The sequence below is a fragment of the Fringilla coelebs genome (genome assembly GCF_963513975.1).
Source record: "Fringilla coelebs genome assembly, chromosome: 3".
Lineage (NCBI taxonomy): Eukaryota > Metazoa > Chordata > Aves > Passeriformes > Fringillidae > Fringilla > Fringilla coelebs.
The window spans coordinates 80684673-80756761 of NC_140030.1; positions in this window are offsets into that span (position 1 = coordinate 80684673).

Here is a 72089-nt window from a genome sequence, read left to right on the forward strand (position 1 = left end):
ATCCTCTGAATTATTCCTTCTAGTCCTTCATTAAGATAAAAGGCAATCATGCAAACAAATCTATCCAAAGGGTTTGACCGTTTGACCATACTTGAACATCATCATTATATTTGACAACTAAAAAATAAAAAAACAATTGAAAAAGAAAAAACCAACAAACACAAAAAAAAAAAAAAAAAGAAAATAAAAACCCCTTCTTTATATTGAAAATATCAGAATTTATCATTACCAGTGTGGGGGAAAACTTTCCTCACGCAACTTGGAAGATGTCAGAGAAAATAAGATTTTTCTCCTGAACTTAACCTTCTGTTTCTAACCTCCAGTCAAAATTTTTCCCCTTATATAATAATTTTCTGCATTTAAAATTCAGCTACTTGCCAAGGAAATAGCATCTGTTTAAACAAAAGGAAGAGATTAGTGGCGTCTACTGCCTGTGATAGGAAAACAGCCAAGCTTTGATAAAACTACGTTTCAAGTTTGCCTTTACTGTTTTCAAAAACTGCAGCTGTTCCCTCCAACTTTTCTAAGCCTTGAGCTCTCTCACATGACCTTGAAGACTTAAGAAGCTGAAAAATTGCTCTAGACGCATGCAAACTTTCTAAAGTAATGCATTTCAAATTGTTCCCTGTGACTTCTTTTTATGAACAGGCTCATTTAATGTCTGTTAGTTAAGTTGAAAGGCACTCATTTCAGAGGTTTCTTCTAGAGGTAATATTGTATACTTGCATGAAAAAAGATAGACATTATAAGGGTTAGCTAATTAACCCATCCAGAAATTATGACCATTAGGATGAAATCAAAGAGAGAAATCTATTGCCATCTCCTAAATGCAGCAAAACATCATCCCTTTAATATTCAGATTTACTGTCCTACAATAAAAAAAGTGAAATTTAAAAGGTTTCCTTAAAAAAGTTTCATTTGTTTTTTTTAATCTCTATGAGATTTCTTTATAATAACAAAGAAGAAGGTTAATTACCTAAATTTAAAACTGATTATACTTTTCCGGCATTTTCTTTTTAATGGGTGCAAGCAGTTCTTTAGTTTTTTAGCCTGAATGAGGAGTGATGAAGAGAAAATGTTCTTTCTAGAGTGAGGTAGAAAAAGTAGTTTTTCTTACTGAGGTCAAAACAGCCCTAAGAACAAAATTTTAGTTCTAATACTCAAAAATGCTCTGGGGATATTCTAATAGTGCAAGATGCTTTTTCTTATTTAACAATTCAATGAAGTCTTGAATTTTCCTTCCCTTATTCTTACTACTCATGATATTAATTAAAATTTCCCACTCAGTGAACTCTATTGATCATGTAAATGCCTAAATTTGGAGACAGGCAGAGAATAAGATTGCATGACTGCAGTATGCTCTGACACAAATTTAAAGGCACCGTCAGTCATTTAGATCATAAGATGGACAGATTCTATAGGATGATTAATTCTTTAGTTTCCTTGTCAATATACTCTTTACCAGGGGTATTCAGAACTAGGGAAGCATAGGATTTAGAGGCAGCTCTGCCTAAAGCCTGAAATGGTTATGCAAGGTTTATAATTTCACTAAATGTTGTGCACCATCAGATCAACAAAAACTGTCAGTGTTCAACCTTTCCCTATTTCCTCAACACGTGCACTGGCAGAACTATTTGTGTCTCAAGCTGAGGATGTGAAGCATCAAGGCTGCTGATCAGAGGCAATTACCAACATCCAATAATTGTTAGGCAGATCAAAAAGCCCACAAGAATGACTTCAGAATTGTGACATTTAAAAATTATGTTTTCAGTTGTTTTCTGCCTTTTGGGATTGGACTCCACAGGCACTACATTTTTTAGGCTTTCATCTAGACCTAGAATGAAAAACTAATTTGATGTTTTAAAAAAATGAGAGCATGAGCTCTCTACAGGTTCACTAAAGGGAATTAACACTTTATACAGAGTGCTGAATATGGTAGGGCTCATGCCCACCCCAAGATATCTGCATGGCTAAGGCAGTCAGTTGAATTTTTAGTTTCATGGAATGGTCCCAGAGAGCCCCACACAGCAACTGGATTCCAAATGAAAAATTTGATGAAAATAATTACATAAAAAGCTGATGTGGCTATGACAAGAAGAGACACTTATCTGGGTGTGATTGCTGCACTAATTAACACATAACAGACTATAGTGTCACTGACAGAAAAATGCAATCAATTAGTAATGAAATACATGACTTTTTAAGAACAACTGAAAGGTCTAGGGGAATAAAGGGAAGTAACCAATGAAGCCTACATAAGATGTGTTAAAGCTTGTAAAAAAAAGATAAAGGCAGTAAAACAGAATGAGTAATTGCTAGCTACAGAGGCTGAAGGTGTGAGAAGTCTTTATCAATTATTAAAAAGAAAACAAAACAGAGCAAAAGCTGTGAACATAGACATGTGAGTGACCCTTTTACAGCATTAGTAATACATTTTTGCCTCAACACTGTAACCCCCTAACAGTAAAGGTCTCTTGGCCTCTAAAAACTCCCAAGGAAAAGAGACCTATTTGCTTCAGTTAATTTAAAAAAATGTAGAAGGAGTACTCTGGAAAATACATGACATCAAAAAATAAACTTGAACCACCAAAGGACAGATATCTTATTTTCTCCATCTCTCATTCTTATTCAGCATGATTTCCGTTCACAGGCTTATCAGTAGATTGTTGCTCACTGACAATTTTTGTTGAAAGTACAAAAGTTGGAGTATCTCTAGGGAGAAAAGATCAGTGATCAGTCTCAGCCAGACAAAACATTGCTGATTTACACCACCTAAACATATGCGTGTCATCAACTGAAATACCTTATCATTATCCATAACAATATCAAGTCAGATTTATAGCTTGTGTCTTTCCTGAAATGTTCAGGAAAGAAATAATCTTTTAGGGTTTACTAATGTAGCCTGTTACCTTTACTCCTTATGTAGCCCATGTAAGAGGCGCTCACATTGCAGTCTCTACATTTGGGGAGTCATTATTATCCTGTCAGTGCTCTTCTGGATGGACAATAAAAGTAGATGAAGATATTTGGGTAGAAGGAAAGGCTGTTGACCACCAGTCAAAGCAGCATGAGAAGAAAGAGCAGGGGGGTCTCTCTGCCTGGTGGTTACACCAAACAAGGACAAGAACTTTACAGGCAAGGACAGCTGGGTGTTGTCTCTAGCCTGACATATTTGCAAGGATTGAAATGCAATGGGGACTTAATGTGCTGTCCTATTAAAGTTTGCCTTGGTATCTAATGAAATTGCCCATGGTCTAGTTCAAATCCCATACTTCCTCTTCTGTTCTCAGCAATGAATGGAAATAAGAGGTAACAACTCTGAAATCTCTATGAATTCATAGACGTCTTAAATTTACACTCTCTAGCCTGAAGATATTTGTTTGTCTAGACACTTTCCTCTATGCCAGTTATAATATCTAACCCTTCAGTCTCATTATTCATACCTCTGTTTTAATCCCATAATCACACAATGGATAAGGCTGGTCAGGACTACATGAGCTCGTCTGATCCAACCTCCTTGCTCAAGCAACGTCATTCCAGAGCACATTGCAGAGGATTGTATCCAGATGGTTCTCAAATATCTCTGGTGAGGGAGACTCCACAGCCTCTCTAGTCAATCTGTTCCATGCTCACTCACCCACACAGTAAAGAAGTTCTTGCTCATGTTCAGGTGGAACTCCCTGTGCATGGGTTTCTGCCCATTGCCTCCTGTCCTATTGCTTGGCACCACGGAGCAGAGCCTGGCTCCATCCTCTGGCACCTCCCTTCAGATGCTCACAGACATTGAGGAGGTGCCCTCTCAGTGCCTCTTCTGGAGGCTGAACAGGCCCAGCTCCCTCAGCCTTTCCCCATTAGAGAGATGCTCCAGTGCCTCAGTCATCTTTGTTACCCTGCACTGGAGCCACTCCAGGGGCTCCATGTCTCTCTTGTGCTGAGGAGCCAGAACTGAACTCAGCACTCCGGATGTGCCTGACCAGGGCTGGGCACAGGGGCAGGATCACCTCCCTTGCCCTGCTGGTACTGCTCTTCCTAAGGCACCCCAGGATTCCATTGGCCTTCTTGGCCACAGGGGCCAAGGATACATGGTGCCCAGGGTTATTCCTCCCCAGATACAAGACCCTGCACTTCCTTTTGTAGAATCTCAGAAGGGTCCTCCCAGCCTATCTCTCCAGCCTGTCCAGGTCCTTCCCAAGGGCTGAGCAGCACTCTGGGTTATCAGCCGCTCCTCCCAGCTCTGTGTCATCAGTGAACTTGCTGAGGAGGCACCTGCCCCTTCATCCAGGTCATTGATGAACAAGTCAAACAATACTGGGCTCAGTATTGACCTTTGGGGGACACTACTAGTGACAGACCTCACACTAGACCCTGTGCCACTGACTACAACCCTCTGGGATCTGCTGTTCAGCCACGTCTCAATCCACTCATCCAGTCGACATTTCCTGAGTTTTCCTATGAGGACATTGTGAGAGACAGTGTCAAAAGCCTTGGTGACATCAAGGTAGACAATATCTACTGCTCTCCCCTCATTCATCTGGGTTGGGTTTTTTGTCATAGGAGGCAATCAGGTCTGTCAAGCATGATTATGCACTAATTTCTAGGTTTCCAAAAAATCATTATTTCTGTTAAGCTTTCAGCACACAAACCAGTATATTGTGGCCAAGTAAAGAGCAATCCCTTCTTTTTTTTTTCCAAAATCATACCATAATTATATTAGTTTAATCTGAATCCCATGTATCAACCACCATCTCTGCAAGTGATTCCTCCACTGGCAGAAGAATACTCCATATTCAGTTTTCTCCTGCATATTCTTACATTTCTCTCCAAATTTGTCTGTTCATTTTTCTGACAACCTACAACCAGAACATCACTGCAGAAGAACAGGACCTAAACTGGCCAAGGAATGCTCCTCTCACTCCAGGCCAGACTTGCTAAGTCCAATACCTTAAGTACATGAGAAACCCAAAAGGCTCACTCAGAGCAAGAGCTACATACCACATGTGCCCAGCACATGACCTGGTATGGTGTCTCTCACACCCTGTTAACACACGTCTGCATGCTGATAATGAGGATTGGCCTGCGTAAGGCACCGAGGCAAACAGGAAAATCTGCATCCCAGTCTTTCTCCCAGTTGTGTAGGCACAGCACTCACTAGTTGTACCTTATGTGGACACACCACTGTGTTTATCAACACCAGGAGGAGCAGATGAACAATACTAAATAGCTGCAGTTGTTCCAGCCACAAGCACTCTGTAGGAAGCCTGGGGATTAGAAAATATTTATTGAACAAATGCTATAACTCAGCACTTGCTGGCACAGCAGAGTCCTTCTCCATATTGTTATGTTCCCCCAGATCATGGACCACAACAACTCACAGCAAACTCTAGTTTTAATTTAAAGACTGGTAAAAATGCAGATATTTTTGATATTTTATGTTGAATTTACAGTGTTAAGAACAGGTGTGCCAAGAATAATATCTGACTGAACTATGTTACCACAAAATTTTCAGGAAACACACATATTAACAGACACTATCTTTAAACAGATATCAGCTATGGCATGCATGTGTGTATATTTCTGTGTGTAAATAAAATTTTCAAGTATTTGTTATACACACACTTTTTTTGCTATTTCTGCTAACTTTATCAGAGGATGTCTGAAAATATTACTTGCATACTTTCTGAATTCGTGGATTCTGATTTTCTGAATTCATGTATTGTATTAGATCAGCCACTGAAGAGTATAGCATGCTGATACATAATTACAAAGCTGAAGTTGTATTTTGCAACTCAGTGAAAGACAACTTGCAATCACTGATAATTTAGAAAATAACTTTTTTTTCCATGAAAATGTCTCCTTACCCTCAAGATGTGAAGAAGTAAGGGTTTCATAATATCAGTATCATTCTTAAAATTATTTTGGTATGTTAAAGACTTCACGTTGCTTTCAAAATCTCAGTCAACTCTTATAGACCAACACGGATATCTTATTCAACATCTTTATATAATTTAAACCTTACTTGAGTCCTCAAGATAGTTTTTGGACAAAATATAGTCCCTTCTGCAGTCTCTATGAATTTTCCCTAGATTCTAGGGAAGCTCTCTTCCCAGGCTGAGAATCACCAGGTCCAGAACACTGTGTTTGACCAACTACCATGTCCTTGTGACCAGTTGTAGGTGCCACTGGGCTGCACAGCACCCTGCAATTTAGATCCACTCTCAAACCACCTGCACCTCTGCTGCGTCACCAGCCCTGCTCTCAGGAAGATTTTCTGCCAGAGGAGGGTGAATGCTGTGGAATAATGGATTGCTGGGTTTGTAGCTGCAATCAAAGGCATAAAAGAGAACTAGCAATGAGCAAAATAGAGTTGGTTATATAAATTTCACATGCTTGTCATATCTATAAAGGTAATCAGGTCTCTCTTTCACCAACCTCAGCACATAGGAAGTATCAGCATACCTCAGAAACCTCTTTTCAACCTACCTAAGATTATTTTAGGATGTGAGGCACTAGGAGTAGGAAATACAATCATTATACACATTCAGTTTCCAGGAATTTCTCTATATTTTACATTAAACTGTGAACATTTCATTCAGCACAAATCACACTTTTAGAGAGATTTGCAGATTGAACAGGCCTTTCAAAATTACATAGATGATTTTCAAAGTGCACATTTCACACCTGAATTCTTCAGATCTTGACAAATGTACTAATTTTAGTACAAGCTCAGATCAAATTTGGGGCATGTTTGGTTTAATGTCTGGTATCAGAATGACTGCCAGTTATCTAATTGCAGCTTGAAAGGTATCAAGCAGAATGGATAACATTGTCTTCTTAGTTCCTCTGATAAACTTAGTTATCTCGTTGAACTCCTTGAAAGTAAAAATCAAAGAGTATTTCTTGTTACTTCTTTGTCTAGCACAAATGTTTCCAAAGTGGTACAATATATATAATACTCAGTTACTCACACCCATGTACCTGTATTTTAGTAATACTCAGGCTCTGTTGAGCTATTTGGGTTTCAAGACCAGGGGCTCTTCTAATCTGATATTATTTGCATTTTTGTGGTTGGAGAGGTTTGCTTTGCTGATTCAGGCTTTCTGAAACTCAAAAAGTCAAAAGGTCAAAGAAAACCTTCGTGCTGTATCCAATGAACCAATAATCTGGGGACTCAAGGTATTTGGTAATAATATGTTCCAGAAGGAAATACAGATATCTTTCCTCTCTTTCCTGGCTGTAGATTTCAGGTTACTTTTCTGACATGACAGTAAATCTGCAGATAGAAAAAGCACTGAAAATACATCACTCCATGAAATGGAATTATTTTATTTTCAGTCACATGCAATACTTTGAAGGTGAACTCTATTTCATTTTCTGATGGTACTCTTTTCTTTCTATTTTTGAAAGCTTTGTGCATGAGAGAACAAAGGGAAAGGATTTATTCTCTTCAGATGTAGTTAGAAAAAGGAAAATACAATGCAATAAATGCCAAACTGATCTAACTAAATAGGTATTGTTCTACAAGAAAAGAAGACATTTAAATCTCCTGAAAGCAATATGACAGTAACAAATTTTGCAAAGAAACCTCATTAGCAGAGCCTAGTCTTAATGCACTATTTAGCACATGTAATTCTGTATTATTCTTTCAGTCATGTATTGGTATGAAGAAGTCGTAAAGAAACAGAATACACAGATTATAGGCTTGACAAGGAACTCTTAAAAGATAAAAGATCATTCCTCTGCTATTTTGTGCAGACAAGTTATTTGAGTAATGATCATGGAAAGCTCTTAAAATAATTGTATACTGGCTGCCACTGTGGTACTGTTGGGAAGCTGGTCCAGAATGCCTTTTTTCCAAGAATAAAAAAGCTTTCAATTAATTTCTATCTTAAATACATTCACAGTTAGTTAATGACTTATTTCTTTTTACACTTGTATCTTTTTTTATTTCTTGTATGAAGTAATTATTTTGCTATTTAACTGGTTAATTACAACTTGTATTTTATGAATTATAAATGGTTATAATTGCATGAAAGATGAATTATAAATGGTTACAATTGCCTAAAAGATTGCATTTAAATTTAATGGGAGAGTGTGAGAGATATTAGTGGTTAATGGTTCAAATATTGCTAAGCTCAATGAAGGACTTTGCCCACTACAGAAAACTCTATAAAGAAGCAACTGCTCATCTGCAACGACTGAACAACTAACCCCAAAATATGCCTCCTGGATTCCAGGAATTTGAGCTGTGAGTTAAGCCACCTGACAGGAACTTAAGAAAAAAATGTAGGCACTAGTATTGTTCAGTTATCTCAGGTTCAAGTAAACAGGGCTGGGGGGAGAAGAATGAATCCGCAAGGAAAGTGAACTCAGCAGCTCTCCTGAAAATCAGCTCTGGCTGGGTCTGGCAAGCCATGGCCCACTGCCTCACTGCTGGGCCCTTCTGCCTGAGAGCTGCACACATCCAGTGCTGCAACAGACCCATGGTTTAGCAAAAGACTGGGCAAAACTCACCCCCACAAAGGAGGGGCTCGGCCTCCCCTGAGTACCTGGATGTATATTAACCCATGGAAGCCTGTGTTTCACAGGACCTCAGCACCAAGAGGAGCAGAGTGAAGAAGGACCATTGGGATGCTGCAGGATCCACAGGAGCAGTGGCTATCTCCCTAATCAATCTGTGGCTCCACTCCAACACTCTCTCCCCCCTCCCTCCTTCTTTTTTATTTTTTTCTATCTCTATCCCACATTTGCTGTTGAATAAAATCCATACTATTGACTTCTGCATATGGTCTCATTTGCACCTGAGTTTGGGCAGAGGCATCTCTCTAGTAGTCAGAATAATCAGATCCTAACAGAGAGCCTTGTGTCTTCTGTTACTAGGTAACACTGAAAAGTATTTTAAACCAAATATTAATATTTGCACCTGAATTGCAAGGACTGGATTTCACAAACTGCAATATTTGGTTCAGCAAACTTAGCTACCCAGGGAGAAATTCCTTCCTTTATCTATAGGCTATATATCCATGAATTCCTACTCTATCCTTCAAAATTGGGATTAAAATGCAGGTCAGAAATCAGTGTCCCTTTGTCCAAGGAAGTATTCTGCTTGACTGAGTAAATTGATCTTAAGAATTCCAGTGCTTTCCTATTCTGTACCTTCTTGGCTACTTTGTACTTTAACATTATCATTGAGGCTAGATAAATGGTAATAAATACAAATGTTTGAGACACCCAGCCACAGCCTTCAGCATTTCCTAGGCTATAATAAAGAACTCCTGATGTTTCCTAGGGGTATAGAAGAGGCAGTTATTAAAGCCTGCCAAAAAGGAAATACCATAAACCCCATAAGCACAAAATATTATCAATTCTAGCAGAGATTTAACGATTCACCGGAGGAAGAACTTGTGCTTAAAGATTTCTGTGAGCATCTGTATCAACAATCAAGTGATACAGGCATTTGCAAAACTTCTCATCATACCCTGGGGACATGTCAGCACCTAATTTTACTCCTGTCAAGTCTTAGACCTTACTTTTTCTCTGCTTGCCCTGTCTTGCAAGCCTGTTCGAATTGGCAACAAATTGTTCAACTTCTGATTCAGAACGTTATATTCTCTTTTCACCCAATAATCAAAAGGTCAGAATAGTTGTCTATTTTGAAAAATGCTGATTCTCTACTTTTCCTGGGTGCGTAAACTCATGTCCTCCATGCTATCATAGCCTAAAGGATGTTTCAGAATTGCATAATGAAAGAAGAGGTGTGGGAATGCTTCAGAACATACTTTAATTTGAAGCACAAGAGGAGTTGAAAATCCTCAAGAGGAGAAACTATGAGCTTATTTCCAATATCCTAGGAGAAATACCCCTGTGAAATGGAGCATGTTGTGTGGGAGAGTATAAGCAAAAATACTTGCTAGGGCTCCTTGAAGTCAAGGTCCTCAAGCCAGCAGAGTAACACTCTATTCCAGATCTAAGCATGCTGCTCACAGCACCAGTTTTCAAGCATGCTTCACATCACCTCCCTTCCAGACATTACAGGACTCCCAAGTCCTGCAGAGATGGGGCAAGTTTGCTTTCAGGCAAAGCCAAACTCACTACCTTAATCAGTCTCTGTCCTTGATGACAACTAGAAAATGCTTGAGCCCCTTCTTCCACCAGAAAAGTCAACCACCAACAAGTAGGAAGCTGAACATTCTCCAAAGAGAGCAGCTATTTGCCCAGTTCACTGTGACAATGACCCTGGTGCAAAGGAGAACACCAGGTTTAAGCCCTTTGCAAAAGAAATGCTTTCGAAAGGGCCCGGCCTCACCTTTTTTTTTGTGTGGCATTTCCAGCATTTTAAGTCAGTATACTGGATCCAGAAAAAATCATACTTTTTTGGTATTAAATTTTTGACACATACCACATAGGAAAGTAAAGCACCTACTTTGAAGGTTTGATTTCCACAATGCTGTGCTTGGTTAGTCAATCCAAGAGCACTTTTCTGCTTAGGCTCCAAAGGAAACCCCAATAAGAAAAAGACAGCCTTGCCTTTGCACCATTTTCTTTTTACTTTCCTCCAAGAGATTCCTTAATCTCAGGTGTCCCAAGATCACCCCTTATTACTCTGCACTGCCTCCATGGCAACCACAGACAGGAGAGGAAACATGGTCACACAGGAAGGGTTTCCCTCCTGGAACAAAGGGATTCTTCCCCAGCTCTCACACACCACCGTGCAGCACCTGAAGAGACTTGATGGGACTGCCAAGACCTGCAATACCTGTTCTGATCATAAAGCAGCTGCAATGGGACAGCAAAGAGGGGGCTACATCATCAGATTGGTACAGGATCTTCTCTAGAATGGCCCTTTTCTGATTCAGGGAGCTAGCTAATAAACAACTTCAAACTCTGCAACAAACACTTACTTATCCACAAACACTTCTAAATCTGAGCATGGATTTGATTTGCACAAGCCTACCTGAATCCACACTCAAACATGATAAGCCTAACTCTACAACTGATCAGAAGAAATTTGCATCTACATATAAGACATAGCAGTTAATCTTTTTCTCAGAATATTTCTGTGAGTATTTGCCCTACTTCATAGGAAAAAAACAGAGAATTCTGAATACCAATGTCTTATGCACATCTGAAAAGAACGGCAAAAGCATTCAGGTATAACCTCTCCATCCTCCAGAGTTATCTTCAGCTCTTCATGACCAAGATGTTAAAATAATTCCACAAGTAGATGATTCATTCCGGTTCCAAGAGCTGGCTTTTTTTCAGTTCACTACACGATTTGAGCTTATTTCTCACTATGATGTACTACTTCTCTCATTGCTGATTACAACTGATTTTGACCCTGGTTCATCTCAATTATATAAAAATATAGCCTTGCTGAAAGACCATTTTTAATGTCCATTAACTTCTCATGCAGAAGATCATTGCTTTCTGTATGGAACAGATGCACAGAATGAGAGAGAGCTCACTGCATGGTTTTCAAAGTTCCTTTATACTTATCTCTGAATAAATCACTCAAGAATCCTGTGAAATAAAACAAACTTGTTTTCTTAACAAGGTCTGAACTTAGCTACTGATATAGAGAATTAATCAAACATTCATGTAAACCAATCATCCAGTGCAAAATCAAAAAATTTCTGATATTTTAGAATCATGTTAACCTTCAAAAAAAAAGCAAAACCTTACAGAAATTAAGTAATTGAATTGACTCACAGCAACAATAAATAGTACAATGACTGCTATTAAAATATTATCTTCTACCCTGTCATATCAACAATTCTATAGCGATGTAACTCCATTCTCTAGAGAATTTTCAATCTTCAGCAGGTTTGTCTAGGTTTCACTTAGACTTTAATTTGAGAGTTCACTGAATGCATATTTCTCAATTTAGCCCTCTCTGCAGGTTATTCTCACCCAAACAGAGCTTACACCTGACATTTTTCTCACTACTGCCTGTAATGTTGGAAACAATTTTTAAAAGAATGCACTCATGGAAGAGATAATATATGGTTAGATCATTGTGTCAGTATTGATTTCTTGAATATTTTTAGAATATGGCATTTTTTATCTCCTTTAATAGTAGTCCAATGTTTGTTAAATGTTGCAGATCTTATCAGTGAACAAATGACAATTTTATCCTTTACAGTTCTGATTGAGCTTTAAATCTTTTTGCTAATATAGAGTACAATGTGTATAAGCCATTCTGCTTTTCTTTCACACTTACTTTTTTGGAAGCAGGTTCATGTTTTGTAGTATCTGATGCCTTTTTTTACAAACTTCCTTGACAAAATATTTTCAAGGAATTGTGGCTCCTCTTCTCCCCCTCATGGAATTTTTCAGTATGAGACATCTGACTTGTTACTAATATCACCAGGAACTAAAGTCAGCTTTGAGAACTGCTAATCCAGGTTTGAGAGACAACATTTTTTAACACTCTCTACTTGCCAAAAGAGTAATTCTGTGAATACTATCACTAGTCACTGGCAAGCAGCATTACACATACCATGCAGTTAATACTTTGCTTTGCAGCAGTTTAACACCTAAATTTTGCCAGTGCTATAATTGGTAGCTCAGGTATATTCTTTTCCTGCATTGCACTGATTTAAAGACAAGAAAACTGATGCTTTTAATAGAATATTTGCAGATTTAATTCTAGTAAGTGCAGCTTATAGCACAACCTTTTTGCCAACAGGACTGTGATACAGATGTTTGTATGCCTGAATGGTGCATTAATGTTTAAAATTCTATTCTCAAGTGGGCAGATATTGAATACACCAACTATTGCCAATAAGAATGGGTGGCTCATGAATTTCTTCACCCGTCTGTCTATTTCATGGAGAAGTAACATTGTCCAGTTAGCTCAAAGCTGGCAACTCAGAAGTTCATTATAACACTTCCCACAGTGTAATTTAATGATTTAAAATACACTTTATTTATCTTGTGGGCTTTTTTTTCTTAGATTTCATATCTTTCAGGAAAAGTTTATATTTTAAATCCATGTCAGCAATTTTGGTTTCTGCTTATTGTTCACAAGAAAGAACGCCCAGAATGCTGCTCTTTGGAGAGGCATATTTATGAACTATATATATATATATATATAAGGTAAATCTTCTTTCATACCAACACAATAACCGTATTCCCACAGATAAGTCTTTTTCCCTGAGGTCAGTGAGATTTTTTTCTGCATGAGAAGCATAACAGCAAAGTGTTAAACACTGAATGAGTTTTCTACCAATGGTTTAGTTGGCTCTTTTGTACTTAGCTTCAGCACATATCTATCTGCTAAAAAGGCTGGATTTCTTCTAGCACCAAACACCGAAGGACTTATATCATAATCCATCATTCTGAAAATACAAATGAATAAAGCAAGGTCTAAATTCTTTTGCAAAAATATGAAGTACTAACCATTTATCACTGATAAGACAGGTAACACTAGGACATTAAAAGCTGAAATGGTTCAGAAACATTTTAAAATGGCACTTCTCCCTACAGCAGAGATTAACTGAGATTCCCGTCTTCCCTTCATTACTGTAAATTCTTTGAAGCAGAATCCATCCTGTCATAACATAGCTATGTATTGTAGCCCACAAAAGTCCAATTCTGATTTTGGCCTCTAGATACTATCAAACACTAGAATTAATTTTTTTTATGAGAAATATATGCTTCTATGTCCAAAAGAAATTGTATCATGTACACAGCTCATTGAAAATTTGACTACAGGGAAAAATATTGCACTAACTTCCTGAAGAGGCCTCCATAAATATGGCTAGGAAATAAGATTACTTTTGGAGCAAGGTTCTTGGTGCTTCTTCCTAGCTCTGTGTCAGCATCAGACCTGGTCACAAAATCATCTTCCATGTGAAATGATAAGTGGCCAGATAATAAGATAATAATGCAAAGCAATAATTATCATGAGTGCTTCAGATAAAAGCAGCTAAAATGTTTCAAGCTGTACTCCTGTTCACTGAAATATATTTTTTGAAGAGCACTCGTGCTCATAGGCAAGTAAAACACACTTATAAGACTTCCATAATCTCCATAATGGAATGACACTGGAGATTCCACTTCACATATCAAAAGAATGGATGTATCTCATCCCTGTACAAAACAACTCACTGTGGGGAGAAAACACCCGGACATATACTGACCTTGCAATTTGCAATCTGTGGAGACAAACCATAACAAAAATTTCTCAGTTCTGACTGTTTCTCAATGTTCAGCTCTAAGGTTTGGAGCAGCATACTCCTTTCTTGGGTATAACCACATATTCTGCACTAACATAGTCATTTTAATTTTTACAGTGGGACTGAACTGTACAGCAAGATAAGTGACTTCATCTTGTATATTTTGAGTTTTCTCCATGTTTTTTTTTTTTTTTAACAAGAACAAAATCTAGTGAAACATTCTCACATATCTTCCAACTAGATTTCAGAATAGGCTGAGGAGAACTACAGGAACAATTCAAGAGCTATTCATACAATAAATCTCTGCTCTTTGTCAGCAACTAGAATGAAAATTAATTGCTTGAAGTGTGACACAATAGATGCAACGGTAGATTTGCTACAGAAAACAATTTCCTTTTTTATTTGAAAAATAGTAATAAAAAATGAGATCACTAACTCCCTACGGATAAATAAATCCAGTCTATCTATCATAAAGGTAGCACAGGCAACATACTGGAAAGCTCCCAGCAAATACAGCTGCTGCTTCTTCTGGTTCAAAGATCTGAGGTGCTCTCTAGGTAGGCATCTGCTCTGCACCTGGTGCCCCAGGTCCAGTAGCTGAGTTGCCTCTGGACTATGATCTAACATTCAGAATTTTTTATTAAGATTGCCAACACCACCTTCAGCAGAATCTGTAGTTGGAATAGCCTTGCAAAATATGCAACACTGACACAGTGCAATCTTATTTCGTTCTGCAATAAGCAAAAAGGTTTTAAAAAGGATCCTTATCTAAATCTCAACCCAAAAATTTAACCCTGTTAGAAAGCAGAGTGTGCTGGAAATACTGTTGAGCAAAGGGGGCACATGCTTGAAATGGCATCCAGGGGCTCACAGTCAGAAGTTGATCTGCTTGCACACATCAGACAGGGACAGTGCGCATCAGAGCTCAGCAGAACCACAAGGTAATAGCGAGCAGTGTGACACCTGTGACATGACAATGGGCAGCCACTTAGATGCAGACAAGACAGAGACCAGCAGTAAAAATTTGTTTGAAAGACACTAACAAGTGCTGGCAAGAGACACTCCACTGAGAAACCTGTTTGGAATATGACACCACAGAAGCAGTGATAGTATAACAGCCTGAATACAAATGAAAAGAATGGTGTCAAGTGGGGAACCATTGTGGTCACACTTACAGCATCATACAGGTCTTGGAGACACTTCACTTCCTTCATGGATATCATGCTAGCATGTGATATAAATGGCTGCATTTGAACACTGTTTAAAGAATGGAAGGAAAAAGCAAGAATAAAAGCAAGAAAAGTTTGTTCACTACACAGTACACCAATTTATTGCATTTGTTATATGAGGGACATCTGTGTTTTGCATTCACAACTAACGTTTTTAACAAAGCAAAGGCAATGTTATTCTCAACAAGCCATGGGCTGCTCACACTCTTAGTAACAGTCATGCTGCTCCTTCCCCTCACTGTGTTTGTCATCTGTCACCCCCTATGAGAGAGCAGGTGAAATAAAATTAAAGGGATTCAGTTCCTTCAAAGCAATGACATTCAGGAGCTGCCAGGTCCTGAACACCCAGGTGCTGCAGCAGAAATACACTGAAAGACAGAAAACAGAACAGAACAGTACTGAAAATTTGGAGAGGAAAACAAAATCAAAATGACTGTGCAAAATAAGGTGTCTGAGTTTTTGAATGCCAGTGTCTAATGTGAAGTGCTGAGTCTCTATTTTTCACCCACAAGAATTTGCCTGATTTTATAAATTCCTTTACAACACTGTAGGCAAGTTTATAGTATGATAAGAAATGAGGCTTGTATGTATCCTGCACAAAAGTTCCAGTCCTGTACCACTCAAATAGGAAAAGAGATCTCTTTTCCATAAAATGTGCATGCAGCCTTTATTCACAAGTGTGAGTCCTCACAGCATGTTCATTTCAGAAAAAATGTTCATGATCAGGTACATGCTTTTGCAAACTAGCAAGGAAAAAAGGGAAACTAAAATAGTCTGCTTATTTATATCATTTATATTGGTTTAATTTATTATTTAAACCAAATTAAATCTTAATTCTTCTGGTTAAAGGATTAGGATCCAGGATGAAGACATCTACCAACAACCACAGAAACTGCAAATCTTTCAGCCAAATATTTAGGAGCAGGGGAAGAGAAAGAATTTTTTGGTACAAAATACTTCTCACTTGTAAATTTTTCAGACCACTTTTACTAAAAATCAAAAGTTTAAAAAAATATTGGACTGCAGTTTTAAAAGTATGAAGATTTCTCTCCCCTCTCTCATCCCCTGGTTAATGTAGATGCAATCTCAAACTGCGATCTGAATGTGATGCCGCAGAAGTTATCTGTGATATTCTGGTGTAATGCTCATCAACAAGAACACGAAGAATTTACACCAGCAGGTCTAAGAACAGAATCTGCCTGCCTATAGCAAAGTATTTGAGAGAAGGTTCTCAGCCAGACATAAGAAGTAGGAGAGACTATGTGGATGATTATTGTTTTATTGCTAATACATAAACACTGCCAATGCAGTATCTAAGCAACAACTCTGTGATCTGTTACAATGCATTCTAGCATAATCAGGCTGTGGCCCCTCATGGTCTGTTAGGAGCTTCCACTAGACCCCCTTGCTTTCTAAACTTCTCTGGTAAATCTAGGTGCCACTAGGTCCACTTTGCCTTGTATTTAGTCAACAGTCTGTGTCAAAATCATATAAGCAAGTTTGGCTAGAAGTATGCATGTTTGCAGTCTTTGGCCTTGCAGAACTTACAAACCAACAAAACACCCAGGTAACCACTTTTGGATTTTATCTTTACATTTGACCAGATCTTAGTGCTTTTTGCCCACCCATGCAAAAGCCCCCAGCCTGAACCAGGGATGCTCCTCCCAAGGTGCAGGATCCTGCATTTGCCTTTGGGGAATTTAAGCTAGTTCCTTTCTAAGAGAGGTAGAGCTTCTCTTTGTGTAACTTTTTTCACAGGCACCATGGTCATGGTACAGCTGGAAAGGTTGTACAAATTTTCAAACATTCTGTTTTCTTCAAACTGTGGGACACCATACAGATTCCAGGCAACTGAAGCCTCACTATGATGCTTCTGACTCTTTTTATTAATCATTATCAATGATATGCACATTGTAAGGATTTATAATTCTGCAATTTCCATCATTTAAAAAATTAATCATAATAGTTCATGATTCAAAAAGTCATCATGAAATGAAGAATTTTTCCTGTATATTCACTAGTTATGCAGTAGACTGGGTGCTATTGGCTGCAGAAAGTTGGGAGGAGTAGATGGACTAGAAGACATTAAACAATTACAAGATAATAATGAAATTAGATAAAAATTAATGAAAACACATTGGATCTGGCTAGATGAACTCAGTCAAACACAGAATTTCTACATAATAGCACACAAAACAGATGGGTCTCCTGTCTCTCCACAAGATTGGAAAGAGTTTTAGGAACTGGAGTAAATGAGCATCCACTGTGATGTAACCAGTCTACAGGCTTTACTGTATAAACAAGGTAGGACAAAATAGAAATAGCATATTTTTACCTTTGTCCACGTATTTTGTAGGCTGGTTTTAAAGCTGGGAAAAATTGTGTTTTCCATACTTTTCAAATAATGTTGACAGAATGAAGTAAGGTACAGAAAAGTATCCACCCATACACTTCAGGATTGTAGAAAATATCTTACAAAAACAGTCTTCAAGAACTCATATTGTTTAGTTTATCAAAACTGCAAGAAATGTTTTGACTATTATATAAATCTTCACTGGGAAAAAATACAGAGTAACAGAAGTCTTTATAAAGAAAAAAGTCAGATGAATAAGAAGACATATTCTTGATCATGGGGAAGATGCCTCTGTGGAGACTGATGATGAATTTTCTAAAGTGCCCAGTTTTAAGACCGAGAATGTCACCCCTTTTTGGGATAATAATCTTTGGCAGAGCATTAAGAGTAGCACTTATCAAATGTCAGAATTCAATGGGGAAGGAGTGAAGGTGAAATTCAGTGAGCTTATCAGACCATATGACCTTCTGGTGAGCAGTCACTTCTACAGCAGGTCCAGTGACCTCAGGACCTTTAGAGAGTCAAGGGGATTGGGGAGGTAGCTATGAATTGTTTTGCTGTAGACTCTGATCGCACAGTGGGCGAAAGGGATGCATCAGGAGTATCTTAATGGAGCAGTTGCTTCAGCTTTCCCAAGTGAACTTCCACCAGTTTGTGGCTTCAATCTGAGGCAAAACCAGGAAAAATCTGATTGCCTGAAGGAGTACTGGTTTTTATCTCCCTTAGCTATGCATTTCGAACCAGTTCTGTAGGACCAGCCTGGGAAGAAAATGAATGGTCTGATTATACAGTACTGCAGCGTCTCAGGTAACAAACGCATGACAGCTACTTAACCAACACCGGGGAAGCCAACCGGCAAGGGTGGCATTAATGATTCTGCAGAAAGTTAACTAAGTACATCTATCACTTTGTCATGTAGGGTAAAAGAAAGTATCAGTCAAAGAAGAAGGAGGGAGAAGCCTATGCTTCCTTTTTTAGGTTCTGCTGGAATCTGTTCTGAGAATCAATACAGGTGGAGCTGTGAACAGTGCTCAGGCTGATTAAATGTAACAGGGGTAGAAAGGGGACAAGCAAGGCCAGAAGATGATCTGGAACTAAACAGAAGAAGCATATTATGGGTCAGCAAAACACTAGGGGTTTACTAAGGGGTTCTCCAATGGCCATGCCCTAAAATTCATCTCCAGGGGCTTAGCCATTCCAGTTATCTTCAAACAAGTGTTTCACCTTGGCCAGCGACAAACATTGAAAGTGCTCCTGTTCACACACAGATTGCGCTCTCAAAGTCAGATATTTCCAATACTTTCCTAAGAAAGACCATGCTGAAGTTATTCCTCCTTGGGACAGATTCACAGCTGGAGTGGATATGAGCACCTTCACTGTAATCTCAGTTTACAAGAGCTGGGGTCAGCCCCCTGATTTTCACAGCTCCTAACAGCATCAAGCAAATGTGTACAATTCCTCTCTTCTTCTTCCTCCCTTGAAGAGCCATTGTATACACCTTTCCATCCCTTTTCCACTTGCTGAGCCTAGCACAGCTCCCACACTGGAGCTTCTACTGCCTGGAACAGTTCTCTTGACCCTTTTCATTTTTAAGAAAACCTGTTCATTGCTAAAGCCTATCATTCCAATGTGGCCTGCAGAGTACATTTAGTCAGAATTGCAACTAGAGCTGGTTGAAATATTCCTGTTTGGAACTGTGTTTTAAAAGGATTTGCTGCTTTTTTGAAGTTATTTTTCTGGTTTTTGACAAATATGTTTCTACAGATTTTAGATGCACATTTCTTAAAGAAAAAGAAGAAGATAGAAGCAAAAGTATAGAATAATAATAAGATAAAGGGCAATACTTAAAAATCCATGATATGGCATCTAGAAGATTCTAAGTTAAAAGTAAGTTTTCCCAGGAATACTTGACAAATAAACCTATCCAGTAAAAAAATCCTACAAAATTTAAAATCTTATGAAAACATCTAATCTTTTATTAAAAAATCACTATTTTAATCCATTTTAACTTTAATTGCATTAGTAGGATAAACACTGAAATCTGTTTCAAAAGAACAGTCTATAAAGATCATCTACACTTAGTTTTTAATTATTGTGGAACAATCTATAACTTTGTTTATCCAGTTGTGAAAACGGAGGAAAGAAATATGTCTCCACTATGCCTTCCTAGAGCTCAAGTAATCTTTTTTTGTTATTATTGTTAGCAGTTTCCACCTCCATTTTTAGAGTACCATATACCTCTTTAACTTGACAAACTCATTACTTTATAATGATTTAATTACTAGGGAAGCAGCTTGTCAGTTTGAGTGGCAGACAGGAACAGGCTGCTCTTGTACCAGAGGGCAGACACAGCACCTGACTGCAGCCTGATTAAATTAATAGGCTCCAGTTCCACCCTTTAAAACTCTTGGGGCGAGCACTGCTGCCCCCACTGCCTGAACGTGCTGTGTTCCCTATCAAGTGATTAGGAGGCACTCTAGTTTTTTGTCCTTCACCATCAGGAAAATCAGTTCCTGAGGGTCATATGGGAGTTCACACAGTACAGAAGGGGACTCCTTGTATTAATGGCCATTACCATTAATGCCTTTGATATGGAAATAAGCAGGTAAGAGTAAAAATTCTAATAGCTTCATGGTGTCCCTGCATCAGTGAGTTTTGCACGAGTTACTCAGCCACTAGCAATTTGATTAAAATACCACAAATTAAGAAGTGCTGCAAGAATTAGCATATACTTTGAGCTGTTCAGAGCCTATGCACCACTTCAGTTGTTAGTTCTGAGTGTAAGGCCTGCACAGGACATTCCAACCAGCCAGCTGCAAGCTCAGGTCCCTCTCCAGTAAAGCATTTGAGCACAGCACCCTTAAGAGACTCCAGTGGGATTATTTGCTTGGACATTGTGCTGGGTGAAGCACTAAATTACTTTGAGACAGTGATCCAATCCTTGCTGCTCGGGGCACTCTGAAAAGGAAGGAAATAATGTTGTTTCACACTGCTCAGTCAGAAAATGCTGACTTTCTGCTCCCAGAGGAGGAGAGAGCAAGGGGCAATGAGTGTCTCACATTAGTCTGGTGGGTCACCCTGTACCCCAAGGAGCAATGGAAAGTTCCAGTGCTTATTCCAGCTCCGAGCAGCTTCCCTATGGCTGCACTGTCAGTGCTGGGAAATGCAGGCAGCTCTGCCATTAAATGGGACTTGAGGAAATCTTTCCACGGGACTTTTCTTACACTTTCAGCTGCTGCTGGTTTTTTCCCAACCATATGGCATGTAAGACACCACAAAGATGCTTTTAAGAGCTGCTAAGATAAGCAGGCTGAATTATTTTCACTAAAAACTCCATGAATCCAAAATCTGTTGACTTAACACTCGTGTTATTTAACAGAATCTCCCATCACATTTTGATAATGTCAGTAATAATAAAAGAGAACCACAGAATCATTAAGGTTGGAAAAGACCTCCAAAATCCTTGAGTCCAACCTTTGACCACCTTGTCAACCAAATATTTAGTGCCACTTAAGAGACATTTGGAGAGGTATTGCTGCAAAATTCAAGCGCCCATTACCTACATTCTTCTTTAGTCCTGATTAAAAACAGGAAAAAAGACAAAGGGTTGATTAGGAGACAATTGAATGAGGAAAAGACTTACTGTGGTACTGTTGTAATCTAATTTGCTTTTTACCTTCCCACACACAGGAAGCAATTGCTTCAATAATTCACTAGCTTCCTTCACTCTGTATAGACTCATGCTTACCTATATCACACATTTGCTGTGTGAAGCAAAATTATTAAGAACTGAGAAGTGCTGATGTACTAAATTGGGAGAAGATTTATAACTGGTTTACATAAGGCTAAAGGAGGAAATTATCTTACACTGAAGAAAGCCAGAGTGGTTTTTAACCTAGAAATGTGACATCCTCAGCAGCACCCCAAAGGCTCCAGCCTGTGTTCACCAGACCTGCGCCTCTCAGACATCCTCCCTCCTCTTTCATTTCAAAACTCGACATTGTATGAATGTTCCCCCAGCTACCAATAAAACAAAAGCTATACCACTGGCTGTGAAACTTCTATAACTTTGATTACCTATGAGCACTTCTTTCCTTTGATGGGAAAACGTAACACAAGAAAGCTAAAGTCCTAAATAAATTTAGCTTCTACAAAGCACATGACTTCAGGTATTCAGAAGTTCATCTCTGCTGTCCTTGGAGAAATCACCTCCTCCCTGGGAGTAGGCAGGACAGGAAAGTGCAACTCTCTCCTCTGTTCTGGTGTGCAAGAGCCCAAATATAAAAGAGAATCGACCCAGTGATATTTCTCTTCCAGATAAAGGAAACAAAAGGGAAGAAAAAGGTAACACTAGCACTTGCACAGACGAGCAGAAAACCTGCGGACATTCAGATGTTCTGCCATATTTCTATTCTGAGGAATTCTGCTTTAAACAGATCCTCCTACTTTTCTTCACAGATTTCCAGATACTTCAACAGGCAAAAAAAAAAGGTATTTTCATCAGTGTGTCTTTCATCTTTGCCTTTAAAAATTATATATTTCTTGTTCATTTTATGTACTGAATATTTTGAGACGTAATACATGCATCTGTAAGGTGTCTGAGATTTCTCATGTAATCCCAAAGGGAAAATATACTGATCCAATCACTTTGGTACTGCAACAGAGGGCAGTGAAGAGAAAAGTCAATAAAAGCATCAGAGCACAAAAAGGCAAGCTGTAATCAATATACGATCTTGATATGGGCTGTCTGGTAAAGAAAAATCATTTAGAATTTCAAATTATTTCCTTGTGCAAACTGCTTAGAAAGTGAAACACATTGATGGACTAAACGTTGTTTATTCCTCTATCCTGACTTATTTTATTTCTTTCCTTTTCTTTATCCAAGAAAACAAGCAAACATTTTGATACTGGGTAAATTAACCAGGCAGAATCTGGCAAGAGAACAGTAGTCTGCCTTCCATCTTTTGCCAGGCAAATGCTATTATGTCCAAGCTGTCTGCCAGTTATTCAGTGTCAGAAAAAGTCATCACAAGGGAAAATTATCTTTGTTAAAGGAAAAACAAACCCTCAAACCAGTACTTTTTAGCAATTCCATCCTGATGGCAAAGGAAGTATTTTAAAATAGCTACAGGTATGTAAAAAATAAAAATAAACAAACAAGTAACTTCTACAGGCGCTTTCTGGCAGTCCATTTGCCAAAGCTGGGCCCTGCCAGCAACTCTGCAGGTAATACTCATTCCCACCCACTCTACCACCAAGTCTAGAGAACTGGGAAGATTGATAGCATCTTGTATCAGTACAAAACCCCACCAATAAGGCCTTTTTCATGTCCATCACAACTTGCCATGCTGTGTGATGATACTTGAACACTTGGTAAATATGAAAATATATACATATTTTCAGACAAACAATACCAACCATATCAGAAAATTTTAACACTAATTTTCCCAGTGTTTTATGTTCATATTTTTAAATGCACTTCTGTCCTACTATCCTCTTTCTTCATACGGTTCTCTGCTCCTTCTTTGAGCTGAAAAAATCTAATTACCAAATCCAGCTTATTCACCTAAAACTTGAAATCTAATCAGAGAGGAACTACAATCACTAAAATGAGTTTTCATTGCCAGGAAACAAAACTCTACCTTAAAAGTGCATTAAGTTCCCAAAAAATAAATTGGCAAAAGTTAATAAATATCAGAATTACAAGCTGCCTCTGAAGTCTTGTCTCAATTCCCCTGTGCATTATCAATGGTCTTTTAATTTTTGTTGATTACATGTTATTTTTTCCCATCAGATCTTGTTATTTCTACTGATTCTCCTTAACCACAAAACAAAAAATTGCCTTCTCTGTACCAGTCTTTTTACCACGTATGTGGGACTTCATGCCCAACTCAAGTACATCACCACTGTTCCCTTAACTTCTGAGTTAGGGTAGCACCAGCAGCAGAGACTACAGCCCACAGGCCATTATCAAGTTCCTTTGTGCTTTTAACTGCAGCTTACCACAGTCTGACCTCATCATCCAAAATGCTCATTAATCTGACTTCATCATCCAAAATGTTCCCTCTTTCTACTTCATCATTGCAGCTCCTCAGCTGTAAAACCTACAATAACAAATCATTCCTACAGGACAGGGTCTCTTACCTCTCTGCTGCATGGCACCATGTCCATATTGCTGCCCTGAACTAAAGCTTAGGTGTCTGAGTATCAGAGCAGCACATGTTAAGACCAATCTGACAGCCTCAGGCTGAGAAACAACATGCACCATCATCTTGCTTCTGGCAGTGGCTAAAAGGGGATGCTTAGGAAAGAATGTAAGAGAAGTGCTGCTGCCTCACCCTGGTCTCACACCTTCTGGCCATCTATAGCTCAGCTGTGGAGTTTCTCTGGTGGAGGAGGTATCTCTGCATGTAGTTGCCCACAAAGAGCATCTCTCATGCATGAATTTGTCCCATTAGTTTTTGAAGTCATCCCATGATCTGGAATCCACAGTATTTTGCAGTAATGTATTCCACAGTTAAGTCATACATTTGGTGAAAAATCATCTTCCTATCCTTCATGTTTTGAACTAGTAGCCAATTAATTGAATATTCTTTTAATGCTTGGGGGGGTTGTTTCTTTGAAAGAAAAACTGCACCTGCAAACCATATTCATCTTGTCTTTGCTACTTTTAAGTACAGGTCTCTATCATTCCTCACTAATCTCAGTGAGTAATTTCAGGCTATGTGGTCCCTTCCTACACAGAAGTAATACCATACCTTTGATCATGTTGTCTTCTCTGTACATTTTTTGCAACCCCAGTTCATAGAACTCAATGTATGAGTCCTCCACAGGTTTAGAAAATGCCATAATTATTGATTTCTTTTTTACTCTTTTAGTAATTCCTCACATTCAGTTTGCCCTTTTGTCTGCTATTGAAACCACAGCTTGACACTTTTCATAGAACCATCACCATTATTAGACCACATCATTGTTCATTCTACAGTTTATACAGCGAGATATTTCTGCACATCTTCACAGTCAGTATGTTATCTAGACTGGCTCTCCCTTTTCCATGTTTCTTTGGCACAGAATGTCCAGTGTCTCCAGTACAGACAGGTCTCTCCTGAGAAAACCAACCTTTACTTGTTTCCTATTCAACATTTGCATGAGTTGCCATAATAACAGAGTCCTACATTAGTGTTCCCAGGATGCCCAAAGTACAGTCTTGTAGCAGCACATAGAGCACTGTAGTAACTGAACCTCTGCCCTTTCTCAGGGTTGGCAGATGCTTCTTTCCATTCCCATTCCACATGATGGAAAGGTGTAAAAATCTACTTTCTGTAGCCCCATCAAATGCCTATGGACCTAATACAAAGCCCATTCTTCTCTGTTATTTCTACAGTTCTAGGATAATAACTTCTATAAACTCATTTTATTTATTTCACAGGGATTATGCCTTATATGATATTCGTGCCACTGTCTTACCAAGCAGAAGAGACCATTAAAAATATATATCCTTCATGTTAAATGCTAAGTGCATGGCCCTTTAGCCTTAAATCAAGTAAAACAAAATTGTTATGTACTTTACTACCAGATTTCTTCCCTACCCTTACTATTAGCAACCTTTCCCTGGCACAAATACCAGAAGGAAAACATCTCTGCCTACTGCATACTTAAAACATCACAAAACCAACTGCCATCCACAATATACATTTTGCATCAAAGTGTCAAGTTCACTGCAGAAAAATAGTTTTGACATGCCAAGAAAATTCAGCCTTTCAAGGCCAAAGCCAAAAGTGTTAATATTAGTGGATCCCATCCAGCCTTCTACCAGAAGCAAGGCTCTGAACCAGGTACCGCAGGTACCCAGCCTAGACTTTGAACCGTCCTGCAGTCAAGAGGAAGGGGCGGGGGGAAGGGGGGGTGTTATAAACTTCTTCTGCAAATATTTTTATGAATGACACAAGATAAAAATTTCAAAAGCGCTTATGTGACCTGAAAGACCAGCTCTCACTACAGGAATGAATCATGCAAATATCTATCACTGACTTAACAGTAGAGTTCCAAAGGCATTTAAGTATGGTAACCTTTTGAAAAGGAGTTACATGGTAATAAATCTCTTCCAGATCCTTCCAAAAAACAATGGCAAATCATGCATATTATAGCCCTATTCTCACGTCTCCATGCATGAAGGCATCATTGGGGAAATAAAGTTGTCAAAACCAGTGCATCAACCATGGTAAATAAAGCTTTGCAGCACTGGTTCTGTGTCATACTGCATAATTGCAGTGTTAACACGCTCTGTGTGTGCAGGTAAAGTCCTGGAGGCAGAGTACTAGATTTCTGGTAAACTTTCTCCCTTTGTTAGGAAAAAAAAAGTAAATTAAAGAAAACTGATGTTGAAATTCTACTTGAATTTTTTGTCCAAAATTCTAACTTCAGACAATAAAAACATTATATGCTTATAGGCCCAAGCTGATATCTTTAGGACCAAGACCTGAAATTATAAACTTCTTAGCCTGTACCACTCCTCAGTGACTCACTTTTTTGAGGAGGACTGGAGGTATAAATCATATAATGGAAAATAATTTCTAAATCTTTTAACTGTCTCATTATAACAGATTGAAAGAAAATGTTTGATCATTACACAGCTGAGATGGATTTTTTTAAACTTTAGAAAGAAAAGAGGAGGATAAATTTTAGTGACAAAAACCAAAGAAACAAACCCTCTTCACCCCACAAAAAGTATTAATAATATATCCTATATAACTTGGACATCATCATCATCCTCATATACCAAAGAGCTTCAGCCGTACAACTTTTGAAAGGAAAAATTGCCACAGAAATTACATCAGAAGTCAGAAGGAGAAAATTAATCTTATATTTTAGAATTTCATTTTAGTATTGGCTGTTCTCTGTTAAAAGATGTGAACTGAAATAATTCTTGGGATTCCTTAGCAGATTTGTTTACATAAATATCAGTATATGGATTTACCCATGAACATATAAGAATCACAGTGCATTTAAATATACACAACATTCGGATTTCTTTTTCTTAAAAATTTCAGTTCATTAATTGGACCCAAGAATATAATGAGAGTCTAACCACCAACATACCATTTTCCTAACATATTTCTGCTAGCCTTTAAAACTGTACCTTATAGCACTTGGCAACAGTACTGCAATGTCCATATCTACAGCCAGAACTTCCATTAGCAGTACATTGATAAAGTTAATGAAGTTTAAAATTAAGTAGATGTTTCAATGATGTTTCAATAGTTGGTTCTTAATATTGAAGTGAAAACTGAATCCACTCTAGTTATAAGCTCTAAAAAAATTGTATATGTAACTGTATATCTAAAATAGTAGTAGAAGCTATTTATCATTTATTAACTCCAGAAAATTTCAGTGTGCTGTTTACAGATGGCCTAAGCAGCAATATTTAAATAATTTTGCATGCAAGTCTTCTTTTAAAAGGAAACTCAATCTTACAAAGGCTTGGGGTGTTGATAAGTTGCAACACAGAAAGCCCAGCACTATGACTTTGCAACAGAGAACAAGACAGATTTGAACTTTCAGGATCTTTGTGAAAATCAATATCATTCATCAAAGGATACTTGTTTGCCAGCTATTATGGCACCTATGACAAATTTTCTTTGGTTTATAGGAAAGAGGTCTCTGGCTATGCTTAGCATTACAAACTCATTTTTCTTGAGCCAACCATGTCTTAGACTCCCGACACAATGAAGAGAAGAAAAAAATTCTGTGATGCTTTACCTGGTGGAAAACTGTACAGTGTACACAAGAGAAGAAAGAGGATCAAAAGGTACCCATCTACACCACTGTTCCAGAGTGCTGGCAGGAAAGTGTCTTGGCACCTCAGCATCCAGATTTGCACCATCCCAAGAGAGATGGCTGGCAGGGATTTCTTGTGTTCTCTTTTATCATCTCTTCCTGAAAAAACTGGTGGAAGGAGGGAGTGCTCGTATTGCTGAGGAAGAAGAGAAACAAATCACTCCTTCAGTGCTCACAAAAATAAATGTGAGGGTACAGATGCAGTAATTGGAGCCCTCTCTTTACTTATTCCCACACATAATCTAACAAGCACTTCTACAGCAGATGTACAGGATCCTGTGCTCCTGTATCAGCCATGCCACTAAACCTCATCTTCTTTTTTATGGGATCAGGCAGAGACTGATATTCCTTCACAAGACTCTGATTTCTGTTCCACTGAATAACTGAACAAAATACCCTCTAGAGGGGCGCAGCCGTGCCTCTGCACTTTCACTGTGCTGTGAAGTTCATGATGCTGACACCTTTTCTGATGGCCTTTGAGTTCTGCCTGCAAAAGGGTATTGTAAATCTGGAGGACAAAGAGGGAAAGCCTTCCAAGTTGCCTATGTAATTTCTACCAGTAATGCCAAATAGGACAGCTTATAAAAAAGGTAAGAAACAGCAAGACCAGTGCCCCTTTGTGCCTCCCATGTTGCAGCAGAAATAATGACTTTGCTGTCTGTTGGCAGAACCCCAAACTGCATTAAAACAGTTTTCAAACATTTTTTTCCCAGTTTTACAAACAGGCAGTAAATATAAATTACCATTGGTTAGGCTCAGAAATAATGCCTGTGGGCATATGGAAGAAATTACACTAACAACTGGTAGGCAGTATCAGTCAGTTCTGAACTGTCTCCCCTTGTCATTATTTGGCAAGATAAGAAGCACAGCATATACTGGTATAGTAACTAGAACTAGTAACCAGTTCAAGTTGAGGTAGGTAGGTAGGTAGGTAGGTAGGTAGAAAGAACAGCAGTCTCTCATTTCTGCTTCTTGCAAGCTAAAAAAAAATCTTCAACTATAACCTTAGAAAACTTCATATTCAAGAGCTAAGCTGTCTGTATAACACACTTTTTAAAAAACACTGTGTTTACCATGTAATTATGGAACAATGCAAAAGTAAAATCTGAACATAATTCCCTGGGAATTGTTGTGGGTTGCCAGTGGTGGCTTAAAAACTTTGGGAAAACTCTCTGAGAATGTTTGGACAAATGCAGGCTATTCAGTTCACTGATGATCGTGACCTGTGTTTGGTGCTTGTGAACATGCCGACAGTGAAGTTTTACTCACAGTAACATTTGGGAGAAGCTTATATTATTGCCAGTCTGTACGCTTGCAAATAAATCTGAATGTAACATGAAAACATATTTGCAAGACAATCTGTTACAGTTTTTTCAGAGAGAGAACAGAAGCAATGAAAAGTAATTTCAATGACCAAGTATACAGCTCAAAGAGCAGGCAAGAAATAGCTACCATTTGTGTACAAACAATCCCCAGCAGAAAATATTCGCTCTCAGAAGCTTAATGATACAGTGCTGTCCAGTAAAAAACCCTGGGGCCTCATTTGCAGTAGTCAGCCAATGCAATGACAGAGCAAAGCAGCCACAACTAAGGGTGAGAGAATACAGACAGACTGTCAAATAATCCCTTACAGAGGAAAAGGAACAGTTTTGAAGCATGTAAGATCTGAAAAAAAAAATCAAATGCAATTCTGGGTCTGCAGTAGAAGAGATCCAACGCTGCCAGCCTCTGCATTTAAACACCTAACTTTCTACTGACTAGGCAAAAGACCACCTCTGCTCTCTAGGATGCAGTTTCAGTTCCTTTCTTTGCCTGTGACACTACTGGAAGATCTGAAAAAACCCACAAAAGAAATGCATATCTGTCATAAGTGTGTGATTACAATTTCCATCACGTTAGTCAAGCAGGCACCTTGGGCAAGCCATTAGGGATCCAGTTCTGTATTGCCTGCCACTGTTCATATTCACTGGAAGATGCAGCTAAGGTCCCATCACAAAGATGTTTGTGGTTGGCCCCTTGATAAGAAAAAGCTTTCTTTTTGTGATGTGAACCACTGCTTCAGAAAACTTTGACTGTCTTTGCATTATGGAGATATGCTTCATATTTCAACCTGTAAAGATATTAGTAATACATCCTAGTATGACCTGGGTAGCTTTGCAAGTTGCAATGAACACAAGTCCATACCTAAGCCTCACAACAATCCTTCCTGTGGTAATACAGTGGAATACATTCCACTTGGAAGTGATTTCTCTCATGATCAGCGTGGACAACCTACAGCAAGGCAGCCTGTAAACAGAGGTGGGGATACACACTCATTTCATCATTTTGCTAGATATGCTGTCATGAAGTCAACATTCCCACAGGAGCAATGGCTGCCATTCCCTTTGCAACATCTCTAACCTGAGAAGAGATATTCACTGCAAATGCAGGAGGCTTTAGCACTGAAGGAAACACTGCAGAATAAAAAATATTCATTACTTCACCAGTGATCCTCAAAGAGCTGCTCCTGATAGATGCTGACCACTGTGAGGCCCTACCTGGCTGGTCATAAACTTTTATGTCTTCTTCCTCTTCGCCAGCAGAAATGCCTCAGCCTCATTTTAGCAAAATTTTCACACAGAAAATCCCATAACTAATTAGGGATTAGACCTGTACAGTACCTGAAAACTGAGCCTCCTCTATGAACAGAAAGCAATCCTTTTGTTCACTGCAGTCTTCGCCTTTCCTCTAACTTCAGCTCAGATCCTCAGTCTTGTTTTGCAATTATCAAAGTCAGTGTGGTATCCAGGGAGATACACTTGCTGATATTAGTGGCATCATCTCTTGAGTTCCCACACAAAACACTCCATCCTCAGAATCACACCTCGTGCAGTGCTCCAGGCCCCGCTGGGTGAGCGTACTGAGCTGGGAAAATGTGATTGTCACATTCATAGGTGGGGTGTTCTGGCTCTGGGTTCTGCCTCAGGCAGCTCAGTAGACTGATGGGCAGCAGCATGCTGTAGTTCAATGGGCATCAGTCGAGATTTAAGTATTGGGACTGGTGAAAAGGAAAGATTAAAGTCCAACAAGCATTCAGATCTAAGAGAGACTGCCTTGGTCTTATGTAAGGATGGCTGGCTGCATCTGGAATAAATCCAGACACTGGGACACTGAGCTTTGAAATGGGAACTATGAAAATATTGGCAATAAACCTCCTGATTTCTTATACAATATCCAGTCTTCAAAAGGGACAGGAATATTCTATCTGATGTAGCCAGAAACTTTCAGAATTAATGGCCCTTTTCAGAATTTGTCGAACACCATGAGTTGGTATTTTCCTCTTTTGCTTCCAGATTTTCCAATCTGATATGAAACAGGCTTAGACCAGACTGCTGCAGGAGTCAGTGTAATGAGCACAGATGCATAATCAGTGAGCAGGAACACCTCAGCACAGAGGGTGTCCAGGATCTTTTGTATGTCTGAAAGACCACACAGGTGATGCAAAAAAGTCCTGCCATCCCAAACTAAACTGAAGAAAGGGTTCATGCAATTTGGCTAGAGGCTAGGAAAGAAAGGATTTCAATCCCTGTAACAATAGTCATGTGGAGTTGTTCACAAGCAATACAAAAGGCATCATCTGCCACCACAGTGTAGGAAGAAATCATTGAACCTGATGGTAGAAGGAACACATGACTGGAATAAGAAATTGGCATTTATTCCTTTTACCCAGTCCATTATTTTATATTCCTATGATGATATGACTCAGGTAAGTCAAATAACTTTATAAATTGTGGAATAGCCATGCATAGACTGCAACACCTGCCAAAACCTGAGACAGTGGGAGCCTAAATCAGCAAGAAAGAGTCTTTTAACATCTCTCAGTGAAGGTCAGATTAGACAGAGCTTTCTCCATCATAAGTCCCAGGAAAAACATCTTCCCACCTCACTAACATATTTCAGGAAGACAAGTTAGGAAATCAATTATTTAAGTTTCATTATGCCTGTGACGAGACCTTCCACACACAAAATGGGCTTTTGCCCAGGCAAGACAACTGAGTGGGACACCATCTTGCTTGCTGAAACCCAGCAAGTTTGGGAGATTGTAGAATGAATTTAGCAACTAACACAGACTGTTTCTGAACTTCAAACACTTTATGACACTTCTTTCTCTTAACTTTTTAGTCATGACAGCATCTCCTCCCAGTTCAAAGGAGACCATCAACAAAATTTTCTAAAAGGCTTCAAACATAAAAATAAAGCAGTGCCCTATTTTTAATGCATTTAGAATTATAGCACATCTGACAGGTTTTATTTTCCTTTACATATACATATAAACCGTTCTTATTTGTATCTGTTATATTCAAAGTCTTCTATTAATCTCCTTTTCTTTATAGTTTCAAGCAATTTACTGTGTGCTAAAGGAGGATGAGGTCATGGTCTGTAAATCCTAAAATCATCACAAGTGCCTTTTTAAAACATAAGCCTGATATTTGCTATTCATCAGTACTGCTATAATAGCTACTTCTATAAGAACATTTAATTCATGCAAAACAGAAAAATAATATAAAGGAAATTTTACCAGACATTCTTTGGTATTCAAATGTGGTTACTCTTCCACTTAATCTTAGGACTAGGTATTTATTATGAGATTTTTTTATCTTTTTTTTTACCCAGACACCAATACATTTTAATAAATTCTATATAAATATCTTCAAGGCCAGGCACCTCGAACACTCCTGCTTTGACAGTCGTATTTGTGACCTCATTCATTCTTTCTCTTCCATGTAAGTGGACTGGTTAAAGTTGACTAAAAGTTTAAATGTGTTAGCTTAATTCAAACAACACTTCTGCTTTATTTTAGGGATAGAAAAACAGTTCACTAAAAGATAGTCTGATATAAGTAGGCTACAAACTGTATGCTTATTGTATTTTTTCTCTGAATTCCCTCACCCTTTACACAATAGCTCTTTGTTTGCTTTTCTCTTTGTTGTACATGTGCTGCCTTTAACTTTTTTTTTTTTTTTTTTACTGTATGTTCTTCATCACTTGGCCAGTTTGTAAAGTACAGTGAATTATCTACACTCTGGCACTTAGCAAATTTTATGTTTTTTCCTGCAGAATCAACAATACTGATAGAATTCTCGCTGATACAATAACATGTGTTGCCAACCTCATTTATTTTTTGCTAACAAATTTCAGCAGAATCTGCAGATAGACAGAGGACTCAAGTATAATTATGTTCCTCCAGGCTTCTTGGAAATAAGAAACACAGAGGCAAGTGTCATGGAAGAAGACACCAGCTTAGTGCAGAGCTCAGGTGCTGCTGAACCCTGGACGTTTCCCCATGAGACAAAGTGAAGTTTCTGAAGCAGTTTCACAGACCTCTCACCCATGGGACAGAAATTGTCACAAGCTTATGGTTGCAGAAGTGTCCAGCATAAAGGACATTAACTTCATAACACAGACAAACAATTTTAAGCAGGTGTTAGTTCGCTGATCTTAATTTTATGACCAAATTTCTGAGCCATCAGGAAAAGCTCTGGTCACCTTGACTTTTCTGACAATTCAGAGAAAAAGAAATCCCACAAAACAGTGGTAAAGAAAAGAGAGTTTAAACTTTATTCTAAGTGTAGGGTTTATTACACAGCAGTATAGCATACCTGCAGTTAGGCTGTTATGAGAATCCTGCATATCTTTACACTTATTTAAGGGATAATCTTTCTTTCTTATAGCTTTGCTACACAATGCCATAAACAGCTGCTGAGATTAATAACAGAAGTTAAATCAACTTCCAGAGCTGTATATAGAGAGCATACAACAGGGCCACTGAGGGAACCCAATTGTATTTTAAAGTAAACCACACATAATAGGAGACAGCAATATTTTTCTTCTCTAGGAAGGGGTTCTGCAGATCTGTACTCTTCTTAAACTTTCTGGTGACATGCAGTATGCACTGGATACATAAGGAGATAGAAGATCTGAAGTCTGCACTGATTAGGAGATATAGGAAATGGAAAGACTAATCAAAGACTGCTGCAAAGTGAAAGCACATTAGCTAAAGCTCATTAGATTCCTGTGTGGGTACTTTGCTTCTGAATGAGAGGGTCCACACTGAGCTGACTGCACTTCAGCTAACATGATTTTACATCACGCTCTAACTTACTATATCTTGACTGGACCCACGCCTTAAAATTCTAAATGTTTCTACAGTGAGGTAAAAATCTCCAAACAAATGAAGAAGGGGCTCCAAGTGCTACATGTCAACAGGCAGTGAGATTTTTAAGTGACAGTTAAATCTCCTAAGGCTGATGACCTCTAAACACCATGATGCTCAGCAGTGGCTGGCAGAGGTGGCTGCCTCCACCTGTGTGTGCCACGCTGTCATCTGCAGAGGCTGCAGAAGAGGCAAGATACACTCACTGCAACCCACACCATCTGCTCCTCACCCACAGTGCTCCTGCTGAACATTAGGAGCCCTTCAGGAGCAGCAGGCAGGAGTTGATGACAGTGACTCAGAGTAGACACTGACAATTTATCAGATCTAAACTCCAAAACGCTTCCCAGCAGTCCCTGCAGGACTCCACGGGGACAGGAAACCCTTCCTCGGCACCCTCTTGGAATATCAAACATTGCTGCCCCACAGAAATCAAAATCTGCTGGTCACTTCTTCCTAAGGTTAGAAATTATTGTTCTCAGTCAAAAAAAAGGAAATGTTTATGGCTAATCCAGTCAAATTATGGAAATACGTAACAAGCGCCAGTCGCAAAAACAACATCACAGATGATGCAATGAGAACTTCTAGGGCAAATGGATCTTCTTCACTTAAAGTGGAAACATATCTTTTTCTACTTCAGTTTCTCTTTTATATGGCAATCTGCGACTCAAGACACACTGAAGTCCAGAGAGGTTTACTAGTGGAGAAGGTGGAGAATGTACTAAGGACAATTTAAGCTTGATTTCTTTTACTATATGGTCTAAGGAGAACAAAACTATGTGCTAATTTTGACTAAATTAGTTTAACTTTTAATGTAACAAATTAAAATTCGTATCACTCACACTTCTTAAACGTGAGTTATTTAAACTTATCAAACATAATTTAAATGATATTTGTTCTGAATATTGCTATTTTTATGTAGCACGATGAACACAGTTTAATAGAAAGAGGAGTTGAATCTTGTATTTCAAAGCTAGAAGTATTTGCACACTTATGAAATCTAAGAGACATTGTTATGTGATTTATTTTGGATAATCATTAAAAAATATTTCTAAAGAGATTAGACTATGTTTCAAGCAAACTATAAAATGTCAGGAAAATAAATTAAGTTTAGTTATTAAAAAAAACCAAATTTGTGTTAACTAGAAATATATTTTATTAAAACACAATCTTGCTATGGATATGTTATACCAAAAAATTGATGATTACATTTTCAGAATTACTTTTCCTTACAAGTCAGCCGCTTCTACTGAAATAAATCAAGAAATATCATGAGAGTGGCACATGTAACATTCTTCTATGTATGTGGGTAGGCATAGTTATAGAAACTCTGCTAATAAAAAGTATTCGTTTTCTAATAATTTTCTAAATCCAGAAATCAAGTCTCAAAAGGATTAGGAACAGCAATGGTTTGGTTTCATTGGCTCCATCCACTCATTTCACCTGCACTCATTACCAGAAAGTAGAACTGACTCAGTCAGAAATTTATAACCTCTATTTCTGTCTGTGACTGAAATTGCAAAATAGCACTTCCTTTCCAAATCAAAGACAATGTACTTCTTTCAGGCTTAGTGACTGCAATGTAAGCCTGCTGAAATTACCAAACAGCAAAGTTCTCTCAGCACTAATAAGATGCAATTTTACAACAATGTTAACTGGACGTTAATATTTTTACATCTTCCTTACCCTGTGCTTTATATTTTTGCCTTGTTTATTTCACAAGAGCTATTTACTTAAATAAATGATAGTACAAATGTAGGTTGTGGGCTTTTTAGTGAGAACAATGTGTTGTTTTCCCATGTTTTCTCTATTTTCTATGCAGGAATAGATCAGTATGGTGCCATTACCCTACCCCTCCGTATCTCGAGGTGCTGTCATTACACGTACCTATTATCAGAGATGTGTATCATGTTAGTAAGTGCCTCATCACAGAAATATCAGCTTTTTCCTTTGATGCTGGAGCATGCAGTACTGATTTCTACATATGTACAGCATTACCATACAGACTTAGCAAAAGATAGCTACTGCCTCACAGAAAGAGCCCTGAGGTTGTGTGCTGATTAAGCTAGAAACACTGGGGATGCCAAGAGCACCTTCCTCAGGAAAACATCAAAGAGGATTTACTCAGCCTACCAATCTTCCCCCAAAGAAACACTTGCAGATTGTTTGAGGAAAGCATGTTTAATGCTAAATACATTGGCATAAATAATTAACCGGATTAGAGGGCATTTAATTTATCAGAAGCTTCATAGGGCAAACAATGATCTAATGCCCAATTCCCAGATAACAGGCAGCTGTTGGTGTCATAGTAAATGGAGTTGCAGGAACATAAAGAAGTATTGCTCCTTGCTTAGAGCAGGACTCCTCACACATTTAAGGTTTTGTTTATCTCTGCCTACTCTCACACTAGCTTAGCTTTGCTGCATTGAGGTTTGAGAATTGTGACTCCTGTCTTGCCTCAGCTGTTTTTATGTCCCTAGTCAGTTTGATTCTAGTGTTTGAGCATAGCATATTAGAGGAGCAATGTGGCAAAGCCTTCCTGCCCAGATACACAATGAAGATCATAAAACCCCACACATATAGAACTGTACAGAAAAAAATACAAAGATGGCTAAATTTTTTTAAGCCTTTTCACAATTTAACAAATATTTATAACAACAAAAAATTGGAATAACTTCAAAACTGAAAAACTACTTCCAATCCAGAGAACTTGGAAACCAAGCTCTCATAAGGTTTTTGTCTTGTCAAGTGTGCACCTTCCAACAAGAACTGAGTACAACTGAGCAACTATCAAGCTCCTGATCAGCTCTGCTGTCCTGTGCTATATGGAGACTGAGTTATAATGCAATTCTGTTCAGGGTAAAACAGCAAAAGAGAAGAATTGAAAGTGGCAACTGTCACATTGAGCAGACTTGCTTTGCACTGCACACTGGAAGAATACAGAAAATAAGTTTCCAATATAATATCTGCTTCAGCATCTGCTTTTCTCACAATGACAAGAAAAAAACAGAGTATGTTATCTACAGGAGAAATGCAGAAGTTTCAAAAATTCCATAAAGACTGCTTGGCTGGCACTGTGCTATGTGCATTTCTAGGAGTGTGCTGGAAGTGCAGGCTGCTACCATTTGCATTCCCCTCCTATCACACCTGCTGGCACAGTAGCTCTCTAACAGAGGCTTTTCCTCTGACTTCCCTCATTCTGTTTACAGTAACAAGTTAACATTGTTAAAACTGAAAATACACAATCTCTCTTAGTGCATAGTATTACTGTTCCCAGCGGTGCATGTGCTGGCCAAATTACTTCATTCAAACTTCATTCAAAAGACAGAAAGAGTTTCATTTGTCTTTGTGATGACACCTGGAGGATATGTTACAAAATACTGGCTCTTTACCCCTCTCCTGGGCATTTTTAATTCACTTTTTTTTCTTCTTTCAATGACTTTCCATTCCTCCACTTAAAAGGTAGAGTTTTAAAACAAAGATTTGCAGAAGACTTTAGAAGGCAAAAGATTAGATGTGTATTTTTTTAAAACTCCTCCAACCTTGACACTATTGGCACAATAGTTTTCTCCTGACTTGCTAAATGCATTTCCTCAAATATTAAAGGCATACAGTTATATTACCTTTCTCTTCAGGACATTTAATCCAGGGAGAACTAACTATGCTTCATTTGTTCAGAACTTGCTCAAATACATCTTCAGATCATTTAATCATACCACATAGTCACGCCTTTAATTTGCACAGTCTGTGCAAGATTTCAAAGTATTTTTTTGCTTCTTTGATCTCTTAGTAAAACTCAGACTGATCCTGGATACCACATTGGGTTTGCTGACTTTCTCTTTGAGTACAGCTAGCCCACAACACTGCTGAACTTCCACTCTGTCAGCAGAGCCTCATCAAAGGGGCACCTGTTCCCAGAAATGGATTTACTTTGCAGTCAAGGGAGAAACACCCATATGGTTCTCCATGACTCATACAGAATTTTACAAGAGTCAGTGATAACAGTCACTAAATTCCAAATATGGGTATTTTTAAAAGTTCCTGCATGTATTCGTAAACTCCAGTAAAAACTCCAGTAAAAATGCAAAATATTAATAATCTGTTGAAATATTTGTGGTCTCTTCCTTTTATCTCTCATCCATTCATGTGCACAAAATAAAATGCAACAGAATAATTGAAGTAGGAACTGTTGCAATATGAGTTTTCTTAATAACATCCCACGTTGCTTTGCATTTTTCCAGATCTAAGAAGTGATGAAATATTTTCACACTAATGCCTCCTGTTTCAATAGCAGAGTTTAGACCACTGCCTTATGCTGTCAGTGTTCTAGTGACCTGCATGAAGCTACTTACCAAAAGGGAGAGAAACATGAATGCACCACTCCCTATTACAAAATTTATTGTTATAGTGGAACTGAATTAGGAGTTTTCTGCAGACAGAAGGTTTCATTCTTCCTCTCTTAACAATCCTTTTGTGCTCTTCTTTTGCAGACTTCCCTGATGACTCAGAAAAGCTTTCCCAGACCACTGTCATACTGGCATTAAAATATACTCCTTTTCTTCCTTTCTTCAAATAGTTTTTGCAAATTTGCAAGTTCTAAACATATGATTAGATACTGCTAAAACTGAGAAAAATGACACAAGGCTCAGCCTAAAGCAAGGAGAAGAGAAGAACATTAGTGATCAGCAGCAATAGTCTATTGATTTGGATTAAATTCTAATAGAAACCCACAGCCTTACAGATCCTGGCTCTTCAGCAGAGATTCTCAATCTGCCACGGTCACTGACCTGCCTGACATATTCCTGATAGCCCTTACCCTCCAAAGTTTGTACTGGAAAAAGACACAGCAAAAAGCCAGCAGGAAGACAGAATACTCAGAACCCATCCACCATTTCAAGGTCAAAAGCAGGATTTGACTTCTTTAATCTCAGATAAGCATCAAAGCCTACATGCAATGTGATCTGTAACTTTCAAGGCCTCTGGGGTGAGTTTTTCCATTTCTGGTGTCCTGGTAGTTTCTTGGTCTGATTTTACTACACGAGCCTGCAGATTTTTCACTCAAGGTCTAAAAGGATGTATAAACAAGATCAAGTCCCAAATACCAGTTTGTATCAGTACTTTTACAGCTCCACTATCCTGAACAGAGAAGTATTAGCAAAAAGAGGCCTCACAACAGAATAAATCCTAACTAAAAGGAATTCCAGATGTTCATAAAAGTAAATGTTGTTAAGAATATATTTTGTTAGCATACTAAGATATAAGCAGGCAAGCAACTTGGTTCATAAAAACCTAAATCAAAAGATAATCTTCAGTCATGGATCAGCCTGCTAGGAGTCCATACACAGTATAATAAACTCAGGCACACAAAAATAAGTCATGCTAGACAGATTTCCTTTATCATTCTCTCTTCATGAGTCTTACATTAAGAAAAGTGGAATATTTAATCATGAAATTTAAAAATGCTGTAAATCCTCTAACATAAAGCATAAGCATGGCCATTGTTAGGAATGGAATTTCACTACACAGAAGCTGTTCTCTTCTTACACTAGCTTGTCTGTAACAGGGCATTGGAAATGGGAAAGCACAGAACCCACTGGTTATGTGTAAATCTAAAACAAAGGAGAAAAAAAAACAACAATAAGGTGAGTGTGTCCCAAATACTTGGAGACACTGGTATCCCCTCCAGGGGACTAGTTCTAGACAAGTGCACTAGAAGAATGATTGCACCATGGCTGAGCTCCTTCCTTGATGAAGATATAGTTAATTAAGCAGGTTTATTGGCCGAAGGTCCAATTTGGAGCTCTGAGCTCAGCCTGAAATTTTTATCACATATAAGTATCCTTGCTATACTCTGGAGAAGGAAAGCCTATATCTACTTTGTCTTATTTGAGAAACAAGTTCACTTTCTTCTTTTTTTCCCTGCACACAGAACCAAACATGTGCAGCAGCTACACAGTGACCCCAAACCCAGCTGGATCAGCCCCCACAGGACACAGCAGCAACCAGCCCAGTGAGGCTTCAGCAATAATCCTGGTACCAACCCACTCCAAAGCTGCCTCCACCATCCTGCTGCCATTCCTGTCACACTGCTGTGGGCAGGCACCAGCAGCAGCCCCAACCCTGAGACCACAGCCCACGGTGTATCTGAGTCTGCAGCAGCTCTACAGTGACCTGTCTAAACCCAAACCTACTCAAGCCTCTGAAACCAGACCCTGCTGCTGGAGCCAGCAGCTCCCATCAGAGGAGAACTGAGCAGATTTAGATGCCCCTTCTGGAAACAACCCGAAAAAACCTAAATAATTTGTTCAAAATGAACAATCCATGTACATATTCATGCCATATGACAGCCTAAACTTCATCCAGCCTAGGACCAGACCAATGACATCTTCCCAACAGAATTTTGCATAACAGAGATTTCTAACACCACCACTAACAACACACTGCATTATAAGATTTGTTATCTGAAAATGCCAGCAATGATTAAGTCTGGAAACCCTATAAAAACTTGTTGGAATTAACAAAGTTAAAAAAAATTCATATTACAACTCTATACCGAACTAACCTGACTATCCAGACTTTTTTATGGTTTTAGTTTTAGAAATAAACCTGAAAGCCCTGAAATTTGGAAGTCAGAATCTGTCCTAAATTATTTGTTGTTTTGAACCAACTCATGAGCCTTTGCTAGCTCCCAGAAAACATCATAAGGTTATATTTATGTTTTTCAAAACATATTAAACTACCCTGGGAAGATAAAAATGTGAAACCTAAAAGGTCCATCATCAAAAATATTGGCTTTCTGGCACACAAGCAGAAAGAAACAGCAATATGAGAAAAAGATGTAAAACATTTCCAGAATAGCATTTTTACCCCCTGTTTTAAACCCCTGTTTTTAAACAATAGAAAAACTTCCTTGATGAGCATATGTGGAATAGAAATTGAAAATCAGCAAACCTGTTCTTATACAGTTCTCCTCTATATTACAGCTTTTGAGATCAGTGTAATACTACTAACGTATAAACAATTTTTATACCACTTTTCAGCTTATTAGTTCCTAGATGAGCACCAAACAGATATAAACCCTTTCAACATTTTAAATGGAAATTGAAAAGAAAAAAAAAACGCAAACACATAGAGAAAAAAATCCACCCCACAGGAATAAAAGCATAGCCATAGAGCAAGTCTGAGGTAGAAAATGCAGTTATTTCCTTCTTCTATAACATATTTCTGTGTATTTCTACGCAACAACTGGCATGCAAATATTATATCTGCTTATATTTGTTCTCTGTTGAAGGGAAAATGTGTAGATTTTCCCCCTAATTGGATCAATAGGTTCACATTAGCAAATTTGCTGTCAGCGATGCATTACTATCATAGAATAGTAATTTCAGAGACCTATGAAAACCTGTTACAAGTAAGTGTAATTTTTTCCATTTAGAAACACAAAGAAATCTATTTTATCAATGTTAGATTAAAGCAAAATTCTGCACTACAGTCCCCCTCAAAGTGTTTTTGCAGTGTATTTGACAAGAATAAATAACCACTGAGAATAATTTATTCAGGCATTTACCTATTTGCTTTTTGTAAATTCCATATCAACAAACTTCAATTACAGTTCACACTACTGTATTTTCAATGGAGAGTTTTATGAAGACTTTTGCAACCAATTAGGAGGATGGCTCATGTGACACATGAAGTCCTGGGGCACATAATTTCAATCATATGCTGTTGTTCCTGACTACTGACTAGATGGCTTCACTTCACAACACTCTGTTTTAATTCATTGTAATTATTTCATTAAAAATCAAATTTTACTTCTTGCTCCAGAAAATCTCATACAAGAAGCTGCAATGGCTCTGTGTATGTTAAACAATTTTGCACTTGTCTGGGTACTCATGATCCACGAATACCAGAGATACACAAATACACTGAGTCTTACTTTCAGCTCAACAAACAGTTCATGACAGATTTTTATGTTGCTGATCAGCCATATTTCTGCATTTATTTTCATGGGTTTTGTTCTTTAAGGAGCTGGGTATAGTGACAGCATTTCAAAGCATCATTCTGGTTTGGATCAGTAAGAAAAATTTAAAGAACGGAAGCATGAAATTGCCAACATTTCATTCTGCAACCAAATTTCATCTTTCAAAAATTAACCTGATGCATTTGGATTTAAACCCTAGGGATGGGTGATGATCAGTGACAGCTCTTTTCAGTGTTCTCACTGCAAAGCTGTGTTCCTTTTTACCTCACCCCTCTGCTGGGATAGGAAATCCTTCTCACCATAGCATTGGAGTAGTCGACTCCATCCCTGCTGTGCACACAGGCCTGTGAAACCCACAATTACCATGTCAGAAGTATCATGACAGAAGGCACAGCCCATCAGGGAACCCATAAGATCAGGATGTCCAAGAAAATTTCAACTGATAAACAGCTGTGCTTCACCTATTAAAAAACATTCAACTCAATTGTATAGTTAAATTTGGATAAAATAAACTGAAAACACTCATTTTTAATTCTACTGACTAAAATTGATACTGAGGAACTGTATTTTACTTTTCAGAAATCATTACAGAAAAAAAATTCTAGCCAGAGATCTCTCTTTATGTTTCGACTATTCTACTTACTGCTCTACTTACACTGCACTGTGGGATTTTCATTTCTTCTGAACTTGTCCCTGTGCTCTAAGTTCCAGGAATTTTAATATTTTTCTAATGACATAGTTTTCAAAATTCCTTGCTTAATGACCAAATCCCACTATCTGAGATTCGGGGTTACACTCTATGAATATAATCTGGCATCTCTGTCATAAGAAATTCTGCATTTTCCTATTGTAATTGTTTGAAAATAACAGGCTTTTTCTCCACAAAGGCTGCCAATACCTGAAGCCAAGCTTTCTTTTGTTGCTTCCACATATGCTCTTCACTTTCCCTCATTTTCAGTTTATATAAAGTTGATTTGAATTTAATCCTGAGTTTGCTGGTATTAGCACCACAAAATAGTCTGTATTCCACAAACATTATCTAAATAGACAATGAAAACCAAAGAAAAAGAAAGTCTGAAGGAATTAAATAGGAAAACTGGATTTCTGCATTTTCCACTCACTCTTTTTCTTCCTCATAGTCCTACAGTTTGAAAAATATTTTTAGCATTTTTTACTGAAGCTTTTTGAGATGCTGGATGGGGAGTGGAAACACTGGAATTTATTGTCCCTCATCAACATAATAAAAACTCTAAAAAAATCCCACCACATTTAATTATTTTAATTATATGTTTATTGCTCAATTCTCAAATCCTCTGGGGCATGAAATTGGACAATTTTGTAGTATCTGTGTCTTTGTAATGTCTTGGGAGACATCATAGAAGACCCTCATGAAACCATTCTGCTGTTATCTGCAGTCAAAAGTAGAGTGAAGTCATTGTAGGACAAGAAGAACAAACAGCTGTAAATAAGAAAAAGCAATGTGCAAAGCAGCTACTTGCACTGTCCCAAAGTGCATTTCACTGGATCCAAAACACAAGGCCAGTTCAGAGAACACTTTCTGCTTCTTCTACCCAAATCTTAATTTCTGGAAACAGAAAGAAATGGAAAGCTGAGTTTCTGTAATACCATTTTCAGTTGAAACAGGGAGGATAAATTTGCTCAGAAGCAGTACAGAAATGAACTGGAGGGAGGAATAAGCTGGTGATCCAGTCGTGATGAGCAAAACAAGATCTATTTAATTGAAGCCTCAAACTCCACCTTAAATCCCACAAAGACTGGTTTGCAGTAGCTAGACCTTTGGATACTGCTTGTCACTACAGTACCAACTTAACATCAGATTTTCATTCCACAGATTTTCATTCTCTAAAATCTCTGGCTGCTTTATTGGCTCATGTCATTAGAAAACCAAGAGTATAGCATCAAAAAGAAATGCTCACCCTATTACCTGCTTCAACTCAACAGCCTGGAGCCATGTACTTTACTGCTAATAGAATAATACCACATTGTGTGATTTTGAAGGGGACAAACACTATTTGAAGTGAATAAACACTAATTGCAAGCATGGGACGGATTCAGTTCATTAAAAAAATCATAGCTTTTCAGGATGAGTGAGTCAGAGGAATGCACTCACACCACCACAACCAAGGCCACAGTATTCACAGAAGTTTTCTCACCAGCTTGTACAGCACAATATTCCATTTGCAGATATGTCTGGTCTGCAGGCAATTGTTTTAACTTTTTCCCCCAAGTTTCTCTTTCTGAAACCCATTGAAAAGTTTCTTAGATAAATACCTGACTAATCCCAACAAACCATATGTTACATCCTAAGGGCAGCCAAAGACAGCACAGTAGAGCTGCCTGAAAAGTTACTCGATACTATAAACTGCACAGTTGGGTGGCTGAAACCTGCAGATCATGCTAATTAAAGGGGAAATGGGAAAAGGTTAAAAACAGTCTATCTCTAAATAAACCTACTACTAACAAATGCTAAGTTTCAATATACTAGGTTTTTCTGACTAGAGAGAAGCTAAGTTAAAATAAATAGGAAAAAAAATAAAACTTATTACATTTGTATATCAAATGGATGTATTTTTCCAACTACATTTAAAGGATTTTTTTTTTGTTTCTCAACGCTATATTTAATTTTCAGTAAAATGCCAGGCAGTGCTTAAGGGGCCAGACGAGAATCTGTCCAACAGCCCAGTCTTATTTTGAGGATTTTAAATCAATGCTTAGGGTCCCCTCCAGCTCTCTTTACAAACAAAAGTTTCACCCAACATAAAAAGCAGCAGTGGTGTCAAGAGTGACCACTACACCTGCAGAGGGTGGAAATTACAAAACATTGTGATTACTTTCCTCTCAGTCTAATTAATGTGTTTCCATTTCTCATTATTGTTTTCCTCACATTGTTATGAAAAAAAGCAAAAGACTCTCCCACTGCTGAAGCATAGAATATCAGGGTCTTCTTTCTTTTCTTGTTTTTGATGTAGGTATCTGGGAAGCTCTCATTCTCACCCTTGGTAAGGAAAAACCTTGCATACTCCCCACAAATGAATGGAAAATATGCAGTTTTGCACAGCAATCTCATTAAACCCATACCTCAGCCTATTCCATTAAAATTTAGCTCAGATGAACCTCTGATTTATTGAGCCAGGAGCAACAAATATGCAATCCATTTGAATGCTTGGTTCAATTTTGGGTTACCCTGCACAAAGAGACATGCAGAAACTGGGGAAAATTCAGCAGAAGGTCACTGGGATGGTCAGGACAAACATTTGACCTATGAACAGAAGCTGAGGAATCTGGGTTTGATCAGCCCAGAGGAGGGAAGGGTTGGGAATGTCATAACAGCAGCCCCCAGTAACTGTGAGGAGGGTATAAAGATGACAGACCAGGGCAAGTCTATGAACCTTTCATCTTAAAATTTAGTCATTGGATTCCAACTTTTCAGTTTTTTTCTGCTGGTCACATTTCCTTTTTCATAACAGGAAGTAGCCATTACTTTAAAAGTATAATTCTATGTACTTTTATGACCATTTATCCTCTTCTGACTTCATTTATTATTATTATAGAAAACCAGGTCACTACAGTAATGCAGTAGTAATGTATTTGGAAGATTATACGAGAAAAGCCTTATCCAAAATAGCACCAGTTGGAGAAGAACCCTGAGAGCAGTGCATCTTGCAAGAAATTTCATCATTCTAGTCACCTTTTCTGTTGTAAACATACATGTTAATATTCAAAATGACATTGAAGTCATTGTAAATTAAAGCAGAATGATAGTTGAGGGCATTGTCTATTATGATCCAGAAATTTGGGTGCAAAAACCCAAAGGAAAACAACCAAACACAATAACCAAATTACATTTCTTCAAACAACAAACAAATTCCAGCTATAACAATCTCCTTTTGGGAAATGCAACTTTCAGTAGAATACTACCTCAAGGAAAACTGTCATTATTTCCCTTTCTTGGTTACTAACCAGTAATTTGCCACTGGGAAGGTACAACCCACTAACTCAAGCCAGTAATTTTTCACAAAACATCACAGACATTCTTTCTAGATATCAGCATGTAGTCCATTGATTTTGTTACTTACAGGATGGAGCCCCCACCAGCAGAAGGAAAAGCCAGGAAAATTCCACATTGGACATTACCCAGGACTGAGCAATTCCTCAAAGTGCCATCTTGAAGTAAATCCAGGTTTTCTTGCTCTCAGAAATTACAAAGTGGCACGTTCCTCCAAAATTTTCATGAGTGTCTGAAGACAATAGTGAATTCTAAGAACATGTTAATATGAGGTCATTCATCAATGGATGATATCTGATGGAAAACCCTCCTGTGAGTCAATCTTTTCTCACCTTCAACCCCCAAAAAATTCTATTCATGACAAAAATGGCATCACCAGAAATGCTCTGTGTGGTAAAACAAATAATAACAAACTACATGGATCAAGATTTCCTGTTTCATTTTTTCTGAAATGCATATTATTCTGCCCTTCTCTGTCGTAATCCTTTTGAATCAAAGAAGACCAGGTCATCCCACGTGCTTCAGGGCTGAAGGTAAAGGAAAAGATTAAATCTTTGCAAGAATGGGAATATTAGAAGAAAATCCTTACCAAAACAAACACACATCCGCACAAAAAAAAGCCTACAACAAAGGACCCCAGACAATTGCCCTTATTAGAATTTAGTCTAATAATTTATGTGATTATGCACGTAAGGCTAAGCACCCCTATATCTTTTCAGATTGGGGTAATAATGAGGAAGCTTACATTAAAATAGTACTCTGTTGAATGCAATTATCTTACAAAATACAACAAACCCAGGAATGAAACATAATTATGACACTCATCTTCCCCAATTACATCCAAACAAAGATCCTTAAGAATAAAACATAATTGTTGCACGCATCTTCTCACTTTTAAATATTCCTTCCATCTCTATTGGCAAATTAAGCCTAAATGGAAATACAAATTTATATGAAATTATTTAAAGTAATATCACTATTTTTCAAGCATTTTGCTTGTATGCATTAAGATTCTTTTCACATGCAAAATTTTGAAATAAAATCTTCCATTCCTAGATTGACTCTTTATAATTTTCATAGCTCACATACTGAGACGTGTGGTAAACAAATTAATTAAATATTTGCATCACTAGGTGTGCTACTAGAATCTAATGAGTGTTAGCTATATATGGCATCAATATCCAAAACATAAAGCTTTATCATTTATTAGTAAAAGTACATTCTCTGGATTATGATAGCATTCAATTTTCTTCTCTTTGACTATGCGATCATTCAGAACTGAAGATCTTCTGTTGTTCAGTGTAAGACCACTCACAATCTAAATATTGAGCCTGATAATGTATGATAGTATTGCTTTAATGCACTGTAGGACAAGATTGAACAGTCCACTGGCAGTGCAGTGCATTCAAGCTGTCATTAAAGCCAAAGTAAATTAAACAAGGTTATATATCAGTACTTATACAGAGGGTTTACTATCTTGATTTTGTCCCCTGCAACTAACTGCTCTCTTTATGCTTAAAGTTACATCTCCTGCATTTTAGATGAATCCTGAGTTGTTCTTGAAAATGCTGAAACAGAGGAGAAAACCTCCAAACTCCCAAAGTATCATTAGCTCTGCTGTCACTCATAGCGAGGAATTATGCTGGGTCTGCCTGACCACCTGATAAACACTGACCAGTTCCAATCAGCAGTGATTCAAACATGCCAGAAAAAGTAATAGAGGCCACTTATTTTTTAAGCAATCTTAGCAGCAGCAAATACTGTTTCCACTGACCTTCACTGCTCAGCTGTGACCTGAGCAAGGTCTGTTAAGCAGAAGGTATTACCGAAGCTCTGAAAGGAGCTGCATCTAGTTAAGGCTAACTTAAAGTCAGGGCCAAGTGTCACATCTTAAAGGAAAGGCCTCTCAGGATAGCCAAGTCCTTCACATATCTCATTAGCTCCATTTAGAGTCACTGTGTGCACTTTTCCACTTGCCATACCTGCATGCAATACACAGTAAATTTTGTTTGTGAGTGACATTTCTACGCAAAGGCAGGGACAGGGGCTATCAGCCTCAGATATCTCTCCAGAAGTGAGCAGCCCAGCTCCTTCTCAGATCAAGCATTAAGAAGCTGATCAAAGGAGCCTCCATAAGCCCATATGAGGGGATGAAGAAAGGCCATCTGCCTCCTTTCAGTCAGGTCAGCAGCAGTCTGAGATTATAAAGCATGGAGCATATCTTCAATGGATGCCAAATCTGGGCCAACTTTACTTTCTGAAACAAAGTATCTGGCTTCTTAGGGTCTGATTAAAGGAAGACGTACAATAGTAATTTTTCAAATGCTAAAGTGCTGAAGTTCACAAAACTTTTTGGTCACACGTGGAAAACGTGCTTTTTTTTCCCAGAAAGTTGAAGAACTAAGACAGTATCTTACAGCTCTACAGCAAGAGATTTTTGGGATTTTCACTCTGAACTCCAGCCTTGGGACACAGGGATGCTTTTTTTTTTTAAATATTTAATTAACTGGATTTGAGTGATTTTCAAACAGAACAAGTAAAATCACATTAGGTGAGATCAATAGGTGATGTGTTAAATCAGTGATTAGTTTGCAACATAAAGCATTTTTACACCTAAATGAAGTTTCTGTTTAATAGAGTAAATGAAGAGAGATCCACTTAAATCCCAAACATATTTAATTAAAATAAGGTAATTATTGTAGAGCTATATTTGAACAGACAATACAGTTGCAGCAATTATCTCTAATTATGCAGCTCCAATCACAGTATAATAGAGGTTTCAATGTCACTAAGCACTATAAGGATAATTACTCTTTCCATTATTCTGATGGGCACATAATTAGCAACTTTAGGAAAAAAAAATTTCACAGGGACACAATAGCCACAGTTTAACTGCAGGCTGATTGAGAATGGTCAAGGTATTCATTGAAAAAAATGGCACCCTCAGTTGGTTCCAACTGAATAGTCACGTACTTCCTTAAAAAAAGCATTTATTCCATACTCACAATCATGTTTTATTAAAATACTATGCTTACTGAACAAGACCTTAAAATAGTAGAATTTAATAACACAGCTGAAAAAGTCTTAGATAAAAACCTCTCCTCTAACAGAGGATAATTGAGGACCAAAACACAAGTGCAACCATGGATCCTTCTGAACCTTTAACTGGTTCTTAAATATTAATTCTTGGTCTGAGAAAGAAAATATTTGAGCCAAAGCCTAGAGTTTCTTCAAACACGTAACTGAAAATCAGATGGACAAGAGAGCAGAAACTCTGGTGACCGTATTAACAGACTGTACTCTGGACATTTTTCTCACAAATTTCTGCATACACTGTCTCCAGACTGTCAGTTTTTCTGTGGCTCACCTTCAGTGCCACACAGAAACTGTGACCTTACAAGAAGTGATGTAACTGAGAGCTAGGCATCCCCTCGTGTTTCAGTCCATTCAGTCAGTATGCAGCACTGAACGTGACCTGTTTTACAACAGACTGAACCAGCCTTTACTTCTGCTGGCAAGGAGGCATGGCAAGGCCAGACCAAAAAGAACAGACACATTCAGCCAGCTGGACATGGCCACAGGGCCACCTGAGAGCTGCCAAGCAAGACCGACAGTCCAGAAGCCACCCTCTGTGTTGGCATCACCGAACACTGATGGGAATGGCCATGGGATCACCACTCCTCATACCCTTCCCAGTCCCCTGTGACCACTGTGGAGCCCTAGCTAACTCTTTAGGCATGCTGCTGACACACCTGAGCTAGAGAACATGCCTAATTTTCTGCTCAGTCAGACAGGGAAAGGGAGGTATCTCTGGGTGAGGTCTGAAGGCTTGAATTAACCCTTGGAAGGTTCTGCACCACTGCTGCAGCTAAAGGGCCAGAAGTTATCTCAGCTGCATGCCTGAAGCTAGATTGGATGACTCCAGACCTAGGAGGAGATCAATCTTCTTTTTGTTCATCCCTAGCAAGGGTGGCACAGTAAAAAAAAAAAATGGGCTGTCCAGTGAGGGTTGCCACAGCACCACACTGTTCCTCACTCAGCATATAGTTCAAAGCTCCAGAAAGATTAACAGCTGCTGGTCCCAAATGCTAGCTGGAAAATTTCCCCCTCTGGGCTGATGCCATATGTGTGGGACACAAAGGACACTCCACGGACACCTACTTATTCCTGGGCCAAGTCCTAAGGAAAATACACTGTTCTCACTGACATGGAATATCTTCTACCTATACAAAACTTGGCAGCTACGATCACTGAAATTATGTTCAGGGAAGTAATATGGTTTTAAAGGGATTTAATTGGATTTTTAAATGACAGTCAGTTCTAGACAAGGACCTGATAAACTCCCAGATTTTCCCTTTTATGAGTGGGATAATCTTTTCTGCTCATTTGCAGAACCAGAAGCCCATTTAAGATTCCAAACAGAGGCTTTCAACTACAAACATTTTGGAGTGGGAACTGGAATCAAAAATACTAAAAAGCTCTTTTTTCCCCAACCCAGACAGAAAGGATATGCAACACATGATATGAAAATATAATTGTGGGTGGGAGAAAAGGTACCATTCTTACATAGTCGCAATTTTGAGACCTAAAAAAGATTAATGCTTTATTTTGTAGGGTGGAAAGAAGAAAAGATGTTAGAAGCATCTTCATGTTTTCCCTCAGTGCTTAGATATAAAAGAAAATTGAGGAAGCATAGTTCTTTTAAGAGAGACATTGAGACTTCCTGCTAGACTAACAAATAGCCTTGCCAAGACAATATGTATTTGTATTTCAAACCTGACAGACACTGCCTGCTGATTGCAAGGTTCAAAACACAGACTTGCTCCACACAGGGTCCTCTGCCCACGGGCTGTTCAACACAAATCTGCAGCCCAGTGCCACAGCCTCTCTCCCCCAGTCTGGGATGCCAGCAGCCAGCTACAGCAGGCAGTTTGATCTGCCACCTGATGGCCAGATAGCAGCCAGGTACCTCCAAGTGACACAAGGAATGTGTTCCAGCTGCCCATTTGGTAAAGCCCTGCAGAAATACACAATCCTTGCTGGAAGCTCTTTTAACATATTTCAGCCATTTTCAACTAAAATGTACAAACAAAATAAAATTCTATTGTGCACTTGCCTCTGACAACTCAATCCATCACCTCTTCGCCAACAGTAAAAAAGGAGTCCTGCAGTTTTCCCATTGGGCCAATACTCTACTGGCAAGGCATGATGAAGTGAGGAACCAATCCTACATTTGAGTGAGGCCCTCCCAGCCAATGCTTGATTGTTGTGACACATAAAGGGGGCTGCAGCCTAATCAAGACTTCTGACTCCCATGGTGATTAGAAAGCATGAGGAATGCCAAAGCTTCCCAAAGAGACACGCAGGGAAAAAACATTCTCAATATGTTCAGAACCAAAATTGCAATGGCATCTGCACATTAACGGTCGAAAATCCTTATTATATGGAATCAAAATGTCTTCTTTTATTAGTAGTTTTGTAAAAACTACTCCCTGCTTGAGTGGACTGAAAACATCTCCCCTGGAACTGGAAACAAAATGTTGCCTCATAATTTGAAGCATTTTGATAATTGTGCATTATTCTTCAGAATAGTGAACAATTAAGAGAGAAATTTCGCATTTTGTCAGCAGCAGATATAATATCCTTTTCCTATATGTTTGCTCTACACATTTTCCAATGCCTTGTTTTACTATATTTGTGTGGCTTGTGCACTGCAGGGACATGGACCAAAGCTTGCCCCAATTGATCTCCACTGAAATCAAAATTTTGTTTCCCTTCCGCGAAAAGAAATTTCATTTCCTTTGGGAAAGGGAAACGAAATCTTGCGCAACAGAAAAGAAAGGCTTACAAACACTCTGAAAAGGATCAAATAAAATGCAATTGAAAAAAATCCAAAAAAAACCCAGAAAAATTGGTAGATTTTGTGGCTACAAGAAAATGGTCTGGGAGGAAATGAGGTGCAGTGCAAAGGACCAAAACATGCCAGAAGTAACCTCACAGCTGTTGCAAAAGCTGGGGAAAAAGTCAAGGAAGAAGACACAACTTGGAGGGGATGATATCAAAGACATGGAATGGATACTTAAAAAAAATAATAAAAGAAAAAATCTTCACCAAGGTGAAAGCCATTTAGTCTAAGATCACTGAATTATTTTGCTTCCTCGTAATGTTTCCTTTGTATGTTTTTTTGGGGGTATATAGGAGTTGTCAGAACCACTCTGTTGATCCACATTCTTCACTTATATGCTAGCACTTATCTTTTTTTTCTTTCTAACCTCAAAAGGCTTTTGCATTACCCCCGTGTCTTTCTCTTTACCTTCTATGATTTTTTTACTAAATTTAGTTCTGAACTTCTAACAGTTTCCATTTTGCAGTAAAGTCTAGTTAGTTCTTTTCATTTGTAGGATTTTTCATTATGTTGACTTATAAAAGTTAGTGTTCATATCTATTCTGCTGCATTTACAGAGACAAGTTTTCAAAGTCAACACTCTTCATCTCTCCCTGTGCTTCTGGGCATGTACAGTACAAACCATTTGGGGTAAAAAAATAGAAAAAAAAACCAACAAACAAAAACAAATCAGGAAAAAAAAACCAACACAAAGCACCACAACAACACAAAACACCAACACATTTGTATTGCTTTTCTCTGAAAGCAGTTCAAAATTCTGTCAGAGAAAAATGCAGCAACAGAGAGCTCTAGAGGCCCTGTCCTGCATTGCAGCAATTCCCACCCACACACACATATATATACACACACACTTTTACATAAGCAGAATGCATGCCTCATCTCTTCTGTACACATGATGCACAGAAAGCTCACAAAGCCCTTCAGCCATAAGCTGCAATTACATGACATTCATCACTCTGTTCAGTTACTCAATGCAGGTTCATTTAGTTCTTTGAAATGAAGGGGGTAGGGGAGTATTTTGCTTGGCTCTTTCTGTGAAAAAGAATATAGTGCTTGTTGATGACAAACAATAGACCCCAGTCTATGCCTATAAAGTAAGAAAAGTGTCATTATAGTAAATTCTGGACCAGTTCTGTAGTCATCTATTTTTCCTGAATTTTTTTTAAAAATCACAAAACCCACAATGCTTTTTCCTTTTCAGATGACGAGCATGCACTTGCAGTGACTGTGCTTATCAAAATCCCTTTGAGTAAGCTTTAAGTGGTTAGTAGAAAGAAAAACACTTTTTAAGAAATCCCAAACTCATACACGGTGCAGGCTTCATCAGGTACCGCTGAAGTGAATCTTTCCAAAGCGCTGTGGAGCCAGCTGGCAGAAGGCAGGTGAAGGATTGAGTGCAGGAGTCTGTACCACCCCTGTGCCCTAAGGATGAGAACTCTGCTACCGTGCACCTTTACCATCAACCCTGACTCTTCCTTCCACAGAGCACATGCACAGCTAGAGCTACAATACTGACACTACCCAAGAGCACTGCCTGAACTTGCCGTGCCACAAATACAGGTCTGTCTCACAGGGTCTATTTTATCTCTGAACCAGAATTTGCCTTTCTAATTGGAAAAATCCCCCTCAGATGTATGACAGCTCAGGGACTGCCCCAGGGCGCCTCTCTAGGATCACCCCAGTATCTCTGGGGAGGGCTCTTTCCCTGCTGCTCCTGAAAGGCGAACCTGCCCGTTCCCAAAGCAGCATTTCCTCTTAGAGAGGGTCAAGATATCTCAGACACTTCATGCAAAGGCAAGCTAAGCCAAAGGACAAAAACTTAATTACAGAACACCAATTTGTTCAGTGCACAGAATGTTTAAATCCATTCCTGCCTGCAAACTTTCCTTCAGGCTGCCCAGCTCATGTCCTTCCACAAGAAGGAAAAAGAAAAAAAACTTAGAAGCCACACAGAAATCGTTTTTACAAATACTTTGTTTCTCATTTTTCCTTCCTACATAGGAGGAGGACATGTTCTTAACATCTGTCAGTTTTAACATTTAAATTCCATGGTAAAACAAAACTGCATTCACAGCCTTCAGGATAAATGAAACCATAAGGAGCTCACAAGCAGGCCTCAACATAAGCAAGAATGTTCATCATTTCTTAACACACTTATAAACATGGGTGGTGTGTGTTGAAAAAAGATCTAACAACCACATTCTGGTCATCCCCAAATCTATACTGGATGTGGATTGCAACAATATAAATTATCAGATTCTCTTTCTGTTTAACTCACATCTGTGCATATTACATTACCTTGTGACCTGAATAACCTTCTTAGCTACCTTCTGTTTTAAATACAAGACATTAGTATGGTATGGAACACCATGTAAGTCAGCAGGAGGACTCTGCAGTATGAATTATTTAATTGCCATTGTTTACATCAAGCCATACACAGATGCAGAAAACCACAAAACAACTTTCAGATATACACCCACCTCAACTAACCTGACTACAACAAAACATCTTACTCCTGCTACAGCCCCCTTGCTTGCAGCAACTGAGAAAGGAATGATTCTCTTTAAATAGGCTCTCCTCAACCCTCAGCTGCCAGGGTCTACATAGTTTTGCTGGGTTTATCCTCCTTTGCCAAACACCTTCCACTCAGAAGTCCTAAGAGGAAGATGGATTTTTCCCTCTCCAGCTGTACCCATCCGTTTTCTGAAAAGCCGCTCTCTCTCTCTCCCTTTTCCCACTCCAGAGCAGCTACTGACAGTCTCCTTCAGAGACCAAATCTTCCTCTTAAAAGTTTGGCTGCATTTCTTTCTGTTGACCACTCTCAAACTCCACAAATGATGGGTCAGACTTTAAAATTCCATGGAACACCAACTACACAATGCTTAAAGATAATGGCTGCAGCTTGGGGATGTTTCCCACTTGCTCTGAACACATGTGCAGGTGCTTATGGCACTGCAACACTCACCTGTTACTGAGTACAGAGATTTTTGGCTACTGATGAGGTAGCCTCAGCAGAGGGCACAACTCATACAACAGCCAGAGTTGGAAGGGATCTTAAACTTCATCTAGCTCTGAGCCCCCTACTTATGGGCAGGGACACCTTCCGTGAGATCAGGTTGGTCAAAGCTCCACTCAGCCTGGCCTTGAACACTGATGGGGATGAGACAATCACAGTTTCTCTAAGGCAACCTACTCCAGTGCCTCACCACCCTCACAGTAAAGCATTTCTCTCTAATATCTAATCTAAACCTGCCCTCTTTCAGTTTGAAGACATTCCCCTTGTCCTGTCCCTGCATGCCCTTGTAAATAGTTTCTTTCAATCTTTCTTGTAGGTTCCCTTTAGGTACTGGAAGGCACAATTAGCTACCTGCAAGGCTTCTCTTTTCCAGGCTGAATAATCCCAATTCTTTCAGCCTTTCCTCATAGGAAAGCTGCTACTAATCATCTTTGCAGACCTCAACTGGTCTTGCTCCAGTTGGTCCAAGTCCTCCCTGTGCTGGCACCCCAGAGCTGGACGCAGGTTCCAGGTGGGCTCTCACCAGAGCAGAGCAGAGGGGCAGAATCCCCTCCCTCCCCAGCTGCCCACCCTGCTCTGGATGCAGCCCAGGACACGTTTGGCTTTCTGGGCTGGCAGTGCCCATGGCTGGGTCATGTCCAGCCTCTCACCCCCCAGCACCCCCAGCTCTGGGCAGGACTGCTCTCCATCTGTTCATCCCCAGCCTGTGCTGATACCAGGGTGCCCCAGCCAAGGTGCAGCACCTTGCACTTGGGTCCTGTTAAACCACATGAAATTCCCATGGGCCCACTTGTCAAGCTTGTCCAAATCCCTCTGGATGGCATTCCATCCTTCTGGAGTGTCAACCACACCACTCAGCTGAATCTGCAAACCTGTTGGGTGTGCACTCAGTTCCTTCCTCTAGGTCATAAAGGAAGGCAGCACACAGGAACAGTAGGAGTCCCCAGGCCACACAGTCACCTCCAGGGCTGGCCCACTGCTAGACCAAAATAGCTTTGACTGGACTAAACTCCAACTGGCAGTATTGTCCATGAAAGCTTCCACAGCTGACTCAGCTAGGAGCTAAAACAGAACGCTGCAACTGAAATTCCCATGACCTGCTGTCCGCTGCCAGGCCTCACAGGACAGAGGGGGAGCAGCTTTTCTGGCAACACATGCAAATTTTCACAGCGTTCCAAGGCTTCCCTGCAATCCTCAACACTAAACCTTGCAAGCTTTCCCAGTCATTTCTGCAGAGGAACAGAGGACTGTCCTGATCCAAAGGGCAATGCTGCCAGCCAATGGTCAATTACATTTTTGAAAAAAGGTTGCATGACCCCCATGTCCATATGTACAAACAAAGTGTGCATGGTATGGGTTGGTTATAGTCCTAAATCTTCAATGCCAAAAAAATAAGGAAAAAAGGGGGAAAAAAAAGAGACCACACTCCAGCAAATGAGCTTAAAAAAAGGTCAATAATTGTCTTACTGAAAGTTTAAAGGAGTGTCTAAAAATAGAATCAAGAATTGTGGATGCTGTCTCGACATATAAGCACCAGAAAATTACTCATATGAGTCTAATTACATGTGAAACAGCTTGTATTTATCCAGTTCAAAAAATCCAGACAAGAGCAAGCCTTAATTCAAATCTGCATTTGGGAAAACTCCTGCATTTTGGAAAATATTCCTCACAAAACATTAGACTCCATAGTCATAACAAAAATTAATGCAGAGAAATTGTTGTATTTCTGTGTGTATATATATGATTATCTTAAGTGAAAGTAACTTATTTGAAATAACTAGGCTTACTTTGCATTCTGAAATAAAGGGAAAATCCAAGTATAGATTGTTTGATAAACACAATAAGCAATGTCATGGTCAAACAAAAAAGGACAGGGTTTTATTTGCTGAAAATGCTCCAAGAGGAAATAAACAGCTTTCTGTAAAAGTAACAATCAACAGCAAAGTGCAATGCCATTAAGCTTTTCAAAGGACAGAGTAGAATGTGTGGGAAGATTAGAACAAAAAAAAAATAAAGAAAGCTATTTAAAAAAACCAGATGCCTGACAGAAAAATAACAAAAATACATGAGTCAGTGTTCTGTAAAAATAATTTAAATGAATTGATATTTTGGAAATAGGAAAAGGAAACAGAAATGAAGCAATAGAATTCAGATGTTTTTATTTGCCATTTCATTTGATAGCAATAATATCTAAGGCCATCTCTCATATAAATTTACCCTAAGTAGAAATATTTTGCTTCTCTTTACATTGAGATTGGACAGTAAAGTCATTATAGTTTGTTCATGTGGTGGTGTTCTTTATCTTGTATTGTTCCTCACAAAGTAATCTATTTTATAGTTGGGGGGAAAAGAACACCTCTATTTGTGTAATACCAATGAGCATGAGACATAGCAAAGAGTTTTGCTGGGTCATAAAAATTAAAACAGGAAGATGGCCACAAAAACTCTCAAAGTTTGCCTATGTGTTCTTATTGTTCACAAGAATAAAGCATGCTTAGGATTCTAAATTCAAATCCTCATTTCTACCTCCTACTACCCCCTATCTTTGGCACAGCTTATGAACAACGTTTCCATCTCTCAAAACTGTTTGGTTCCCACAAGATACTGCCAGCCAACTTGGTTGAAAGAAATGAGCCTTTACAACTTCAAATATTTTTCAAAATTTTCCTTTAGCCTTCAAATAAAAAAATCACATAATAGGGTGCTTTAGAGTGCGTAAAGGATGTTCTCACAGAAGTCTTCACAGACATATAAAATACTCACAAAATTAGTTTGAAAGCATTTTTTTTCCTGAAAAGAAAGGAAAAACACTCTAAAATTTTCTGAGGGGTGGGTGCTGTGTAGTTTGAGATTTACAGTACCCATTACCTGAGTTCCAAAAAAATGTCAGCATTAGAAGAACTTTTGAGTAATCACTCCAAAATCTTGGTTGTAATTATAAAATACTATATCCCTACACCTTCTTCTGTTGTTCTTTGCCTGTTTTTTCACCATACATTGAGGATGACATTTAAAATACCAATTATATTCATGCATCAGTCTCAGACAATATATGTTTGTCATGTTCTGTATCATGTTAAGAATGAAGGCACTGATCTTTTGCAAAAATGTTTTCTCAGCCAAAATTCAGATCAATGTGTTAGTACTTATTATAAAATACCACCATTAAAATAAGAACAAGTCTAGGTAATTGCTGTGGCAATAAGAAGGCTAAGACTGTATTTAATGTCCCCCTTCATTACAAATCCATTTGGCATCCATTCTAATTGCTAGCCTATTCTCCAAAAAAATTATTTGACGTGTTGGTGGATGTCGTGTGTGCCTTGTACATTTATAGCACTCCTATTGTAATTCAACATTAATTATATTTCACATTATGTCCTGCATAATGCAGCAGTATGAAATGCTCATATTTTGTAAATGAGAAAATTAAGCTCTACTTTTGTCCATTCTAATCCCATTTTACCCTCATTACACTTTGGTATCAGAACTCTCACGTTTTATTACCAAATCCATGAGCACACAAAAACAAAAACCTAATTTTCATCAATTCCATACCACTTTAATATATTTTCCTGCTCTTGAATTCTTACTAGGATCATAAAATACAAGTTGGGAGGATAAAAAGGAGCACTAGAGTCCAGTCTTCATTAGGTATAAAAACAATAACATCCATGAAAGCAAACTACAGGTCAGTGATTTTTAGAAATGTGTCACTTCATGTATACCCAGACCTCTTCTCATCCAGCTGGACATTTGCTCAGAGATGACTAGTGTTTATTTTCCCATAGCTGTTTTTATCAAAAGAACAAAGGATAAAAGAAAAAAAAAAAAAAAGGCAGTTAGAGGGTTTTTATTGAGTCATAGAGAGCTATCCCTGCTAAAGTGAATGTGATTACTGGTATAGAATAAGGAAGTTAAAAAAGGAACAGTACAATGGAAGATATCTACGTATTTGTGGCAAAAAAAGATTTTTAAACATCAGGACACTTTTTACACTTTTTCTAATGCCTTATCATTGACTAAATTTATAGAGGGGACTTCCTTCTGTAGGAAGTTCCCTTGGTTGCCTTCATTTCACCAGTATACCAGGCGACCTTTCTGGGGACTCTGTGTGTGTAAAGCCTTAAGGTGCTTAGTGTGGACAGACAGATTGAAAAGAGGACTATTTTCTTCACACAGCTTACTAAGCTGTTCTTCTGCCAAATATTTATATCAAATGTGGTATTTCTTAAACCAAAGCTAAAAACACCCATGAAGAAATGGAGCGGGGGGGAGAGGGGAAAGGGAAAAACATGAAAGCATAAACAAGACATGAACTTTATCCCCACCCAAGACATTTCTGTCCTCCTTTGCTGACTCTTGAAGCCAGACACTCCAGAGACTTTTTAGCAAATATGACAGAAAGGTTAATATCACCTGTTTGCTGACAATCTCCCAGAATAAACATATGGTTGAATAGGACTACACAAGTCTTTTGTTCAAGAAAAGCTCTGGGAATATCAGACCAAGTGTTTCTGTACCTGTGAGCAGATGTTACTGCATCTGGCTTACTACAGTTTCAGTAGAACCTCATGAGTTGTTGCTTGACTCTGTGGGAAGTTGTCCATACTAGACCAGAGGAGCAGACCTCATCTTCATCAGGGCAAGTAGGAAAACCCACATTACCATATGCACTTGGTTATCTTCACTTGCTAGTTTTTGTGTCCACACCAAGAAATCAAAGGTTATGACAACTCATGGGAGACCCCAGCCGCAACCCCTAAGGCCACTCAGGCAGGCAGCATCTACATGGAAACTCTGCAGTCTTCCCTCAAAAACTCAGCTGATTTTCCTTCAGCAGAAACAGGGCCTTTATGCATTGTGTCTCAATATTAATAAAAGCAACCAAAGCCTTCTTCCAGTTTCTGTGGGGCTTGCAACCACATCAGTATGTGCTGGAATCATACAGTGTGGGAGGGGAAGACTTGATTTTCTAAGTTCAAGCACTTGAGACCCTTTAAAATATATCCCATTTACCAGCTAAACATACAGATAAAAAATCCTTCCTCACCTTTGAGCTTCTAAAGGAAAAAAACTATGCAAATCAATATGTTAGAGGAAAGTAAAATTACAGCTGAGCAGTGGAAAAAGAAGGGTGGAAGGGGAGATAACTGTCTGATTCCAGCTTAAGACATTTTTCATGTATCTCATTCTTTTTTTGCTTTTCAACCAAGACAAGAAGTCCATACAGTACCTGAAGAGTTAGACATGGACAGCTATGTCCTGAGTTCAAAAACCACAGCTGCCAAGGCCAAAGCAATGCCTTTACAAGCCATATTTTCATTAATTAGTACTTAAGCTATGCTGTTTTCCAGCTAGAAGAAAGCAGTTGCTTTTTATACAAACACACACTCCACAACAGTCTAAAATATGCTGAAAGTGTTGAGTGCCAAGCAGTGCCACAAAAATTGGTAACAAATCAGAGATATCTTTAGGGAAAAGAGCAGAAGAGTTACTGCATGCACAACAGCTGCTTAACAGAAGTTTCCTGAAGGTAGTCCAACTATAATAGGTTGAGCATTGCTTAAAAACCTTATAAAATACTAAAAGGTCTACTCTTGAGGCTCCCATTAAAAACAAACAAACCCACACAGGTAAGTGCTTGAAGTTTCCAAGGGCCTCAGCCAAGTAAAAATTTACTGTATCCAGGAATCATTATAAATAAAATTAATTATTTTTAATATTATAGATAGCTTTCAATAAAATCTCCTAACATTGCTACTACAGTTAGTTGTGCCATTCCTGTACAAGTTCATGTTGCTATATACTTAAAATATTCTTATATATATATATATAAGAATATATATATATATACTTAATATATTCTTCAGTAGAAGAGTATTGTTTCTAAAACTTTGTCATACACCTATAAAAGTTTCATGCTGGATAATTAGAATTTTAATGTTATTATTGTATGTCCATTACATACTTACAGCAGCACTACAGGGCTTCAGAATGGGGTCAGTATTGGGATTCTCTGTCCAACACTTCAGGATTAGTCAGCTAACCTTCAGCCAGGTATCTCTGCACACAGCAAAAACTTGTTATGCATGGATCAGTCACCGAATCCATAAAGATTTATTTAATATTCTCCTTGTACAGTCAGAATTTCTTATACCTTTTCAGAAGCCATGACCATGTCTTGGATCTGTACCAAGCTTCCCAAGCACAGCAGCCTACCCCAAAGTTTGTTCATGTAATCTCCAGAGTATCCTGTGAATCTCCTCTTCATTGGTCACTCTGCCAAAAATCAGATGCTGTAGTAGCAAACCTTTTCGCTGCAGCCAAAGGTCACATGTAAATTAATAATGCAAAAGGCCAATAATTCATGGAGACAGTATTTTGAAAGTAGGTTTGAGCAGGACTGGGATACTGCAAAGGGTTGCAATGTCATCTTATCAGCCTATATAAAATCTATTCAACTGTTCGGTTTGATATAACATAGATACAATTGCTAAGTAGGATAAAGCTGAAAAATAACCTATGCAATACAAATTGCACATCTTCTCTTATGGCAGCTTATGCTTCTTAGTATCTTTGTATGTAATCAAACTAGTCTTATCAAAAATCTTCACTGAGTATTTGCAATAAAACTTCTGGCTATGCTAATCTTTGTCCTCTATTATCCTTAATAGCATTTTCAGAGGTGCTGCCCTAGAGAGGTTCACAAGTCCTGACATTTAAAAAAATCAGTCATTTGATATTTGGAATCACTTAGAAGTACCTTAACAGCAGCTTGGAATGAAGGTGGTGTGGATGTGAATGCATACACAAGTGCTCAGCCATTCTTCAACACACCTTGATCTTTCTTACCTGTTTTCTGGACCTCAATATTTTGGTACTTGAAGTTCTATAGTAGCAAGGTCACATTCAAGATTTAACCTAGGTCAATGAAAGAAGGCTATTGAGATGCTGACTGCTTCCAATTTACATTATGTGCTGGTTGTTCAACTTAGCTTGCTACACATGCTTATACCTGAAAGCCCACACTGCAAAACATGCGCTGCAACATCTCTGGGACCTTGCAAAGCCTGTTTGGACACAGCAATAATTCATCAGAAACTGGTCTGTTCTGGACTTCTGCTCTTTTTAGTATAAATCAAAGATAACTTTTTAATAAAGTCCAAGCACTTCAGTAATTTACAAAACAGAAAAACAGCCATGCCCATTGTACAGATCAGATAGTCAAACCTGAGATACACATGAACTGTACAATAACACCAAGGAGACCAATACCAGAATGGGAAGAGGACTTTCTCTCTTTATTCTAAACAGTGTGATATTCTATGAATCATCCTGCCACTTCTGAGCTGCTTCAGGATTTACAATTGTCACTTCTTAGTATCCCAGTTTAAAACACCTATTTTAAAGGCATTTCATGAGAGACTAATGTTAACATGAAATTGAAAAAGATGTGTTTGTTGTTTTGTGGGGGATTTTTAACAGAAAGAGCAATACACTAATTATTACTTATCATTGCTTTCCAGGCTGAAAGCAGAGAGAGCTATGTCTAGCTTCATATTTAGGTTTCTCTCGGAAACTGGAAGTTTGCCAATTGAGATTTCTCTTCCTTCCATTACTCTAAGGTTCTTTTAAGAGACAACAAAATTAGCACAAGGTCTCCAAATGGGATGACAATTCATGCTGACAGTTAAATAATGAGTTATTCTTGTTTCCCAGCTTTAAAAAATTGGGAGGAACTGGAATGTCAATGATAATTTCATACTGCATGAAATAAAGTGAATTATTATGCTCCCATTAGCTCTTCAGAGCACAGACCATAACACATCTTGTTTGGAAGTCTGAGTCATTTTAGATCAATTCCAGGGTGTTGCCTAATACCGCCACATTTTGGCATCAAACACCGCCATCACATTTTTCTCCCTTGAGTATGCTTTGAAAGCCAAAGCAATCACACAAAGTCCACAGGTAGTACCCTAATTCAGAAGAGGGCATAAGTCATCCCATGAAGAGCTGTTGGATGTTGCTGCTGGGCTGCTTTTGGTGCCCAGAACAGACAGGTCAAAGCTCTCTGGTTTGCTCTGCAGTCACCATGCTGTGCTGCAGACATACACAAGTCCTCTTTCTTTGCTTAGCCTCAGGCCCTGCTTAGTTGCAGGATGGTGGCCATAGCAGAATACACAAAAGTACAGTTGTTTTGAATGAAATTACAATGGCAGACCCTTTATCAGGCTACAGAAGGACCCAGGAAGGAAATAGAGTTGTAACCCTGCTAGTCCTTATAGAAACGCAGGTCAAGATTCAACGGATTAATTTTTAACCAGAGAAAAATAATCACTGTTGTATGCTTTATTGGTTATTTTAATAACTACTGCCACTGATTAATCCCTGTGGCTGGGCTTCTTTCTCATTATTCCAGTAAGCAGAGAAAAAAATAAAGCCTTCAGAAAAATACAATGGGGCAACTCTACAGGGAATACAGACATTCCTAAAAGAACAAAAAGATAAGACCCAAAAAGAACCTTATCCCTGTCCCTACTGTTAGCTGATTTATCAAACCCTACATGGCAAGAAACACTCAAAGAAAAACGGAAAACAATTTTAAAGGACTATTGTTGCAATCCCAGTTGAAGTAAAAATGGTATCATTAAACATTCCAAAAGGAAAAGTTTCCAGCTGCAATCATACACCTTTTCAGCAATCTGAAAAGCTATTTAGAAGAAAGAGAACAGCTGACACTTCCCCATTGCTGTCCCTTGATTCATGTGTCTAGATGACTCACAATAAATACATCCACATATTTGAAATGGTCTTTTTTATAAGACTATGAACAAACTATATTACCATAGCATAGAAATTTCAGAATTCCAGATAGATCAAAAATTTATTTCCAGTGTCCTATCTATTTTGCAAATCACTGCACCAAAATTTTTCAACATCCCTCAGAATCCTACAGTTCTCCTTTTTCTGTGCTTCAGCGAACATTTCACCAGCTGCACCTTTCTTCATCAGAATAAAACAAACATAGAGAGACCTTTAAAATTACCAAAAAACAAACATAATTAGTATTTTCCCCTTCATTTTTCTTTACAGCCACTGTCTCAGGTGCTGGTAGAGACCATGATATGATCATCTGGCTGCAGTAGTTAAGAGCAATGATGAAGCCACATTCTTTGTAGGAGGAAGTGCTTGAGCTGCCTCTCTCAGATTCAACAATTTTCCTCACCATATCCTTGTGCCCTCTCCTCAGACTACCCATATTTAATAGACTCCTCTTTTTTTTAAAAAAAAAAGAAAATAGTGTATATTTTGTACTAGAATGCCTTGAAATTTTAATTATCCAAAACTCTATTTGTTGTTTCTTTCCAAGAAAGACAAAGCAGGATCTGTCCATAGTAGAGAAATAGTGGTTAGCAGCTAGCAGCTTATCAAGAGTTTGGGGTTGGTTGCATGGTTTTTATCAAAGCCAGGAAATGCACTAAGTTCCCATAGGACTGAAAAAATAAAGTTAGGAAGATATTAAACACCTAGTCACACTTTTCAAGTGCATTCTGGTCAGAAAGAAAGTGTTCCAAAAGAGCCAAGCTGGATGCCCTTGGAGAAAACTCTTGCTGCAGTCACACAACAGCAGAAGCTTTACACACACCACTCACCACAGTATAGAGTCTGGCACAAGAACAGGCACCAAGGAAGGAGGCACAACTAATGAAAGTTTAAACAGATCATACTCTGCCAAGGGCAGAAAAGACCAAATGTAGCAGGTAGCTTAAGCACAGCACTCCTCCAGAACTCTCTTTGCAGTCAGAGAATATAAGAGTGTGAAAATATTCAGAATAAAATCTAGATGCCTCTTCTTTAGCAAATTCCATGTCAGCAGCTTTGTCCTGCCACTTAGTAAAAGAGTCTATTGGTTAGACACCAATTTCTATCTAGCCTCTTCTAAAGTGTATTATTCTTTCTTCTCCTCATAATCTTTCCTTACACCTTCCTTTTCCAAATTTATTTAAACCGACTTTATCTTTGCTAACTCTTTAAGGCACTCTACACTTATATTTGCACTTCAAAACTGCCCTGGAAACCAGTAGGGTGCCAGTAGTCCCAACATCCCCCTGAAAGCAGGCAGCCCAGTGAAATAACCCCACCAGCTGATGGCACACACAGAGCAGGTGGTGTTGCCTTACCACCACAGTCCTTACCACCTGGCTTTGTCCATGAACAATAGCAGTAACTGGCAAATTTTGTTGGTGTCACTACGTTGAGCCTAGAGAATTATCCAAGCTATAGATACTACACAGAAATATATAATTGGTGCTTCCCTCAGGGAAATATCTTAATTTGATTAGTGTTAAAGCCCCATTATTTTCATTAGCTATTGCTAGCCATGTGGGAAAAGGGCCTGCTGTGGCTGAGACATCTCTTCGTGCTTTCAGGACCTCTGTTTATGCCAGTAGGACAGGGGCATAAACTCTTAGAGGCAGGAAAGTGATTCAAATTAATTTTCTCTAGGCTAGCAAAGCCACTTAATTTAGTCCTGTGAGATACAACAAGAACTTGTAGCAACAAAAAATCTGAGGCTGCTGAAGCTGGGTGAAGGACTTCAGGGCTCTTTAACAAGACTGTGCTTAGAAGAGTTCTGCTGGCTTGGATTTATTGTCTCAATGTGAGAGAAAAAAAGCTGTGGCTTATTTACACACAAGCTTCCTTCCTCTGTCCTGCTTCCAATGGTTCCCCACCACCACCATCCCACTTCCAGCCTCTGGGGTGGAAGCCAGCTTTTTCCAGAACTGTTTTTCCCAGCCATATCAGTACAGCAAACTCAGTCCATAACTCTGCTACAAACATAGAAAATACCATGAAGATTAGGAAGTGTATGTCTGCAGTTATATTTCTGCTAAAAAATCATTGTTCTCTGAATTTCAAAATAAAGACTTTCAAGGCAGAAATCATCACAGCTAGCCTAGCTGCCGCAGTTCCAAGGAGTAGCAGCTAAAATCTGACCTCAAGCTATGGTTCACATGTATTTTCAATCCAAATATGCAATTGTTTTCAAATCTGCAAAATCACAATGCAGCCCTGCTCCATACAAGCCTACGTTCAGGCTTCCAAATCTGTTCTCCATCTCCCACAAGTTTCATACTTTTAGTAATAACTCTGAAAAATTACTCTGATTTGAAATCTTACACTACTCAAAGTTTTTGTAGTCACCTCAAGCTCAAATTCTCCTTTACATCTGGGGATGAATTGCATCATTTCAACTGCTGGCAAGAGGATCCATGATATAGAAGAGAACCGAAGCTGAAACCATTTACAAGTCCAAATAGGAACTCAGCCCTTAAGGATGAAGCCAGACAGGTAAACTTCAGGTGTCCAAAAATTCTGCACCACATCATCCATGCTGATATTCTTTAGTGTTGTAATATTTCCACCTTGTGTTGCTCAGAAATATATATGTGTATTAAAAAAGGTGTCTCCAGACATAGCAATGACTTTTAATGCAAAACAATACAGAAAAAAAAATTTAAATGAATACACACTTATTCATGGAGAGAAACAATTTGGATAAAGATACAGAGCAGCCTTGCCTCATGTCCTGCTGCAGGAGAACCCAAGGGGCCAAGAAAGCAGCCAACTCTTACACAAGAGAGTGAATCAGCTTTGTGTCTCTCTCTGACCACGGCTTTCACTCTTCTCCCTGCTCATTCCTCTTTCCTGCACTCACTCTTCTGCAGGAAGGGAGCACTGCAGGAAAAAAAAAGCCTCTGACTCCCTGCAGTATTTCCCCAAAAGAGGTTTTATAACCAGGAAGAACAAACCACCACAGTGACTTTCAGGATGGAGCCAGCTGGGCACCACACACAAGGGAAAACAGCACAGGCACATTTAGGCTGCCCTGAGCAGGATACCTCCTCTGTTTTGTACCAGTCAAGGCAGCCTTTAGTGCTGTTTATACCACAAGTGGTGGCACAGAGCCCAGATACTCATTTCCACTACAGTTGCTCCTTAAGAGATTTCCTTGCTTCAAAAATAGGTTCATACAATTCATTCAATAATTTCTGCTATCAAATACTCATTTATTAGGAAATTCTAAACTAAACAAATGAGGAAGTCATCCAGTGTGCAGAAAAATAAGCTCTTTCACAAAACTGAAACCTCTTAATATTGCTCTTCAGCATTAACCTTTTTCCCTATCCCATTTTGTGTTAGGGCTTCAAGTCCATTCTTCTATGCCACTGAGGCTTCATGTACTCCACTGGGGGTAAATGAGGGCCAGGAAGGCTTATCACTTTGTGAAATGTGGCCTTGAACTGTGTGGCTACGATGCTGAGAAAGAGCACTGGGATGTATTTTAGTGTCTTCTGTGTTCTGGTCCATCTGTGACAGAACTGGAAACCAAGCAGAGATACTCTCCACGGAGCATTACAGTACTTAAGGTAAATACACTGAGGCAGATAGCTGAATCCTGAATCCTGACCTCCTTTTGTACCAGGTTCTCCACTCCTCTTTTTAACTCATTAAGCTACTTTTACAATGACATGTCTTGATAAAGGGAAAACTTTTCACACAACGTTATTCTGAAAACTCCCTTTTCCCTATTACTATATAGTTGCCATAACAACCTGATGCAACGCCTTAATAATCCTTCTCTGCATCCTTTTTAGCATTGTAGTTGTCATGACAACAACATGGATTTTATTTCAGACCTACCTCCCAACAATCTTAGATGTGTTTTTGTTGCTTTGAATGAAATCAGACTCAGTCTCCACTAAAAAGACCAAAAGAAAACCTGATGAAGTGCCTATGAAAGAAAGAATCTTTATGGAAAAATGTTCTAAAGCTGTTGTATACAACACTTAACTATGTCTTTTCCTGATGCATGCATGTTTACTTTGACAAAAAGCTCAATGCAAATACTACGTTTGAGAATTGAGTGCACAGAATAGAGCTTATAAATGTCCAACATTCTGTCTAGAAATAAGCAATAGTTATTGATTAAAAAAAAAAAGACTAGATTTTTTTTTAACTATTGTAGGTATAAATAGCTAACTAATCTATAATAATTCTAAGCTTCAGTGGGAAAAAAAAAGAAAACCAAACAATGTTGTGGCAATCTGATATTGCTCTGTATTTTATGCAGTAATGGAGATTGACACTTTTTTTCCTGGTATGAGATGGTTGTCATGAAATAGGGGGCTAATGTAAGAAAAGCTTCCTAGTCAGTGCCCCTTTTGCTGCTGAATGTCAGAAAATAGTTTTAAATTATAAACTGAGATTTGTAATTTACAGTATCGTGAGTAGTAAATTTATACGGCTGATATAAAATAGACAAATCATGAAGTAGATCTTCAATAGAGATGTCAGGCTAAAGACTGAACAAGTTCCTCTCTCTTCTCCATTGACAGCAATACAATCTCTGTTGCCTGGAACCTACCCTCCCCCTGGAAGGAGTGTTACTACTTTATCAGTTGAAGTGCTCAACTTGTTGCAGCTGTCTGTATTGTTAAATTCAGAGCAATATTTATGTAATAATTACAAGCTGTGAAAACTTAAGATCAGCCTAAAAAGATTTCCAACCACTTTCTATTGCACACCAGAATATGCTTTATGCATTTGGAGCCCTTACAAACATTTTCTCAGCCATAGGTAACATTTTAGCTTTCTCTTAATATTTCAAGTTTCTTTTCCCACACTGTGAAATTCAGAGTCATCCAAAGTGCTCCATGTGGTTTCTAGACTGCAGTAGTTATAATGGTGGTAATGGTGAAGCACATGATTAAGGAGATAGAAATTAGGAATTTTGGAGCTATGAATATTAATTTCCATTTTATTGCATCTGTGAATTGGTATCTTGTGTGCTATATGCACATTCAGCTTGAGTTTCTCTATTACCTTCAGCTCTAATAAATGCTATTATCTGGGCACCTTACTCTGGAACTGCTGCTTCTCCCTAAACATCCAGCTTCAAAAGTACAAAGCAGAAGCAAAAACATGAATTAAAAAGGGGATTGTCTGATTTTTAGAAATATGGAGAAATAATTTACTTGCAAGAAAAATGCAGAAAAGACTGGAACACAGAGTAAAAGAAATGAAAAGTAATGAACAGATCAAATATCTTAATCTTTTTCTTAGCAGAAGAGCTAAGCAAAAGCCACCAGAAGTTAACACAGAATAAGGTTTTCACACTTCTTATTGGTGACCTTCATAGACTAAAATTTATCAACTGGGACAAAGAAACAGCCACATTTACCTAAAGAAGAGGCAATAAAAATTATAAGCCCTCAAAACACGTGAGATTGGAAATTTCCAACTGATAAAAATTCCCATAGGTGTTTACCTGCTTATAGACAGAGAGACACATTAAAAGCTTGGCAATAGGCAACCACAGAAAACATTGTGCTCTGTACAGGTGCAAAGCTGCCATTTGGGAGACAATCTAAAGAGAAACTAAGTTAACACCTAATTGTTTGGAATGGAGTGAGATAAAGGGAATGTGAAAGTGAGTTAATGTAGAAAACTTTCTAGAGAAGTGAAATCTGGTTATTTACATCTTGCTGCTTGCAATTATAAAGCTACTACATGCAAAATCTGTGCTGATTTATTTATCTCCAACTAACTCTTAACTCTAAAAATGTTCTTAACTGTTACCATTTGTGTCAAAACACTAAAAAACAGCTTGCTTTTTATGTCTTTTGTGTGAATTAAGAATTTATTTAGGAAAGAGATCAACATGAATGCTTCTTAGTAAGAAATACAGTTTCTCTAATTTTGTCATACAGGAAACATAAATGTTCAAACTCTTCTGAGCCTTATGTTGGAAAAAAAGGCAACTGATAAGAACCCATACCAATAAAAAATACACTGCCATTGTACTCTAACACATTTTTGTGACCTTATTCTTCATATACCAGAACTCTGAGCAATGAAATTCCAATTTCTATGTGTTACCATTTTAGTGAGATTATAATGTTTCCCAAAGTCAGTTTCCATTCAAAGAATCTGTATCTGCTTAGACTTCCATTTAGTATTTCAAATAAGAATTACTACCTTTTCAATTTATACCAGTACAGATCTTCTTCAATCACTTCTGCAAATGAATTCAAGTCATAGAATAATGGAGAACATATCTCTTGCATTTTGTACATTTAAATTTCAAATATGAGATTTTTGCATGAATGGTTTCCATCCATTGCCAGACTAAATCAGGTTAACTGTTTTAATCAGTCAAAAAGCCACCACCACCACCCAAAAAAGGGAGAAAAAAAACCCAGAAGAAAAGCCTTTCCTAGTTTGTAAGTGCTAGCCTTTCTTCACAAAACTTCCTTGTGAAATAAATATGAAATACAAGTTGCAGCTACCTACCTCACATACTCTGAGAGCATTTAGAGATTAGAGAAAAATCTGCAGTATCTCCTACTATTTTCCACACAGAGTTATTAGAAATCTGCTTTAAACAGGTTTGCAGAACCCAGCCTCTTAGAGTAGCCAGCTCTGAAATTAACTTTTAAAAGCACCTGCCAACAGCTGACTCTGTGTTGAAGACTTTATGGTCTTCCATGCCACTCTAGAATTATCCTCTCAAACTTCCATGTTTGGACATAAAGAACAGCACAGATGAGGTAAGAAGGGGAGAAGAAAAAAAGGGAATTAAAAAAAATGTCAAGAAAAGAGGCTCTACAAGGAGAGGCACTAACTAGAAGTTATCTGCTTAGACAACCTCACTGGCAGCTTTTTGCTGCTGTAGCAGCATACAATGAATCCAGGAGGTGCCAGAGACTCACTTAAGGTAGTTCCCAGGTAACCCTGCTTGATAAATGCTCAGCAAAACTGCTGGAGATGGGAAAGCACACAGTCCTATTCCCACTCCACCAGAACAAAACCAAACCAGTGATCTCAAAGGCCCCTAGGTTACAGTGATGGCCAGACATGCTTGTGATAAATGGAGGAAGGCATTAGCATGTGCTGAGGATAAGGGGAAAAAAGAGGGCCACTTTATGCCTTAAGAATACCTCTAAAGAAAAGGTGGCACATGTGGGACAGAGTTCATGTCATTAGCCCCTGTAAATGACTCCCAAAAATGAGAACAGAAACTGGCAACACAGAGAAGGGGTAATAAGGAACCGTTTTTCCCAGTCCTGACCCAGCAATCCTGAGTAATGGAGTCTAGGGAACCCTGCTTGAGCAGGAAGCTTGGGCTCCATGACCTCCAGAAGCCCCTTCCAGCCTTAGCCATTCTGTGATCTGCTTCTCTGTGTGGTATGCAGCAAAGCCCTGTCATTTCCAGGCCATGTCCACAGCAGTACTTCTGTCAATCATAATGAATCGAAAACAAAACTCCTGGTCACATATTTTCCCAGACAGCTGGGAAGATAAATTGTTCTCTTAGAGTGACAGAAGTCTTTCTAGGGCGATTTATTTGCATTATTTGTAGTATTGCAGAACACCACTGCATCCTGTTACCCCTAGTTCCATTGAAAACAATGGCTTTTGCTCACAGTGAGCAGAGCCTACATTATTATTATCATTCAGAATCACATTCATGTCATGGAAACTGGTAACTTAATACCACGGTGCTGGGTTGCTTTTTTTTTTTTTTTCTCCAATGAACTGATTGACTGCTTTGATAGAAGTGTTAATTATATAATTGGCAGAATTACAATTAAATTAACATGATTGCAATTTACCATTGACCAATATCAAGCAATTTACTACAGACAACTGCCAATTAGTTAGTTATCAAAAAAATGCCCTCCAGAAACATGATTTGCAAGTTCAGCTGTTAATAGAATTGAAGAGCAAACAGTACTGTGATTATTTACCAAAACATGTGGTCCAGCAGGTCACTGATGCCCTTTGGGCATCTTGGAGCCTTCACTGTTTACCTCTGAGCAGATATAAGGGGCCAGAGAGAGTACTATCAGTATCATCTCCTTTGGAAAAGCAAAACCTTTCCCACTTATGCAAGCCCCTGGCATGTTTTACTGTAAAATACTGCCTGAGTTATGAGGAAATGAGTATAACCCAGCTGATCAAAGGCCAGAGAGCAATTCACAGGAAGCATTCTGTTCTGTATTTATTTTAACCTTAAGTCAAATTGAAAGGATGCTGAAATTTTATCAAACCCACATACTTATTTGTGTGCAGAATTTTTACAAAAGCTGGGGAAAAAAAAATCTATCTCAGAATAATGTGTTTTACTGATTTCTGCTGGGAGTTTAGTTCTTTGGGGTTTATTTTTTTATTTTTGGAATTTTGTTCATTTATATGATCTTTGGGGAAATTCCAGAGCCATCCTTTTTGTAATATCAAAAGAAACAATCAATATGTGGATGTATACTTTCTGTTTAGAAAGGGTTCTTTTCCATACTTACTT